General features: G+C 37.7%; 2 protein-coding genes across 2 annotated transcripts; both read right to left on the reverse strand.

The window, feature by feature from the left end:
* Positions 1-22,111: 22,111 nt before the first annotated feature.
* LOC145682291 (uncharacterized) lies at positions 22,112-23,626 on the reverse strand. The gene has a single exon (XM_081753869.1). The coding sequence runs from the start codon at positions 23,624-23,626 to the stop codon at positions 22,112-22,114; it is 1,515 nt and encodes a 504-aa protein (XP_081609995.1).
* Positions 23,627-26,298: 2,672 nt separating this feature from the next.
* LOC145682292 (uncharacterized) lies at positions 26,299-28,378 on the reverse strand. The gene is made up of 2 exons (XM_081753870.1): positions 27,050-28,378; positions 26,299-26,394 (listed from the first exon to the last, which is right to left on the reverse strand). Exons 1-2 carry the CDS (start codon positions 28,376-28,378, stop codon positions 26,299-26,301), a joined length of 1,425 nt encoding a protein of 474 aa, XP_081609996.1.
* Between the last annotated feature and the right edge of the window lie 43,711 nt (positions 28,379-72,089).

Genomic DNA, 72,089 nt, shown 5'->3' on the forward strand with positions numbered 1-72,089 from the left:
CCAAGGGCGTTGATCCTGGGGGTGGGCAGGGGGCCAGGGCCTACCCAAAGCTCATGTGGGCCCCCTATTTTATTTATGAATATACAATATTTGGCATAATTTGAATGCAATTTGTCTTAAAATCCTCATATATATATACCTTCTGCATCTGAATGTGCCTTCCCCCCAATTTACAGAGAAATCGGCGCCCTTGCAGGTAAGTGATTTAAAAACACTAAAGAACACAGTGTTTACATCAAATCAAAACTTCAATGTTTTAACATGCAAGGGATTGGTTCCCTGAGAAGGTATCTCAAAATGCATGTAAGCCAATAAATTTTAATAATTAGGCTAGCTGTTAAATTTATTAAATGATTTTGCTTGTAGGCAGCCATCGACTCCTTGCATATAGTTGCATGCTAGCCAGTTACTGGTGTTGACCGCCACCACATCTCTTTGATACAAATGCCAATGTGTGACACGTTTTGAACAATTGAAAATTATCTTTTCTTTCATATACGCAGTACTAAAAATATAAGAGAAAGTGTTAATATTAAACATAATTTTTTAGTAAAATTTTGAAAATACATTTTTACGCAATACTGAAAATATTTTTTGACGAAGAAAAACGTAATACACTCAGGGGGTAAACGTGTGAAGGAATGTGGGAGGATGCTGTTACTCCACTTCCAGAAAATATTTATGGTTTCCAGAGCCGGATTTAGATCTAATGAGGCTCATAGCTATTGAAGATAATGGAACCCTTTATATGTCCTACTATCCTTTGTCAATAACGAAGTGTGCAGCTTCATGCTTCATGTTGCCATCAGAGGTAAATGTGAAGGGGAACACTGGGGGACGCCGTCCCATTCACCTCGAAAAAAATATGTACGGCTTCCTCCAGTTCCTAAGCAATGACAATGGGCAAAAATAGGCACGGGAAACGCCGTGAAGTCATGCCGCTATCTACCGTCCCCGTACCTTTTCCGATCCACTTTTACCCCTGGTTGCCATGTAACCAGTCCATAAGAACTTAGGTACCATATATGCAGAAATGAGCAAACTAGGGATATTTATGGGAGCAGGCTAGCAGGAAGGATCCAAGGGTTCCATTTTTCTCTGTAACTTTGGGGAGGAGGGGGGCATTTAGATGTGTGTTTGGTTGCAGACAAATGTCTAAGTTGGCATATATGCGGATTTTAAGACGAATTGAATTCAAATTATGCCAAATATTGTACATTCATAAAATATACATATTCATAAAAATACGTGGGGACCGGGCCCCGTGGCCCCCAGGATCTGCGCTCATGGAAGGATTCCATTACTTACATCATAGAAGCCTACACAACACAAAATACTGTTGATGTATAAGCTTTAGTTTACTTGTTTTTTAACTTATATTTTGGAAATGTACATCCATATTTTCTGTAAATTTTTGGGGCCTCCAATGGAGTGGGGCCCTAAGCTATAGCTTTTTTAGCTTATACGGATATCCGGGCACTGATGACGTCCGTCCACTTAATAAAAAATTACAATGGGCAAAGGTAGGAACGGAATACGGCGTGACGTCGTGTATTCCCCTACCATTTTTGATCCACTTTTACCCCTGAATATACTTGATTTGGGTCAGAGATTGAGCATTAGACCTAATGGCCAATTAGTTACTACATACTTTTAAAAATCGAATGGCCATTGGAATCAATTTTCTGTTGTTTCTTTCAGATAGAGGCAGTTTAAGTAAATAGTCCCCGCGCGCGACTCCCTCTATCTAAGCCACCTGCTAGGAAGGCGACAACAACCGATTTTTTTATATATATATATCTAGTAAGTATCCCCAACAACAATTAAAGGTCGAACTGCGTTACACTATTATTGTATGCTCAATCCCATTCAGATGCTGGACTAATACGAACGAGTGGAAAAAAGCGTCAAACCAATCGAAAGATCATCAACCTAAAATAAACAGACGTACACGCAAAGTTGTCGTTCTGTCATTACCACAATGGTAACGTCTTTCTCTATTGCTGACTAAACTTGGCAAGCGTTGCGCTAAGCAACAGCTCTAGTGTGAGAGTTCATATTTAGTTTAAGGTGAAATTTCATTTTACTGCAAAACGAGGCTTTACGTTGATGGTAGTATCCTTTTAGGTGCCTGAATTCAGACATATTCTCGAAGGCTATGCTGGACACATTATAACTTCCACTATTCATTAGGAAGCATAGAGTTTGGGAGACTAATGTACAGGAGGATCAGTAAAAATCAACAATATAATAAATAAAAACAATGGGGAAAAGAAGGTACAAGGTTAACTGGGCCTACTTATAAAATTACCATTACAATATTTAACAGGTGAAAGTGAAGAAATACCCTAGAATGATCTTATGTCAGGATGAATGAACATCGAATTCGAACCTATAACTTCTCGACTACGAAACAAGAACTCTTATGTCTAGCTTATGCGTAGTCCGTGTGCAGGGACGTATGCAGGAATTTATTTCGGGAGGGGTCTAAAGCGTTTCGGGGGGTCCAAATACAATTTGAGGCTAAATTATATGAACATTTCTAAAATCGCCCCTAAAAGTAGACTACATTTAAAAAAGTCGGGTTTTTCGGGGGGAGGGGCGGTAACGACCCCCAGGACCCACCCTCTGCGTACGCCCCTGTCCGAGTGTAACTTTTATCAAGAATATATAATTTAAAATTTCTTGTTTTCCAATCTCTACTCAAGTCGTACAAAGTTCAACCCATTTAAAATCAGCGACATGTGTTACACCTTAACTGGTGTTTACATATACCTAAATACATCGTGAAGGCATGTGTTGCTATTCTTTTTACTCATATTATTACACAATACAGTTTAGACGAGGCGCGTTCGGAAAGTAGTCTCCGATTGGCCGCTGGGCTTGAAGTAATAGAGGCAGTGCTAACATCCTTGCACAGACGTGCTTTTCCACTTTTGTACCGTCTCAAAATGTGTGCTGCAATAGAAAACCCCGCCAAGTGCGAGGTACGAGCTGTTATACGTTTTCTTACGGCAAAATAATATTCGGCACCCAGCTATTCATCGTGAACTTAGTGCCGTTTATGGACCAAGTGTGATGAGTGAAAGAGTTGCTCGTGAATGGGTTCGTTCATTTAAAAGTGGACGCACAATATTCATGACGAAGAGAGAAGTGGCAGGCCATCGGTGGTGACTGATGAACTTCTTCAGGAAATTTACGGAAAAGTTTGTGGAAAGCGATGTTTCACAATCTCGGAGCTTTCCGATGAATTTCCACAAATTTCCAGGACTGTGTTATATGACTTAGTGACACAAACTGGAAGATGAAGTCATCGGCTGGCTCAAGGCACAGGCGGGAGATTTTTACGCTGATGGAATTTCTAAACTAGTGCAGAGATATGATCAATGCTTGAATATTTATGGAAACTATGTTGATAAATAGAGCAAAGACTTAGTTTTCAGATGTATACAATAAATTCTTCTTATCTATTTTGGTGTTTCTTTTTTAACCAGTTGGAGGTTACTTTCCGAACGGCCATCGTATATGAAAACAAACTTTTTCCACGTTTCTCTACCTCTGCATATTTTCCTTTCTCCTCTCAAAAGTCGCGTTATCTTTACAAATTATTGCCCTGGGTTCTACTAGGTTGCTACAAATAAAATGTCTGCTTCAAATGTCACATTTCCAAAGGCTAACCAATTGAAAACAGCAATAAGTGCTAATTAAAATATTCATCGTCTGTGACAACACATTTTCCATAGCTCAGCCAACATGCGAAGAAGTACTCAACCAGACTTTGGACCTTCCGATCAGTGTTTCGGGGGGGGGGGGCACACTAAGTATTCCGGGGGCCACTACTGATACTATTCTATTTATTATTAGGGGAACGCGATGGCTGAGTGGTAGAGCGTTCACCTCCGGTGTTTGGGATCCCTGGTTTTATCCCAGCTCGCGCCGTGTGGACTTTGTGGTGGACAAACACCGTGCTAGGGGGTTTTCTCGTTTCCTCCCACTTTCTTCATTCATTTCTCATCATCACCGTCTCCTATAGCCTAACCGGCATAACCGTGGGACGTAAAACTAAAAATTTCATTTGTTGTATTTATTATTATAGTATAGACGTCTATATTGGTCTGCTTCGGGGGCCACTATCAGAGCTCCGGGGGGCGGTGCACCCCAAAAAACAGGTCTGAAAGAAACGTTGCTTCCGATTATCAGAAAAATCTTGAATGCCAAGAAGTGATCGAGCGTGTGATCGATGTGTAAACGATGGTAATAAGTACAGGGACCGAGGAAGAGTTTCATACTTCAATTCACGGGGTAGAAGGTGCTATTGCAGCTGGCAATCAAACAGAAAAAGGAATGTGAGCTCTTTTGTTATGGCAGCCACAATAGCAAAGTCAAGGTGACCAGACGTCCCGTTTTAGCCGGGACAGTCTCCTTTTTCCAACCGTTGTCCCGTTTTTTTCTGATTCTCGAACGGGACACCTAAATGTCCCGTTTTTAAGTAAAAATGACCTAGTTGTCCCGTAATTATTATTCAAAATATAAATCGTCAATGCAAATTCTACTCTCTTCCGTACCAACACTCCTTGCCAAGGTTCAGCCGTGTCTAGAACTTCTGAATTTTTAAATGGGAATTGAGTGTTCGTGGTTCAAGTAGGAATTGAGTGGGAATTCTGAGTGTTCAACTAGTTAAAAGAATTGGTGGGTAGAACTTGCAATCGGGAACCATTATTTGTTGTGTGGTACACGTAAAGTTAGAAACGGTGTATTATCACTCTTACTTGTGTATTTTGTAAATTGCTGAGTCCCAAGTCAGATACCCCCCCCCCGTAGCCGATTCGTATGCGTCCCGTTTTCGCAAGTGAAAATTCTGGTCACCTTGGCCAAAGTAGAAATAATTACTATTTCACTACTATTTAAAATTGTCCCTAAATTTAAAATAAAATCATCTTTTGTAATTTAATATTACAGATTAGCTAATAAAACTACAATTGGGCAACGCAATTAAGTAATATAAAGCTTTATCCGATTGAACATTTTGATAATCAATAACCAAACAATATGATATTAAACCAAAACCATTCCACCCAAGGAGAATTCTAATCAAATTAAGATAAATAATTAATGGTACTATTGAAAACAAATACCAACACTAATATAATAAAACAGTGAAGATAATGATCGGAACTTATACGCTGAGTACTATAATAAAATTAAAATTTATTTCGTTTAGCAATAGCAGTTCCTATAGACCTACTATCATCTAAGGGACATGTATCTGTGCAACATAAGGTCACCGACCGTGTCTGTTGTCCATTGCTGGATGCTTGTGGACAAGTTTGTGGTGGATTTCGTGGATTTCAGCATTGAAATTACCTGTATTTGTGGTTTCTCCTCGGTTGAGAAAGACGTGATAGATCACACGCAACATAGACCACCTTCTGTGGTTGGAGAGGTATTTAGTAAATCATTCTGGACATTGATCATAGTCCAACCATTATCCTCACTGTTTACGAGTGCTATAGCATATTTACCTGAAGTAACAATCAGATACAGGAAACTTTGTTGCTTATTCCTTACAATCACAGAACTGCAAACTTCCAAACGGGGGTTCTTGTTGGCCGATATAAACTAATGCGACCATTTTCTCTTTTTATCTTATTGATTGCACGGATCATTTGGAAGTCTGCTTTATACTGAAAACAACGAATTATGAACCTATGATAAGTGGGGTAGAAGCAGAAGCTTTCTAAATAATATCTTTTAATCTCAAAATGGCGGAATATGTTAATAACTTCTTTTGTCTTTATACCTACTAAATTGTAGGTGGCGTACTTAAAAAGGTAGGTTACATGCGTAATTCCTGTAGTTTTTGGACTTAACGTACAACAGACGTACAACTGAAAACGCATGTTTTATAATATTTTCCGTATAAGTGTTCCATCTATACGTACTTTCCGTATGAAACAATATAAGTGATCAGGATTTCACATACAAATGGACGTATATAACATATAGTTGAGGAATGTAACATAAGTATATGCACGTGATATACAGAAAACTGTTAGATGTCAGACATCCTGCAACGGCATGATGTAACATCTAAGGGCAGTGCCTATGTAGCATACGGATAACGTATGCTCCGTACTGATTTCTGTAGAAAGCAAGAGGATACCGTATATTTGTACAATATACCGCTGTCCGGAGAACGGATTTTTCTCTGTGTATATGTCAATGTAACTTAAAAAAATGTAGCACAGGAAAGGTAATGTTTCTTGGTTTCTTCAACTACTTATTCCCCAGATACCAAAAGTGGATCTTATATATATATATATATATATATATATATATATATATATATATATATATATATATATATATATATATATAAAATTGTGTACCTATCAGGTCTTTGTCTAGAGAGGGGATTGCACTATGTGGCAACGTCGCAGATAAAGAATCACAGAGTGGAATAGATCTACTAATCTATGAAATAATTACAGGGATACAATTAAATCAGGTGACAGTTAAAGTCAATAGACGTTGATTCTAGCACCATTTATTACCCTAACAATCGATATAATTGATTGATGGGTATGTCAAGCAATGCTAATAGTTATAAGTTAATATGACAAGTTGCTACATAGTGAAATTTTTGATTCCGTATAGCGGCTGAAGGAAGCACCGGAGAGGTATATATATATATATATTTTTTCTTATTTTGACCTGAATAATAGCTCTCTGCTGTCAGTGGGCGCCATTTTTAGAACACCCGATGTAAGAACGTGAGGATTACAGAGGCTCGTTGGTAGAGCAAAATGAAGCGAAATGAAATCCTTAAGTTTAACGTCCCACGGTTATGCCGGTTAGGCTAAAGGAAACGGTGATAATGAGAAATGAGTGAAATGGTGGAATGAAGAAAGTGGGAGGAAACAGGAGAACCCCGAGAAAACCCACGAGCACGTTGTTTGTCCACCACAAAGTCCACACGGCGCGATCTGAGATTGAACCAGGGACCCCAAGCACCGAAAGTGAACGCTGTACTACTGAGTCACCGCGCCCCCTCATTGGTAGAGCGTTTACTTCTTGTTGCGTGTGGTGCGTGGTTCGATCCAAGGTCAAGTACGTTCCTGGTGGACAACATTGTGTTCGTGGGTTTTCTCTACGTACCCATTTTCCTCCTACTTTCTCATTCTACTAATTCTTCAATTATCATTAACTTGCCCTACTTTTCCGTCTCTTTTAGCCTAATCGTGAATCGTTAATCGTGAATCGTTAAGCTGAAAGAAACATTTGAAAGATGTTATAAGAACATATAGTTAAGGAATCAGTCCCCAGGGCAAATTCAACGTACTGCAAATTTACTGTATTTAAGGAGTAATTTTTAGATGGTAGAGAAATGAGGTAACTTTGTCTTAAAGGAAAAAAGAAATATTAAAGCATCTGAGACGATTTTTAGTCTTCATTATACATCTTATTAAGGTCTTCATTAACCGCATTCTTTATTTTTACATATTTCAAAAGAACTCTTAATAATAACCAATAATTATATTTAGTTGTCCGTCTTTGATAGGGTTGCCGTTAATTATAAATAAATCCAAGCTAAGACCTTGGAGCATTTCATTTCAAAAATGAAAAAAAAAGTAGGCTTATTTTTCTTTATTATTTGCTTTTATATAATGAAAGGAAGAAAATTGGAAAAGTTTGAAAACTTTAGATGAATTTCAAATAATCAGGTTTTTGTCTATTCTCGAGAAGTGAAAAAGGAAAATAACAAACTGAACGAGTTAATATCATGGCAGAACTAATTAAAAGTATAAAGAACTCGGGTATCTATCTATCTACGTAAGGTAACATACACAGGGTGGACCATTTACTTTCAAACATCCCTTGCAACTCCTAACCTATTAGATAAAAATCGCTAAAATTTAGCAAAATGCTAATATCCACAGAGAGGAATTATTTAACATTCTCTGCTGCAATGTCACCAAATTAACGTTGTTGTCAATCCAACACAAAGTTGTGCTTTTTTTTCCCTAATAACACTTCATCAAGTTATTCAAAATTTTAAATTGACAAGTGGAACAAAATTGTAAAAAAATGAAATGAAATTCTTGAGTTTTACGTCCCACGGTTATGCCGGCTAGGCTAAAGGAGACGGTGATTATGAGAAATGAATGAAATGGTGGAATGAAGAAAGTGGGAGGAAACGGAAGAACCCCGAGAAAACCCACGCACACGGTGTTTGTCTACCACAAAGTTCACTTGGCGGGAGCAGGGTTTGAACCCAGGAGGTGAACGCTCTACCACTGAGCCACCGCGGCCCCCAAAATTGTAAAGTACCCTAATGTAACATGATGTGCTTACGGTTATGTTAGAATGATAAACGCCACAGCCATTAGTAATTCTCTGTCAAAATGATATAAATTTCTGAAGATTTGTCTCCACCACCAGACCCAAGAGCTGGAAAGGGAATGAGTTATTTATTTACAAAATATAATATCTTAATTTAATTTAAACAAATGTTGGAGATGCTCAAATGTACTTCTAAATAAAACATGACCACAAATTTCATTTTCTAACGAGGATAATTGTGAGGTGATAGAAATTATTTGGCGTTGTCACTCAACTGTTTCGAACATGATACTGTATCTTCTTCAGTAGATGCAGGTCCCTCCTATTCCTCTATCTCGACCTTGTTGTTCGTGCGAGAATCCTGAACGTAATCTCTTTCGAAACTTTTGAAGTAAACAGTTTTGTCTCCTGGACTGCCTCTCCTCCTCATTAACATTATACTGTCAAACCTTCATAATTTGGTCTACTCCCAACAACATGATCGGACGTCAGAGAGAGACAGGTCGTTCCGCGAGTCTTAGATCTCTAAGCTCAAGCTCCATACGTGGTAATATCCTGAGGAAATCGAAGTTGGAAAGCAAAACCTCAGCAGATAGAAATAAACAAACGAAATCCAAGTTAGAAATAATCGCAAATGTAGTAACATGACAAATTCTTATAATTAATAGAATCGCTACTCTAAGCACTAGGTGGCCGCTAATAGTTTCATAAATAAGGTTAATATGCGATCATTGTCCTCAAGCACAGTTTAGTGACACGACGGAGCCAGAAACGTTGCCAGACATAAATATAAAAATAACAGATTGCAAAAAGGGAAAAGTAGCGAGTAAGCTTGATGAAACATTTGCGTGGTTAAAAGGAATCCGCTATTGCACTACATCAAAAACAATTTACATAAATGCTTCCAGGAAACTTTACGCTACATGATCAAAGACTTCTGTGATTAAAATAAAATAAAATAATTAGAAGTTAAAGATGATGTCAATTCAAACCGTAGGAATCGAACCAAGAGCCTCAGGACGTAGAGTATCGTTACACTAATTTAGTATTCAATGTTACAAACTGACGACGTTACAGGATCTTAAACTTCCCAATTATGGAGGCCTCTACAACATTGGATATGGCAATGAAATGAAATGGATGTGACAATGAACATTTAAAGTACCTCAATGTCGACTGCTATATAATCATAATATGGCGAGTTCCGAATGAACCGGGAGAGAGTTACAAGAGATCGAAAATTTAACTTAAGTGACACATCAAGGCACGTAGATGATTTTCGAAAGACGTAAAAATAATAATATCATTTTATAATAATTTGGTGTCTATTGCGGCAATTTGAAAATTATGGGTAGAGATTGCTATACTGCTACAAATATCGCATTTGTGACAACTTTTAAAAATTATTGTTGCTTTCCTTTGCTTCCGAAACATTAAATTAATACAAGGTGACCAAGGGCGCCCATGTTGTGGTTTCCAAGGGGGGGGGCAAATATAAGCGATGTTTCAAATATAGTTTCAAATTTTCCTATAACTAATCTAAAAATTCTATTGGGCTTTCAATATTCCCAAGTACGATTTTCTCTTAGGGGACGAGTGCCCCCTTTTCCTCCCCCTCCCTGATGGGCGCCCTTGAAGGTGACCCATAGTTATTATGTATATGATGTTTGACTGACTGTAGTATTTGTAATTCTGGACAAATATTTCCATATAGCAACACTGTAGCCTGAAACTGGGGATAATGGTCACTGGACTTAGAATCCTTAGTATATGTCAGCCAGGATGGCAGAGTAAAACCAGTGGAAAAGTGGCTGAACAGAATATTCCTGAACCGGGATCGGTCGATGTGGGTCGGTGTAGTGGGCAGCTCGATCTCTTGATTTGACACCAAGAGACTTTTTCATGTGGTGTGTTTTAAAGGACAAAGTGTATCAACGTCACATAGGCAATTTAGCCAAACTACCGGAAGCTATCACAGAAGAGTTCCACAGAATTGCAGTACGAGTCTCTCAAGCTGCTCGTGACAACGTTGCTCTTCGTTTCCAGCCATGTATCGGTTTGAATAGTGCATTGGTAAACCTTATCACTGGGAACAAGGATTAAAATTCTTGTAAGGAAAGGTCAGGACGAACAAAATTTTTGTATGTATAAAGAATAAGTATGGTGTTAAGAGTCTTCATCCCGGCGAAATTAAAATACCGCTAATTTTACAGTAATTATGTGATATCTTCAAATAGATAAAAGATAATCGAAATGTGGAACAAGAGCGCCCTAGACAATAATGTTTTACATGAGAAACCGTTATCACGACTCACTTATCTGCTTTCGATTTCGAGCCATTTTGAAAATCGGCATTTATTTTCGCGTTTCTAAACAGCTGAAAACGGAAAGCCACTAGGTGACTTGTGATAACGGTACCTCACCCAAAATAATATTGTCTAGGGCGCTCTTGTTCCATATTTCAATTATCTTTTTATCTATTTGACGATATCACATAATTACTGTAAAATTAGCGGTATTTTAATTTCGACGCGATGAAGACTCTTAAGATCTCAGTTAGTGCTTTCAGTTAGTAATACCCAAGGCAGCTACTTCACGTTATTTTGTAATGGTAGAGGCGAATAAGGCACGTAGGCAAGGAGTGGGTCCGGACCCCCCCCCCCCGTCATTCGGGTCTAGAAATGAAAAATATTAAGAAAGGGTGAAATAAAAAGAAACGAGAAGAAGATGAATCAGCGTCAAAAATATAAAGCTGCAGCAAGTGTTTTGTTACTCTTTCTTATGAGGAGCTTTTGTGTGGAGGAAATGGGGAGGGGTTAAGTTGAAAATGGATATTATTGTAACGAAGCATTCCAAATGCCATCTAGCTTCATACTAATCCTACGGACTACAAATGACAATCGATAAACTGGTTCAATCAGAGTGACTCTCAGGTAGAACTTAAGGAATGCCTATAATCACCAATAATCAGGGGCGTCATTTCAGACTTTGCTTGGGGGGGGGGTAAGAGCACCACCGGCATAAGAATTTCAAGTTTTGTACTAGTATATTAGTAGGCATCGACTAAAGTATATGCATTTCTCAAACTCTTGAGGGGGCAATTGCCCCTCCTGCCCTCCCTGAATGACGCCCCTGACAATAATATGAGCCATTTTGAATTTCCGGCAACACTAATCCATTTTATAGGTTGTCTTTACTCCCTAAAGAGATCTCGTTGCTATCTTTGACGGCATTAAACGAAGATAAGGAAAAGAAGACAAATAGAACCGACTTCGAATGACCTTGGAAGACTATATATTTTTTAATATTCTTTTATATTCTTTTACTCAAGATTTCTTTATAATTTTTTTAATTAAAATACTTACTAACATATCATCATTTTATTGTCCTAACAAACCAATATGGGTATGTTGCAACTAAAATAGTTTTGATTAATCGCTCCCCTGGTGTGTAACAACAGTATTTCATGTCACGCCCCCCCCATTATGAAATTCTGGCTAAACGCACGAATATATGTTGTCAGTACAATAGTTTAGAATGATCGAACCCCTGGTGTAACAACCACAGTATTTCGTCACGCCCCCCCCCCTATTGCGAAATCTTGGCTACGTGCCTGGGCGAACCTAGTAATGTAAAATGCAAACGATCTCGATATCGTGCTAAGCAGTACCTATTTATTCCGTTTAAGTCCAAATAATGTCATTTGAGTTTTCGATGGATTTAATTTAAGTTTCCATTTTAGACACCAAGCGATGAGTTTATCAGTTGCTGGTTGTAAAGCTGTGTTTATTCGAATATTTAAGGATCATAGAAATTCGTTTACTCGGAATTTTCTCGGAACCTGTACATGAGAGTTTATTATCAAGTATGCCATTATATTCAGCTAAATGTGATCTATTTTATATATATAGATACCCCGTTAGATAATATTTTATTTTACCAAAGAAATAAAATTTAAGTTAATGATAATTTTAGAACATTGTCTCATTTAGCATACTACATTCTGTTCTCTTACTAACGTCGTAATAAATACGTTGAGGCGTATTATTTAGTGTCTGTTTAACCTTAATATGAGGGCGATTCAGAAAGTAATGCATCCAAGCCTACTACTTGCGCAATATTACTGCAAACATTCTCAATTATTTGTTATTAATGTACTCGTGTTTAAGCTATAGAATGTCACTTGTAGCACCTTTCTACCTCTTCTTGTTCCAGAGTAATGGACAATCAATGGCATCCAGTGGTGACGTGCGGTTGAAACAGCGGGCTGTCATTGAATTTCTGACTGCGGAACGTTGTGAGCTCAGGAACATTCATCGCCGGCGACGAATCGTGGATACACCATTATGACCCGGAAACGAAGCGTCAGTCGATGGAATACCGCCACACGTCCTCTCCTCCGCCAAAAAATTCAAAGTTGTCCGATCTGCTGGCAAAGTGTTGTTGAAATTCTGCCTCATCCAGCCTATAGTCCGGATCTTGCGACCTGCTACTCTTGGTTCTTCTGCAAACTTAAGGGGACAGACTACTAAATATTTTTCAAAAGCTAACAATTTTTCTTTTGCCAGTTTTTCGTAAGTGAAAAGAGATAATGAAAAGTAACTTACGTCAGTAATAGACAACGTTATTCTACACCCAAAAATACGAATCGGAAGAATTTTCAGTGTTGCCATTCATAGAAATTACAGTGTGACCAGAATTTGAATTACCCAAAAATCTAGGTTAAGGCAGCGATTAAAAAAATGAACTCAACGGCAATTGATTATTTATCATGCTGTCTGTGTTCCTTGTTAATTACATTTTAAATAATATTCGTATTTTAATTCTACTGATAATTAAAATTTATTTATTTTGTACTCTTTACTACAAAATAAATACAGATATTATTTAAAAAGTAGTTAACAAGAGATATAGACAGTGTGATAAGTCATCAATTGCCATTGAGTTCATTTTTCTAGTCGCTGCATTAACCTAGATTTTTGAGTAATTCAAATTCTAGTCACACTGTAATTTCTATGGATGGAAACACTGAAAATTCTTCCTATTCGTATTTTCAGGTGTAGAATAACATTATCTATTACTGAGGTAAGTTACTTTTCATTATCTCTTTTCACTTACGAAAAATTGGCAAAAGAAAAATTGTTAGCTTTTGAAAAATATTTAGTAGTCTGTCCCCTTAAGGTTCACCTTAAGGACCAACGCTTCAGTTGTGACCAGTCGTTCTTTCAGAAAATATGTTCCGTTGGCACTCTTAATATTCTGGGAGGGGGGGAGGTCACTGCTGGTAATATTCTATTTATTATTAGTATATATTATAGACGTAAGCCGAGGGGGCACTGTCAGAGCTCCGGGGGGCGGTGCCCCTCAAAAACGTCTGGAATAAACACTGGTTGTTAAGGGGAGGTGGAAGCAGTAGTTCGGCAATAGTATTGTTTGCATCCACCACAATTCTTTTCGCTGACAGCTTGAAACACCTTGTTTCGCGTTGCCCGTAATGGGAACAATGATAGCCCCCGCCAAGTGAACTTTGTGGTGGACAAACACCGTGTGCGTGGGTTTTCTCGGGGTTCTCCCGTTTCCTCCCACTTTCTTCATTCCACCATTTCATTCATTACTCATCATCACCATCTCCTTTAGCCTAACCGGCATAACCGCGGGACGTAAAACTCAAAGATTTCATTTTTGGGAACAATGATGAAAAATGCTGCTATTATTTTTGACTGACATTGTAAGCTTTCCACTGATACGTGTATCGTCGCTATCTGTCAAACACAAATAAAAGTATCACTTTGGAGGCATTACTTTCTGAATCTTTCCCACAGATGGCGTGGCTCTTTAGTATTATCAAATTTTAGGTTTTAATATAAAAGTTTTTCGTAAATTTTCTCTAGACATTGCAGGCTTTATTCTGCCATATATCACTTTGTTCAATTCAATGATATCTAATGAAGATTGGTGAATGTTTTGTCGTTGAACAGTACTCTTTCGTCTTTAAACGCTTATAACAGTGTACAATTTTAATTTTAGAGAATTTGAGCAGAAGATCTAGGCAAAAACCATGAACAAACATTAATAGATCGTTATTTACTGGGTACGGAAAAAAAATACATAATCTTATTGGACTGTGATCGCCCAGACGCACTGAGCCTTCTAATCCACACCAAAATTCCTTCCAAACATGTTTTCGGGGGTAGAGCTACTGTCCCCATGGAGCTCCGGGAGTTCGTCCCCAGAGAACAAAATAATATCTCTATAATGTAATAATAAATAGAATAGTACCAGCATTGTGCCCTCTGAAATACTAAGTGTGCTCTTCCCGGAAAATTTATTTTCTGAAAGAAACACTGAACTGATCCGCCTGACTCGTTATTGAAAATTAATTTCTACGCATAGGGGAGACCGAGGACAATTGTAACGCATGCCAATTTTAACCTTGGCCATTGCTTGTAGAAATGAGTTTCGAAATACCGTTTGTAGATGGTTTGTATTGGAGTCACTCATGCAAGGTGTATGTAGGAATTAAAAAGTGCGTCGTTGGCAAGGGCGCCGATCCTTTGGGGGCCCGAGCCCTACAAAGCTCATGTGGGCCTGCTCATTGTAAATTTACAATATTTGGCATAATTTGAATGCATTTTTTTTAAATCCTCATATATGCTTTCTTCATCTTCATCTGAATTGACCCCCCCAAATTTACAGAGAAATCGACTCCCTTGGTCGTTAGTAAAGTGTGGAAGACTGGACAATAAGAAACGTGATTTTCACATTCATTTTTACCGGAAAGTACGCTATACCCTTTCAAATTGGACTATACCCTTACTTTTCCTAGAAATTTAATCTTGTAGGTTGAAAAGTTCTCCTGATCTGGGTGCCAGCTCTGAAAGCCAGGTGCCATAATAATACAAATCCAATTTGATATATAGGTTTAGGTCCAGATGTTTAACCCTTAACTAGGCGCCCGTCTCTGTTTCTAGTCACCATGACGACCTGGCGTCCAGCATTTTTCGGTCCTTGAAGTAAATCTTCAAATTCGCTCGCAAGGAGGCAAAAGTTCACATGTATATTTCGAAGATTGTCATCGCAAAGTGATTACTTCAGCGGTTACCTAGTCCTGGTCACAACAATGTCTCTATGGTCAATAAGGATTGTTTTTAAACAAAGGAAGCATAAGCACATACCTATCATAAGCTTTCCAAAACTGTTTCATTCCTCTGCATTGTGTTGGAAAATATGACGTTTGTATACACCAATAGGCGTCTTATATACTTTATAAATAGCTAGTAATAATTGTTCAAAATCAGAGACTAATTACAAAACTGTATTGGAACAATTTACCAGAGTAAGCCAAAATTTATCTACAATTTTGACATATCTCTTCTTACATTGTTCATGCTGACCTCTATCCTCATTATTTTATTTTTATCTCTTCTTACATTATTCATACTGACCTATGTCGTCGTTTATTTTATTTTTATCTCTTCTTACATTGTTCATGCTGACCTCTGTCCTCGTTTATTTTATTTTTATCTCTTCTTACATTGTTTATGCTGACCTCTATCCTAATTTACTTTATTTTTTCTCTCTTCTTACATTGTTCATGCTGACCTCTATCCTCATTATTTTATTTTCATCTCTTCTTACATTGTTTATGCTGACCTCTATCCTCATTTACTTTATTTTTTATCTCTTCTTACATTGTTCATACTGACCTCTATCCTCATTTATTTTATTTTTATCTCTTCTTACATTGTTCGTGCTGACTTCTATCCTCATTTATTTTATTTTTATCTCTTCTTACGTTATTCACGCTGACCTCTATCCTCATTTATTTTGTTTTTATCTCTTCTTACATTATTCATGCTGACCTCTATCCTAATTTATTTTATTTTTATGCTGTTGTGGTCATACTATGAAAGTTTGACCTTAATTCCTCCATTTGTCTTCCTTTTGTTGCAGATAGGTCATGGCCGCTTCATTAGAAGTTTGAACCAAAGAGGAACAATGGGCTGTAATCCTGTTTTTGTGGTCGGAAGGTGTATCAGAAACCATAACTAACATCCAGACGATGTACCACTTCATCAATAGTCAGTCGTTTGTCTAACAGAACCATGTCAATGCATGCTCAATGTTCTTATCATTTGTGCTCGAAGATTGTCGGCCGGCTCCTTCCTCGTGCATAACAATTGTGCGAGTATTTTTGAATTTTTCAATCTATTCGTAAACACTCCGTTGTGGCAAGACATTGTTCCCGAATTCTGACGAGGATGTTTGATGGACTGCGGCCCCTAAATACACCTTTCGACTCAAAAGCAGGATCACAGCACATTCTTCCTCTTTGGTTCAAAACTTCTAATGAAGCGCCTATGATCTATCTGCAACAAAAGAAAGACAAATGGAGGAATTGTGATCAAACGTTTATAGCATAACCACAACAGTATAACAATAAAATAAACGAGAACAGAGTAAAAATGTAAAACAAACAATGTATGAACAATGTAAAAAATGTAGCAAAATTGCAGATAATGTTTATTTACTCTCGTATATTTATATTAATTTATATTTAAGCTCAGTTAAGTAGTTCCAGTATCGTTAACATTCAACACATGAGAATTGAAACATTTTAAATGACCCATAGTAAAATTTAAGAACAGCTTAAAGAAATTAAACAAATATATTCCTTGGTCGTGAAATGGTTAAGCTAAACAATGTCTTGGTATAAGTACAGGTAATATTGTACTTTCACTCTTGTGAAACGCCGAGAAACTTTCTATTTTGGGGACAAAGTTGGCTGCGTTTCATATTATATTATAAACGTAAACAAACTTCGTTGACTGAACCCTGGGACACGAAGTGCTATATTAAATCGTGTTTATCCATGTTTTGTTGCTCTTTGTGGGAACGTACAATTGTTTCTAGTTTACTGTGTACTTTCACTTGCAGTGGAAGGAGGTTTAAACCATATGGTATGCACAAACAGCGAAACAGGAGCCATCCAATATGTTTGTATCTAGCGGAAGTTTCAGAGAGAAAAAGAATCCTCTTATACACTTATACTTTTCTGTGTCTCTCTCCTTTTAATGTAATTGCCTGAAAAAGCAAGCTCTGGATAACTAGATTAACCTACACACATGCATACATACAGAGAAGATTTGAAAGCGGGTAAAGCAACTTTACTGAAATTATTCGTTTCTATCTTTCCCTTCTTGTGGATTCTAATATGTTCTTCTTCCTAGGTTATTTGGCCATTTGCATTTACATTGCACGAAACAACGCTCATATTACTCTGGTGTAACAACAGTAGCAAGGATTGCACTATCTCCTTCAAGAATTCCTTAACTATCCTTACAAACCTTTTGAGGAGAAATTGATAAAGACATTGCGCAAGAGAAAGGGAGAACAACGCATACGTTAAAGACACACGTATCTTAAAGGGAAAATATCTTCGCATCCCATTAAACAGGATGTAAAATTTCCGGTCGCCCTTCGGGAACGAATATTTTAGCTTGGCGGTAGGGCATTGATTCGTTTCCCAAATTCGAAATGGCGAGCAAATTCTCTGATCTGGCTACTATGTTCAAACCTGAAATTTGGTATCTTGTATTGCTTTAAAATTGTCATTTGGTTGTTTTTTAAACCCATTGTAATAACAAAATGCATACAAATTAGCATACGATAAAAATACTATATATACTTGTATACACATGTGTTAGCTTAGTACAAGCTTATGTTCCATCCGACCTTTCGGCCTTTGCGAGTCACAAATAACCTCCGATGTAGCTAGGTACAATTCATTGTTCGTATTTACCCAAAATGAATAATCGGGACAAATGAGTTTTTGCTTTCACTAAATAGATAAGGATTTCGTTAGTCTTGGACAACGTTTTTGCGTGGTGTACCTTACATTAAATTGTTGTTATTAAATTCTAAATGGAAAAAGTCAATTTAGTCATGTGATGCTTTGAGAATTTAAAAGTGCTTATGCGACAGATGAACAAATATTCAGTGTACTGTATACGTTCAGGCACGTAGCCAAGGGGAGGTCCGGACTCCCCCCCCCCCCTTCGAGACCAGAAATGAAAAAAAAATAGGGAAGGATGAAACAAAATGAAATGAGAAAAAGAAGGATCAGCATTGAAAATAAAAAGCAAGCTTTTGGTTACTATTTCTTTTGAGGAGATTTGTATTACTTGCAATACATGGGTGCGAGGCAATATATCCTGGAGGAGTCAGGGAATTTGAAATTTCTAGAAAAGTTACAGAATTCTCAGAAGTTCTGCTACTAGTCAGGGAGATTTCAAGCTTCCTAAAACATAGTGCCGTTGTGTAACAGCGTGGACATTTTTTATGATAATTTTTCGTCATCGCATCCTTGCAATATCAAACATGTTATTTCAAAAACAATTTCCTACTGCTCCTTTAACCTGTCATATGAAACAGACAGTAGTTGACGGAATAATAAAAACAAAAATATATGTGGAAAGAAAGTTCTGTTAATATTTGATTCAACAGAAAAAGGAACGCAGATATTGTAAAATATTTTACAAAACATTATTGAGTATGCACTTTTTATAATAGTGATGTACTTTTTATAATAGTTGGGGTCATAATAAAGGAAAATTGTTATTTTTGAATGAATAGAGGAAGGATGTGAATATTGTAAAATCTTTTTCAGCACGTTTTTTTTTTTTTTTTTTGGATTATTTTACTCGAGATTTCTCATACTTTGTTATTAAAATACTTACCAACATATCCTCATTTTATTGTCCTAACAAACCAATATATGTTGATAGTAAAGTAGTTTAGATTGTTCGAGCTCCTGGACCTTCAAAATTTCATGTCACCCCCCCTCCCGTTACGAAATCCTGGCTGAACGAACCAATATATGTTCCAGTAAAATAGTTTAGAATGATCGAGCCCCTGGTGTGATGACCACAGTATTTCATGTCACTGACCCCCCCCCCTTTACGAAATCCTGGCTACGTGCCTGATACATTGAAGAACTAATAACTGAATGAATAGTTAGAAATTAGTTTGACAAATTCCGTTTTGGATATATGATCTTAAAAGACGAACCGAGGGCGGAATCTATCTCAGATATAGCAGGATAGGTTAGGGAAAGTTAACAAGTTAGGAATATGAGCATCTTACAATGTCAGTGAACAGAATAAAGAAGATCGCATGTCAATCGCCACAAGTTTGCTCTCACGGGTAAAAATCGAGTCTTTTTTTGGACATGATTATAACAGGCGATGAAAAATGCATTACCTATGACAATATCATCCTCAATATACCATGGCTTGATAAGGATCAACCAACTCTACCAAATCTGAAACCAAACTTCCTTGAACAAAGATATTTGATTGTGTGTATGGTGGGATTGTCAGGTATAATTCATCGCAAGTTGTTAAAGTCAAATGCAACGATTTCTGCGGAGGAATACATTCAGAAGCTATAAAGAGTGAAAGAGAAACTTCATGAAAAACGTCCTGCACCCATTAATCGCATAACGGGGACCTTTTTTCGTGAAAATTTACATGATACAACGAAGGTGACTCACGAAATTCTTGAGCTTGGATGGTCTGTTTTACAACACCAGCCTTTCTTCCAAGATCTTGCCCCGATTGACCGCTATCTTTTCTGTTCCCTACAAAGACTTTTTGAACAGAAAAAATCTCTAATTCTGAGGAGCAAGTTAGTCAGGCTGTAGAATCTTTTTTACAGTCCAGAAAACCATCTTAAACAAAGAAGGAATTGATAAGTTGCCAAAAAGGTCGGAGACTGGGAAACGTAACAGTGGTGAACACATAAATTTACATAATTTTGTTATTTAATGAATGTCAAATAAACGCCTGACATAATAAAATCAGAACTCATGGTTAGTTAAACGCTGATTTTTTTTTTTTTGAGGGAGACAGGATTGATTGAAATCTTTATTGTCGCATAATATTTGGAAATATGATAAACTGCCACTAGAAGGTTTCGCCCTCTCTCTTGGCCTGGGATGTGAAAGCATCAATTAACTTTTATTACATTTGTTGCTGGGCAATGTGCTGTTAAAGAAACTATTGGTAACTAACAATTACTAAAACGCAAGATTTGCAAACACATATATGCATATCAATAAAAAAACTTGAAACAAAAACAAAATGTAAAAATTAACAATAACTAACACATAATAGGATAATAGAATAATAAGTGCATTTAGATAAATAACAGTAAAGAGGTGCAGTGAAAGCATCAAATAAATGAATATTCAAAACATGAAAAACGTGCTAGCGAAATATAGGCATATTGTAATGGACGACATTCATGCTCATGATAATGAATGCAGTGCGCATCACATCACAACACAATGAAATATGTTAGTGAGACGAATGCTGGTTAGTCTTCTGTCTTGGGGCGGCTCAAGACTGATGAAAAACGTTGGGAAGCCCTTATTAGTGTTGTGGGATACAGTGCTATGATGGTAAAAGATGAGGAATATCATGATGAATGAGCTGTCGTCGGAAAAATCTTGCATGATGATGATCGTCTGGATGTGATCGAGCATAAATGGAAATGAGGATGCTGAGTGGTGTATAGTAGTATCGGAACTGGGAGTCTTGTTCCAAGTCTATGAATATGGTCTCAAGAAATATATCTTTATATGAATGGAGACAGTTAGCTATATATTTTTGCCGTAAAAGAGCAATATGTTGGACAAGTGGAGGAAAATCGATCTTATTATAAAGATCATCATTGGGGTATGGTAGTCTTATGCGAAATGCGAGTCTGATAGCATGACGTTCGAGAATTTCTAATCTATTGTAAAACTTCTGCGGAGCAGAGCACCAGGCTATATGACCGAAAGTGAGGACACTACGCATAAAGGCTTTATAAGTATTTAGTAATAACTTAGAGTTTAACCCCCAGTTTTGACCCACGAGTCGGCGTAAAAGCTGTAATCGATTTTTTGCTTTCCCAACAAGTTTCTGGAGTTGGGCTGTCCACCGCAATTTATCATCGAAAACAATACCTAAATAGGTAACAGTTTTAGTCGGCTGTAGAAGATGATCACCAACACGTATGCGTAGCAAATTTGGATTACGGTGAACCTTACTGCGGCGGTTGGGCGGTAAAATTACTAGCGTCTGTGTCTTATCTTCGTTAACGGTGAGTCTCCATTTATCACACCATTGAAGAAATGCAGTAATCGTAGCCTGTAAGTGGACATTAATTTGCTGAATTGTTTTACCTAGCGTGAGGAAAGCAGTATCATCCGCATATTGGAACAAATATGTATTAGGTGCTGGAGATGGTAAATCCGATGCATAGAGGATGTAAAGAAGTGGCGATAAGCTTGAACCCTGCGGTACGCCGGTCAGTGGGAATATCGGATGTGATAATGTACCATTGATATTCACATAGGCAATACGATTCAGTATAAACGAATATATAACTCGAAGGTACGTAAGAGGAATTCCGAGTTTCAATAGTTTATAAAATAAGCCGTAATGCCAAATGCGGTCAAACGCCTTCTCGAGGTCCATGAGTACGAGGCAAGACGGTAATGCTTTGTTATAATGATTGGTAATTATAGTGGTAAGTCGTAGTAGTTGGTCATTGATACTATATAGCGGCCGGAATCCTGTTTGATGAGAAGGTAGAAGGTTATGTTCGCTAAGATATGGATGGAGACGGCGTACCAGGATTTTTTCAAACAGTTTACCCAAAGTAGAAGTTAATTGTATGGGTCGATATGAAGTCACAGAGTAAGGTGGTTTGTTAGGTTTTAAGAACATACAGACCTTGGACACCTTCCAGTCCTGCGGATAATAGCCAGTGCGTAAAATAAACGTATATATTTTTGCAGAGAAAAATGCAGAGTAATGCAGAGAAAAAACTGCAGTGAGCATTCTTTAAGAATTCTATAAGATATACTATCGAAACCAGGAGCAGTATTGCGTTTGCGTTTGAGGGCTCCGCGTATTTCATCAGTAGTAATCGCCTGAGTCAAAGGATTGTTGTTATCTAACTCATGCGATATCGAAGGCTGAAGTAAGTTGCTAATTGCCGGTTCAGATATTCGTGGACTTAAGCGATGTGCGGAAACAGGTGGTGTAAAGACTGCTTGCAAATGAGATGCAAAAGCATCAGCTTTTGCCTGATCTGTTTGCAAAAGATGATCGTCCTGTACAAGGGGGTATGTAGTGCTAACTTTCTGCCCAGTTAATAGGTTAAAATTTTTCCAGTACCTTGTAGGATGTGTTTCAGTGTTCAGCTTGTTGCATGTTTTACTCCAGCTAAGCCGTTTATGGGCAACAATGTAGTTGTGAACTGTGCGTTGCCAACGACGCGCCTGAGCCAAATATTCTGGATTTCGTGTCTTTTCATATTCACGGAAATACTGCCTGGATTTTCTTACAAGTGAAAGGTATTCAGGTGGCAACATTGGTTGATACGTTTTATCATGGTAGGTAGGGATATTTTTATTAGCACTTTCAACAAGAGCAGTTGTAATGCTCTGAACGGCTTTGTTGAGACCAGTTTCAGATGTAGGCGGTTCCAACTGATCCATTGCTATACTGATATCAGTCCTGTACTGCTCCCAATTAGCTTTATCGTACAAGAAGAGAGTTCTTTCGAATGATGGAGACGATGGTGGGCGTGTATGGTTGATTGTAACCTTTATGGGTAGATGATCACTACTGATGCAATCCAAAACGGATACAGTGGCTTTAGCAACTAATGTAGTTGTACTAATAAGAACATCAGGGGTAGTTTGGCTACTAGGCCTGGTATGCCTGGGTAGGTTATATATATGGCCATGTAAGCCGAGAGATATATAGTCAGAGAACTGAGTTTTATCTCTGTCGGAGCGACTGTGGATATTGACATCCGCCAAGATTAGAAGATTGCGATACTGCGAAAACAAATAACGAAAGAATTCTAGCGGAATTATATGCCCGGGACGGACATAGATCGTAGCAACAGTTAGCGCTAAGTTTGAAAGATAGATTGTCGTCACTAAGTGCTCTGGCAATGGAACATTTATTGGTACAGAGTGACATCTATAAGAAAGTTTAATGCGGGTTCCAATCGCCACACCGCCTTGTGCTCTGGTGTTGGTGTCTGGGTAATCATGCCGTACAAACTGATATCTAGGAAAACGTACGGTATGTGCTGGTTTAAGCGCTGTCTCGTTTAAAGCGAATATATCGACTGTTTCTTCTAAAAGTAGTTGTTCAAATAGTATTTTATGTTGAGATAACGATCGAATATTCATAAAAAGGATGACAAGACCCATACTCAGACAGAAAATGTTTGGTTTAAACTGCAGTATCACGTGGTGCAATATGAAAGTGAACAAATGGACCAGAATAGGTGGCATACAGATTAACTTGAAATATAAGAGGCCGCCGCAATAACATGGCCAAGAATGAGCTGACGTTGAAATGGAAAAATATTTTGCAAAATAAGAGTGATGTATCTCAGGAAGTTTTTCACAGTGATAGGTGAAGCAATGGATTGCGAGAATGGTACTGAAGCATCCGTCGTGCGGAGCGGGACTGTCATTTCTGGTTGATTTGGATCAGGTGCCGGCTTAGACTTGCATTTGTAACTGTAAGTAGGGTGCGAAGTACTGGAACATGTGGAACAATGTGGTTGTCTACCCGTATTAGGGCACTCCTTGGTTTCATGTTGTCCTGCACAATACCCACATTTGGGAACATTTGGACATTTTGACGTGACGTGCGCATTGTAAGCTTGACACTTCTCGCATCTAACTGGGAGAGGTGCGGTAGTACGGGATGGCTCAACTCGGTGTCTTTGTTTGAATATATAAGCTCCGTCTTGCAATAAGGTGTCAATGGAGGTTTGGGACGTGGTTAAAACACGAACCATGTATGTAGCACCATTGTTATTTTTAATGCGAATACATTTCGCTACGTCAATACCTTCTGCTTTAAGTTCCTCGAGAACTTCGTCATCTGTTATTTCCGGTAGAACACCTCGAATAGCAACAGACATCATTGGTGTGCGAGGTGGTGGTGGATTTTGTTTTATCTTATCGGTCAGATTCGAAAGCTTGGCATTTTTACCAAATATTTCGTAACTGGCTTTGTTACGCAGTGTTATGCCGAATTTCTCGTCATCTGACTTTATTATAACACCATTCCTGGTGAAAACAATTTGCTTTACACTAGCACGAGGAAGGTATTTCATTATTTGATTGAAAATGTGACGACTATTGCTGTATTTGGCGTCATAATTAGTCAATAGAAAAGAATAAATCTTCGGGCGGGTCGGTGATGCAATATAGACAGGTGTTGTTACCGAAGTAGACGGTGTAGGCTCTTGCGGATCTGTGGTAAACTGCATTTCTTCCGTACGTTCAGGTGCTTTCTGTATATAAGTAGGTGAACGGGATCGAGAGCGTTTATCTACTGATTCAGCACTGCTTTCAGACAACGGTCGACTGCGCCGATTTTTGCGAGGATCCCGTGCTGTATCTGCCGAGGGATTGCAAGTGGGAGGCACAACTATCCCCGGTAGCCGATGCATGATCCAAAAGGATCAAAGCAATGGAAACGAGATACTCAGATGTAGATAGTATACAGGCGAAGTGCTCGGATAAGTGCTACTAATGGCAACAGAGTTGGTCAGAGTATGAATGCAAACAATGACCTCCAAAAGCTAAGATAGAACCTTCCAGAAGGTGAGGACCTTCTGTCAGCCTCCTAAGTAGCGTATCTGTACTGATCTCCCGAGTACGTCTGCAATACTTGCTCACAGTTAAACGCTGATTTTTTTTATTTTATTTATTTTTTTTATGCTAGCCCGCAGGCTAGCTACCCTGTAGAGGGCTACACCCTCTTTAAGGGAAGGGTTGTATAGGAATTATATGGATGTGGAATGACGGGCGTTGGGCTATGAGACTTTATTTAACAATTACTACAGATGTCAGGTCATTATTGTCTTTGCGACCATAATCATCAGTGAGGCAAAGGGTATACAAGACATAGGAAAATACATACCATACATACATTATAGATTACAGAACAAGTTAATTAAAAGTATTTTATTTGCAGAGATGATCATGAGGTATGAAATGAGTGCAGATGACGCCACAACACGTAGGGAATGTTAGCAGAACAAATGCGGGTTATCTTCTGCCTAGGGGCGACGCTAGGCCAATGAATACGAGGGAGGCCTTGTTAGGTACAGAGGGTAATCACTGTGCTTGATGCGAGGGAAAAATATGAGGAAGATGGACATGCAATCGATGATCCTGCAATAGATCTAGGTCGGGATGATTTGGCGGCAAGGTATAACAGTATAATGTAAACAGCAAATTTAGAGGGAGATGGTAATAGCGAGGGCGAGCAGATGAATTGGCAAGGTAGTGCATAGTGGCGAGTAGAAGTGGTTGCTGCTGCATATATCGGACAGTGATGAACTTGAGGCGAAGAGATTCGAGATGGTAAAGTAATGTAGGGAAAGTAATGAGTGAATATAGGTATCTAGTCGGACTGGGAAGAGAAATGCGGTAGGCAATGCGGAAGGCATGACGTTCAAATGTTGCAAGTTTGTAGTAGTACGAGGTAGGAGCTGAGAGCCAAGCGGTGAAACCGTATGTAAGGACAGGGCGGAGAAATGCTTTATATGTGTTGAGAACCATGGTTGAGGTGGGGCCCCAAGTAGTGCCAGTGAGACGTTTAAGGAGATTCAGACGATTATATACTTTGGTTTTGATGTAATTAAGATGAGGAAGCCAGGTGAGATGGTGGTCAAAAACGATACCAAGGTAAGTAACAGTTTTGGATGGACGGATCGCTGTATCTTGAATTTTTAGAGAAAGAAGTGATGGATTTCTGTGGGTCTTGGAGCGTTTACGTGGCGGCAGAAATACTATGGCCTGTGTTTTCGAAGCATTTATGGTGAGGTGCCATTTATGACACCAGTGCGAAAAACGATTCATAGATTCTTGTAAGATGAGGTTGATATGGTTGATGGTGCAACCAAGGGCAAGGAAGGCTGTATCATCTGCATACTGGAAAGTATACACGTCGTCTGGAAGAGAAGGAAAATCGGAAACAAACAGTAAATACAGCAAAGGGGACAGAGCTGAGCCTTGTGGGACACCAGAATTTAGGAAGATAGGATGTGATAGATGGTTGTTGATATTAACATATGTGATACGGCATGCCAAGAAGTGAAAAATGAAGCGAATGTAAGACATGGGCAATTTAAGCTTGATGAGTTTGAAAATAAGTGCAAGGTGCCAGACTTTATCGAATGCTTTTTCTAGGTCGAACAAAACAAGGCAGGATGGACGAACGGAATTATAGTGATTTGTAATGAGAGTGGTTAGACGTTGAAGCTGATCGTTAATGGAATAAGACGGGCGGAATCCGGCTTGAAAAGAAGGAATGAGATTACGTGCGTGGAGGTATGGATGAAGTCTGTTGACAAGGATGCGCTCAAGAATTTTGATGAAAGTGGAAGTAAGTTGTATAGGTCGATAGGAAGAGACTGCGCTAGGAGGTTTGTTTGGTTTCGGAAACATGAGGGTTTTGGACATCTTCCATTCAGCGGGGAAAAAGCCAGTTCTGAGAATAAAAGTGTAAATAGAGGCTAGAAGAAGAAGGAGAGAAATAGGACTTTCTTTGATATGACGATATGTGATGGAATCAAAACCAGGAGCAGAGTTTCGTTTATGCTGCACGACTGTTGTGATGTCTGTAACAGTGATTGGAGCTGTGAGTTCATGCTGCGGCAAAATATGATTAAGATTTGGTTGAAGGATAGGATGTGCGGTGTTGACATGATCGACTGGATGAGCAAAAATGTAGTCATGACGGGATGGTGTGAAGATGTCTTGTAGATAGTCAGCAAAGGCGTTTGCTTTAACTTGGTCAGATGGTGCGTGACTGTTGTCGATGATGAGAGGGTTTGGGGTTTTGCTGTACTTGCCACAGAGTGCGTTGAGACGTTTCCAATAACGTGAAGGATGTGCATTGTCAGTAAGGTTATTACAGGCTTTCATCCATTGACGGCGTTTGTATGCTTGAATGTAGTTTTTGACAGAACGTTGCAGTTGATGGTGAAGTTGAAGAGCTTCGGGGTTTCGTGTTCTTATGTATTCCCGATAAGCTTGCCGGGAACGTTTGATGTGAGTGAGGTAATGCGGAGGTAATTTAGGCTGATAAGGGGTGGAGCTGGTGGTGGGAATGAACAGTTCTGATGCATGGGTGATTTCTGAAGTGATCGTTTCAATATGTGTGTAAAGCTCATCTGATGAAGTGGGAGGGTGCAAATGAGCTACGGCAGTGGTAAGATAGTTGCGATAATGATCCCAATCAGCTTTGTCGAAATGTGGAGTTCGAATTGGCGGAGGTGCATCGCGAGGTTGAGCATTGCCCATATGATATGAGAGCTTGATCGGGGCATGATCACTACCGAGTAGGTCCAGAACTGAAAGGGTGATCTTAGCAGCAAGTGTATTTGAAGTGATAGCAATGTCAGGTGTGGTATTTGATACAGGTCTAGTAGGAGTCGGAGGAATGTGGAGAATGCCAGTGGTGTGAGTGGTTATATGATCTGAGAATTGTATGCGTTCAACAGGAGTGCGACTATGATAGTTTATGTCAGCGAGGATGATATAATTTTTATAGGTGTGAGATATGTGACTAAAAAATGCGAGTGGAATAGGATGATCTGGGCGAACGTAGATAGTAGCGAAGGTGATCATGATAGACTTGAAATATAAGGTAGTGATTATATGCTCTGGGAGGTGAGGAATGGAACAAATGTGATTGCGATGAGGTATGTGATTTCGAAAACCTATTGCTACGCCTCCATTTGCCCGTAATGCTGGTGCTGTGTTGTCGTGACGTACAAGCGTATAACGAGGAATGTTACATGAGGTGGTTTTCGTGAGAAATGTCTCGTTCAACAAGAAGGCTGAGACGTGTTCTTCAAGTAAAAGTGCTTCAAATAGAGTTTTGTTCTTGGGTAGAGAGCGGATATTAAGGAAGAGAAAGACTAAATCCATAATGTACAGAGTTAAACGGCTGTTTCTTGTGGAGATGTATGGAAATGGACGTAGTTGTTCGTATAAGTGGCGTAGAAGTTAACGTTGAAAACAGATTTAGCGGCCTTGGTGAGTTGCTGTAGAATGTGATTGCGCTGAAAGGGATGGATGTTCTGTAAAGCGAGGGTTAAAAATTGAAGGAGTTGTTGAATGGTAACTGGATCGGTAGTTTGTTGGCTGGGAGGAGGTGAAGAGTCTGGGATACGGAGTGGAACTACTAAATGTGGGTGTTGTTGGTCAGGCTGTGGTTTATTCTTGCACTTATAGCTGTAGGCCGGATGTTGGTCGTGGCAGGTTGGACATTCGGGTGGCCGTTCGAGATTACGACAAGTGCTAGTTTGATGAGGGCCTGCACAATAACCACAAACTGGTGGATTCTTGCAACTAGCTGTGCTATGATCACTGTAAGTTTGGCAATTTTCGCAACGCACAGGAAAAGGAGCAGGCGAGCGTGAGGGTTCGACCCTGTGCCGACGATAATAGATGTAAGCGCCAGTAGTGAGCAATGAATCTATTGTATTTTGTGAAGCAGTGAGTACACGTACCATATATGTGGGACCAGCATTGTTACGTATACGCATGACTTTATGGATGGTGTGACCTGCAAGTTGGAGTTCTTCTTGTATCTCATTGTCTGAATAGGATGGGTCGACCCCTCGGATGACGACAGATAGGAAAGGTGGACGTCTAGGTGGCGGTGGTTGCTTCTGACGTGCAGAAGAAAGAGTGGTAATGGTGAGGTTGTTTGATAGTTTCAGAATAGAGTTGCTGCTGCCTTGGAGACCTGGATCTAGTGGACACATTTGAAGCAGTGGATGCAGTTGAACTGCCCGACTGCGATCGCTGTCTAGTGCCCTTATCTTTTCATTTGACCACCTTCGTGGTCGAAGCAGACGGAGTGACGAAAACAGGGGGTAAGCCAGAATGGCGTCCATCCCCCAAGGATCCAGGAGGAGCATCTGAATCTCCCATCCCAAGAAACCGGTGTGTGCTGGAATACCGTATCGCAGTACAATGAATATATGAGTGATGAAGTGGGACAACCCGTTTGGATAGTTGTCCAGGGGGGGCAGGTCCCCTGACTCGATCTGTAAAACCCGCTGCCCTTGGCTTGATGAGTCTGGCAGACGGTTTTCGAGAAAGAGGCAGTGAGAAAAGCCCAGGATGAGGAAAAGGAAGGATATAACAAAACTCGTCACCATGCAAGTGGTGGCGCTTCAGAGCAGAACTCTGGGAAAGTATGTTAAACGCTGATTTTTTTTTTTTTTTTTTTTTTTTTTTTTTTTTTTTTAGAGGTAAGGGAATAGGGTTATAAGTGAGGTGGATAATCCTTTATTCATCAATTATTCACTGAGTTGGTCAGAGTAAATACTCCTACTCCCAGCCATTAGAGGGTTACGCCCTCTCTTTGGCATAGATGCCTTTAGATTTACATTGATTGTTAACACTGTGAGATGGTCAAAGTGCAGTTATATAAACATGAGGAAAAAATGAGCATACTAAACTAGGTGTTACTGATAAATAATAATAATAATAAATCAAAAGTAGAACACATATGTGCAAATAGATATACGAAGTGCTAAAGTATAAATATGATAGAAAAAAAAAATGTATCACAAATGTAATAGAACTTAGTGCAATGATGATGAGGTATGAGATGAAGTGCAAACACAACACAGACATAGTTAAATTAGCAGGACAGATGCAGTGTTAAATCTTCTGTCCCGGGGCGACTCGGGACTGATGAGGACAGGGGGAAGCCCTTGTTAATAGTGAGAATTTCAGTGCTAATATGGAAAAATATGAGGAAGATGATCATTAATGAAGTAAATGTCATATATTTCCCGTTCGTCAGCAGTCAGATGTGTATTTTGGACAAACAGAGATACTAAGATGTTTAACGGTGAATGTTTGTACCGAAATGTAGCGTCAGTAAGAGCATCAGCCTGCAGGATATCCAAGAATAGCGGATGACCTGTTTGTATACGTGAAGTGATATACTTTAGTCGTAGTTCTGAGAGATGTTTCGTGATTTTTGAAAAATCGATATACTCATATGTCAGCCATGTAGGGTAAGGAAGCTTAATACGATAAGCCAGCCGAATAGCATGTCGCTCCAAAATGCAGAGTTTTTCGTAATATGACGCAGAAGCATTGCTCCAGGCGGTGTGTCCAAAAGTGAGGATGGGTCGGAGGAATGCCTTATAGGTGTGAAGTATCACTTCAGCTTTCAGACCCCAAGTCGTGCCTGTGAGACGGCGCAATAGATTTAACCTCATGTTAGCCTTAGCTGTTAGCTTTTTCAGGTGAGCATTCCAAGTGAGTTTTGAGTCGAAAACCACGCCTAGGTAGGTAGCAGTAGGGGTAGGGCGTACACGGTATCCATCAACAGTTACTTGCAAAAGATTCGGATTTCTGTAAACGCGGGAACGTCTGTTTGGAGGCAAGAATATGATTGCTTGAGTCTTTTCTGTATTAATGGTTAAATGCCATCTCTTGCACCACTTGATGTAATTATCGAGAGTTCTTTGTAAAAGAATATTAAGTTGTTGGATAGTTTTACCAAGAGCAAGAAAAGCTATGTCGTCTGCGTATTGAAAAGTAAAAACATTGCGTGGAACTGCAGGGATATCAGAAGCGTATAGGATATACAATAAAGGGCTGAGAGCCGAACCCTGAGGAACCCCAGTAAGCGGAAAGATAGGCCAAGATAGAGCATTGCCGATTGTAACATAAGCAATGCGATTTGTAAGGAAAGAATATACTATCCTCAAATAGCAAAGTGGAAAATTGAATGATTGTAATTTTTTGATTAAGCCGTAATGCCAAACTTTATCAAAAGCCTTTTCTAAGTCCATAAGAATGAGGCAAGAAGGGAAGGCTTTATTATACTGGTTAGTGATTATGGTGCTGAGGCGAAGTAGCTGGTCATTTATGGAGAAGTTAGGTCGAAAGCCTGCTTGATGGATGGGTAGTAGAGTAGTTGTCTCAAGGTACTTATGAAGACGGCAGACAAGAATTTTCTCAAAAAGTTTACTGAATACTGATGTCAGTTGAATTGGTCTGTAAGAGGAAACGGAGTGTACAGGCTTGTTCGGTTTATGGAACATGCAAATTTTTGATACTTTCCAGTCTGAGGGATAGAAACCAGTTCTGAGAATGAAGTTGTATATCGCCACCAGTAGTAGTAGAAGTGATTGCGGGGCTTCTTTAATATGTCGATAGCAAATGTTATCAACCCCAGGGGCTGTGTTCTTTTTCCGCCTGAGAGCAATGTGAATTTCATCTGTAGTAATCGGTGCGGTGAGTGGATGTTCCAGATCAATGACGTGATCTGCAGAAGGTTGTAAAGCAGGGATGCAAGAGATGTCTGTCCGTTCAGAGATCTTAGAGGCAGCTGTTGGAGTAAAAACTGTCTGTAGCTGACTAGCAAAAGCGTTAGCTTTCTCTTGGTCTGAGAAAAGAGGGGTGCCATCTGAAATTAGAGGATAAGTTGTTTTCGTATTCTTGCCAGTTAGTTGATTAAACCTCTTCCAATAGCGTGATGGGTGTGCTTCCTCAGATAAGGTATTACAAGTCTTAATCCAACTGCGACGTTTATATGCAGCAAGATAATTACGAACCGTTCGTTGCCATTGGCGATGTTGATGAAGATAGACATCATTCCCTGTTCGATGGTATTCACGGAGATGTTGGCGAGCCTTATGTATGAGAGTGACATACGTCGGTGGTAATTTTGGCTTGTGAAGAGTCACTTGAACAGTTGGAATGTTATTATGAGCACTGGTTCGTATTGCCTCAGTGAGGGTAGTAAGACACGAAGCCAACTCAGGTTCTGTAGCTGGAGCTGCTACACTTGAAAGAGTGTGTTCGATGTCTTGCCGAAAATGAGGCCAATTCGCTTTGTCAAATCTAGGAACACGTCGCGGTGCAATTTCCCGTCGTGGCGGTTGTCCTCGAGTTAATGTTAATTTAACTGGATGATGATCGCTTCCGATGGAATCGAGAACTTCAAGCTGACAGTCGTTAATAAGATTTATAGATGTAATTACGACATCTGGTGTAGTCTGACTGATTGGTCTGGTGTGAGTAGGAAGGACATGAAGATGCAGCTGGAGATTGTCAGTTAAGAACTGCTGAAAATTTGCCTTTTCACGAGCACTACGACTATGGATATTGATATCCGCCATGATAATAATATTACGAAAGTTATTGGCTATATATTCAAAATACTGTAATGGTATGGGTTGGCGTGGTCGAATATAGATTGTGCTAAAATTAACTATTAATGATGGAAAGTATATAGAGTAAAGTAAGTATTCCGGGAGATCTGCAAAAACTTGAGGAGTATATGCTCTTACTGGATATTTGGGAAAATAACCTATTGCAACCCCTCCTTGAGCACGTGCCATATGATCGGGATAATCATGGCGCTGTAGTTGGTAACCAGAAATATGGGCTAACACGTTCGGTCTTAAGGCGGTTTCGTTAAGTGCAAATGCATTAATATGCTCCTCATATAATAATGTTTCGAATAACAGCTTATGTTGTGAAAATGAGCGAATATTGACGAACAGGAAAGTAATCCCCATAATACAGAGTAACACATGCATGGTTTTAAACAGCAGTTTCCAGAGGCCCAATGTGAAAGTGAACATAATTATTGGAATACGTTGCATGGAGATTGATGTGAAATATGGATTTTGCGGCAGAGATTATATGATGTAAGATATGAGCCCGTTGAAATGGAAATATATTTTGTAACACCAAGCTGATATAACGGAGGAGATCTTCAACGGTTAGCGGAGGTAATATGGATTGAGTCGGTTGAGTTGCTTTATCGGCCGTTTTTAGTGGTACCGTTAGTTCTGGATGCTCAGGAGTTGGTGCTGGTTTGGCTTTGCAGCGATAACTGTAGGTAGGATGAATCCCACTGCAAGTATTGCATTTCGGCGGTCCTTGGAGATTGGGACACGCTTTGGTTTCGTGCAGCCCTGAGCAGTATCCGCATTTAGGGGGATTTGAACAGTTAGCGGTAGTATGATCGTTGTAAACCTGACATTTTTCACAACGAATTGGTAATGGTCCTTGAGTTTTGGATGGTTCAACCCTGTGGATTTTCTTATATATCGGCGCACCATATCGTAATAAGTAGTCGATAGTATCCTGACGCTTACAAAGAACGCGGACCATGTATGTAGGACCATTATTATTTCGAATCCGCAGACATTTATCGACTGATATCCCTTCTTGCGCTAGTTCATCGAGTATTTCTGCATCTGTCAGTTCGGGTGACACACCTCGAATGACAACAGATAGAAAAGATGGCTGTCGCGGTGGTGGAGGCTGCTTCTGACGTTTATCTGCCAATTTTGTGAGTTTAGCGTTTTTCCCGAAAATTTCGTAGGAAGCTTTGTTCCGTATGGTAATTCCAAAATTTGGATCTTTGGATTTCAGGATGTAGCCATTCCTAGTAGAAACGATTTGGATTAGAGTATCCCGTACCCTAGGAACGTATTTCATGATTTGTAAGAATATCATTTTGGAATTTGTGAATTTAGAGTCATAATCCGTGAGTAGAAAATGATAGACAGGATCGAAAGTTGAACGTGATAACGACTGATCAGTAGGCCCGGTAGTCATATTAGTATGCTGTGGATTGCTCGCAATATCCATTGATGTAATAGGGGACCTTGATCGAACACGTTTAGCAGATTGTGTGGATTCAGTAGAAGGATGCCTATCTCTAGATGTGCTGCCTATCGGTTGACTTCCCCAAGAAAAATGGCGAGTCCTGCTGCGAGATCCGATAGATGTAGTTGGTTCGCACGAAGTGCTTGGATTCGTCGGAATGATTGGTGGTAGTCCTAAGTGTCGACCAGGGAGCGCTTGACCGTTTGTGGTGCCAGAGTCCGTCATCGTGATGAAGAAGCCTAGGGCCGAAGCCCAAACGAAGATGAAAAAGAAAGAAAGAAAAGATGATGAAGATGAATGAGGTTCAAAAAGCAAGCGCCCTCCGAAAGTGAAAACTTTCGTCAATCCTCTAAGTGCTCTAATTGTGTTGTGCTCGCAAGTACGTATTCAATACTTGGTCCTCGCTGACACCGTAAGAAACACAAGAGAGGCTAGGCTTCTTGGTAAGGTATGTTGTTGTTAAACGCTGAAATTGTGAACACTTAATAAAACTATTAACTTCTGTTATTACTTTGAGTTTGCCCACCAACAAGCATGAGGTTATAGAAATATTATTACTCAAATATAAATATGACTTTGGATCTTGTCCATTTTTAAAATAACTAAAGTAAAATATTACCGATTTAAGTTACAATTAAATCTTCAAAACGCTTGCTATTGGTAAATTGTTTGCACACTCGTGACATCTATTGGCATAAAGTAGGCAGTGATAGTTTAGGATTAGGATTATAATATTGATTTCTGGGTTTTCATCATCTATGGTCATTTTAGCCCGCCACGATTTCAGGGATGATGTCCCTCGGCGGTCACACTATCCGGAGAAAGGGAAGGAAGGATGCGGCCTGGGACCTAAGTTAGCCTGCTAGGAGTATGTTTAGTACAAGGGGTCCAGAAGCACGAAAAAAACAAAATTTACAGGAGAAATGAATGATGCGAGTACTTAGACGTAACATAACGTAACCAAATCTAGCCTAACCTAACATAAACTAACCTAAGCTAACCTGAACTAACCTAAACTAACCTAATATTAGTAGAAATAAGCGAAATTCTATAATTTTTTGGAAAATTATGTGGGACCCCTACACTAATTTCACATAAGCTAAACTAACCTAACCTACTCTAAACTAACCGAATTTGACAGAAATTACCAAAATTGTAACAGAAAAGTGCTGGATCCCTTATGCTAAACATAGGCCGCCTACTACGAATGACGCAGACCTAATTCATGATGGCTGGCCTGAAAAATGATTTTACACTTTTTCGATCGAGTGCCCTCACTGGGAATCGAACCCGGGACCGCTCGCACCGAAGGCGAGAGCGTTATCGACTACGCTACGCGGAGCCACAGTGGTAGTGCAGGTAGCAACTTCTTAACTTGCCTGTTTGGTATGAGGAATTAGCATGTTACTACTAGGAAACTTTATAGAATTACTTATTTGAGCCAACAATCGAAAGAAGAACGCATGAGTGTATCGAAAATTATTTTTATAGATTATTATTTCATCTTGTATAAGACCTGTAGATGTTTCATTTAACTCATAACTTTAAATTTCAGTGTGAGAAAAAAATACACAATTTATAATGGAAGAGTAAAATCTTGTATAACGGAGACTCTTAACGGAAACCAGTGTCTCTCTCGTGGCTAAGCGGTTAGCATACGCGCCTTCGGCGTGGGAGACCCGACTTTGATTCCCGGAGAGACCTCATGTCGTTCGGATTCTACGTCTCATACAGCCTCGCTGCTGAAAGCGACGCTAAACTGATAATAAAGTCAAATCAATATTGCACTTCAATTAAAACATTGGAAGCTGGATAATATATGGATAGTTCTCATAGTAGAGCCAAAATTAAAGAATGTGAGGAAAAATAGTTCTTGTTTTAAATAAGTCATTTGTTATTAGTAGGATTAGACTAGTTAGGTAGAAGCCATTTAGCAAGCTTAAATCGAGAAAGTAATTTACGTAATGGCCACTTTCTTTATTTTTATTAACATTTAGAATCCAAGCTATCCTCGATAGTGAAAGTACTCGTTTGCACTTCAGGTGAAACAGATGTAAATACCACGTAACGATCTCAACATAAACATGCCTTGTGAGGACGTTTCCACGGGCAATAAAATCTTTCTTTCATTTTGTGCGCAGGGAGGCTGAAATGATGTCCTCTGATGTTACCAAGGCAACCTTTAAACCCCCTCCCCCTTCGAACATATACACGCAGCAAACACGTCTTTTCCATATGACGTCGTTAAGACAACGACACAATCAGTGTTTGAACATAGACACACACACACACACTCACACTTGCTATTTGTAAATATTCATTTTCCGCCTCAAAATACTACTTCGTTTTAGTATAAAGTAGTAGTATAGTAGTATATAGTTTGGTACTGCTGTATATCTTATGTAGTGGCTTCGAGACAGGAATAAACATGTAAGTCTCAGCTGTTGCGAGTGCTACCATCAGAATCAAAATATCTTAACCTTCTCCCACTATTACAGACAAGCCAGATTTTGGAAGATTTGTTACGATTAACACAACTAATGTGTCTGCATCTCCAGGTGATTGATGTACGGTACAACCAGATATCTCGAGATATTTCGTCAGAAATGATATCAATTCGGATCTGTTCTTTGTGTTAGAAATAAATTCCTGTTGAGATAAACGAGCAACGTGGATGTTATCCTCAACGGTTATGCGTATTCATGGTTTCTTTGTACATATCCAGTGTTTTATATTCTTTACGCTAGGTCCACCATCATAACCATTAAACACAATACATTATTTACCATAGTGATGGCCGCAAAAATTATAGAAAACCAACAACTATAGTTTGGAGACTATTTTCGTATAACAACAATACATAGAGCATATTCTAACATGTTTATTTTTCTTTAAAAAAATCTTTTAGTTCGATCGATTTTTGTCGTAATTGCACTGGACTATGGCTATTTATCCAAGAAGGCGGAAAACCCTCAACTGGATTTTTTGCAGGACATCAACATCAGTAAACCATATTTCAATAGATTTAATCTCTTTTCAAAACGTTTATCTCAAACACTAATTTCAATGGACACATAGGCCTTCATACAGAAAGATAGTGCGAAAGTCTACTTTCAGGGTTCATGCGCACTCCTGATGACGCCTCTGTTTACGAACTATTTATTAAACTAGCCGGACTTCAAACATGTTGATTCTTACCGGAAATTGGAATGAAAAGCCGTCATAAATCACTAAATATCCTTTCGTTCTTGTTAAATGATTTCTTCATATGTTTCTAAAGAAATTGTGCGAAGTCCGATGACGTTTGAATCTCCATTCGCATCTCTGACCTTGTATGTAGTGACAATATATACATAGTTTTAAAACATATGAAACTTCCAACAAGTTTTATTCGAGCACTTTTTTCATATTTCTACTCTGTTAAGTTGTATGAGGCAATGAGAAGAATATGTCCCTTTAATACAGATCCCAATTTTTTGCTTTATCCTGAAGTTGTGCAAAAGTAGTTACTCGGAGGAAAGTGATGATAACTTGTTACATTGCATATAATATTAGAAGTATAACAAAGGAAGAATGATCCTTCTACGTTAATTAGTTTAGAAGTCATGTGGCATAAACTAAGTGCATGTGAGAAATCCAAGATGGCAGACTATTCATACAAAATGGCGGGAAACCCGGAACTGGATTTTTTTTGGAATTTTCTGGAGGTTAATGAGGAAGAGATCAAGAACAAATTCCAGAAAGTTCCATCTTTTTATTCTAAATGTGTACCTCAAACCTTATTTTGACTGCACTAATGTATGTGAGCGAATAATCTTTTTTCCAGCAAGCTGGTCACAATAAAGGTAGATTTTGGTGCGGAATTTTATTTGTTTCCTAAATTTTAAATACAAACAACTAGGTTTTAACAGTTATTGATGATACTGAACACATGCGCAACAATCTACCAAATTTACAATATGAGATAACTCAAGATGACGGCCTCTCGAAAATTAAAATACTCAATAACTTTTTAAACATCTACCCAAGTTTTTAAACCAAATTAGATACCACTTTATTTTTTATCATATGACCCAAAATTAAGGGAGTTTTGAAGTTCTTAACTTGCCTGTTTGGTATGAGGAATTAGCATGTTACTACTAGCAAACTTTATAGAATTACTTATTTGAGCCAACAATCGAAAGAAGAACGCATGAGTGTATCGAAAATTATTTTTATAGATTATTATTTCATCTTGTATAAGACCTGTAGATGTTTCATTTAACTCATAACTTTAAATTTCAGTGTGAGAAAAAAATACACAATTTATAATGGAAGAGTAAAATCTTGTATAACGGAGACTCTTAACGGAAACCAGTGTCTCCCTCGTGGCTAAGCGGTTAGCATACGCGCCTTCGCCGTGGGAGACCCGACTTTGATTCCCGGAGAGACCTCACGTCGTTCGGATTCTACGTCTCATACAGCCTCGCTGCTGAAAGCGACGCTAAACTGATAATAAAGTCAAATCAATATTGCACTTCAATTAAAACATTGGAAGCTGGATAATATATGGATAGTTCTCATAGTAGGGCCAAAATTAAAGAATGTGAAGAAAAATAGTTCTTGTTTTAAATAACTCATTTGTTATTAGTAGGATCAGACTAGTTAGGTAGAAGCCATTTAGCAAGCTTAAATCGAGAAAGTAATTTACGTAATGGCCACTTTCTTTATTTTTATTAACATTTAGAATCCAAGTTATCTTCGATAGTGAAAGTACTCGTTTGCACTTCAGGTGAAACGGATGTAAATACCACGTAATTTGGTTTTAATCCATTTGCTTTTAGGAAAGTTACAGATGGATATCGTGAAATCTCCGCAGAGGTATATTAAAAATCTCGCACAAGCTTATTACAAACTAGAAATTATAAGGGCGTCGCTGGCAAGAGGATGTGTTAAAATCGGGGTCGTGTTAGGAATTAAGTTGAGAAACCACTGGTCTAGACCTCTATATAGGGCATAGGTATTGTGCAAGGGCGAGGAGAGCATTCACATTACTGATGAAAAGCATTTGCATTGTGGAACATACGGACTGAAAAAGTAAACTGACATGACATCCAATAGTAGTCACTGGATCGGAGGAGTTTAATAGAACCATGCACATCGTGGGCAGACATTTATGAATGTCACTAAGCATTTTTGTCACATATTTTATAAGTGGAAATTTGGCATCGTGTGATATGTTTTTCCCCTCTTTGGGTAAATTGGTTGAGAAACTTTCTTAATTCGGGATATTCTACTTAATTTGGGACAGGCGACAACTTTATACAGAAGAGACAGTGTAGTTCTACAACTTTTACTTTACTTAGAAAATATATATACAATTTTAGTAGTAGAATTGGCAATATAAAAATTTCAATCTATATTGTGAAGGCCAGTAAAGATTTGAAACCAGTGATAACAGTGACGACGCCAGAAAGGGGGCAAGAGAACGGACTTTCTCCTGGTGACTACATCTGCCCGCCGACTGTCTTCGGATTTGTTACCTTATAATAGAACAAGACCTTTTTTCAGTATAATAGACCTTTTCATTATAATAATCATCATATGTATTCTGCTATTATTGACAAGTCACATGTCGCAATTGAGAAACTTCCATGCTGCACGGTCTTCTACTAAACTCCTCGTCTTCACTTACGATTTCTTTGTTTTGATATCTTGCATCAACTGTAGCCTTCTTCGCTCCCTCCCTCTCTTTCCTGTCACCATATCTTCTAGCACATTCATCCTCAGTCATGGTACAGATCCTTCACATGCAATATCCCAACCAGTTTCTCTTCCTCTTCACTGAGAAAAAAAATTGTAAGTGGCATACTTAAAAAGGAAGGTTACATGCGTAATTCCTGTAGTTTTTGGACTTAACGTACAGTGGACGTATAACTGAAAACGCAGGTTTTATAATACTTTCCGTATAACTGTCCCACTTATACGTACTTTCAGTATGAAACAATATAGTTGGTCAGGATCTCAAATACCGATTGACGTATATAACATGGAGCTGACGTACGTATGTAATATATGGAAGGCTGTTAGATGTCAGATATCCTGCAACTGCATGATGTAACATCTAAGGGCAGCGCGTATGTAGCTAATGGATAACGTATGCTACATACTGATTTCTGTAGTAAGCAAGGGAATTCCATATATTTGTACAATATACCAAGGGCGCCGATTTCTCCGTAAATTTGAGGGGGCATTCAGATGCAGAAGCTTTACATATGAGAATTTTAAGACAATTTGCATTCAAATTATGCCAAATATTGTATATTCATAAATATAACAGGGGACCCACATGAGCTTTGGGGAAGCCCTGCCCCCCTGCCTCCCCAGGATCGGCGTCCTTACAATATACCGCTGTCCGGAGAACAGATTTTGCTCAATGTTCTCTATTATATGTAGAATTGTTCTTCTCCCCCCAACATTTCAACACCCTCTTAATCGCTTTCCGCTCAACCCAGTTAATCCTCTTCACTCTTGTTAACTCCCATTTAAGGGTTTCTAGTCACTTTTATAACTTTTGTGCAATGCCCATGTTTCTGAACCATATAGTACAATACTCCACACGAAGTATTTTACGAGTCTTTTCTTCAACTGTAATTTTCACAGTATACAGAAAAGAAGCCTCTCCCAAAATATTCTCTGCCTCTTGGTTACTCCTTACAAGAAATTTAACCTAGCGTTGTCACATAGTGGTAGCCAAGTAATAACGCACTGCGGACCAGCACAAAAGAAGAACCATGCTTGGGAACAATTTTCCTTTTCTTTTCTCCGCCCTTGAGGTTCCCGGAATGTGTGTAAGTCATGTATTTTCTGAAACTTTTTTCCCTGCAAATTCTTGCTTCTAGTTTCATGTGTCTAGGTCAATTAGGGACGAACATCAATCTTCTGTAAGTAATTACACACAATCCGATCTTGTTTTACCATATTGACCCAGTACCAAAGGCCTTATCTTGCAAGATTAGCTTAATCAAAGGTTTAATCTTATTAGTTTAAACATATTATCACAGTTGAAAGTCTAGTCTTGTGATTCAGGTATATTATGACAGTCAGTTTCACTCGTCTTGTCACTTAGGAAGATTAGAAGCAGGAACAATCATACATTTTTGTTCGCAGGCCAGATGAAACACATTTGTGGGCCGCCCTTTGGTCATCATTGCTCAAAAGAACCAAATTCTTACAATCATTGTGCAAAGCTACAAATTCGGTTGACGTGAGCATAATTTCACCGTTAAAACAGACACCTATAAAAAAGTTGCAGCAGAAGCTTCTTTTAAGATGATGATGATGATGATGATGATGATGATGATGATGATGATTATTATTATTATTATTATTATTATTATTATTATTATTATTATTATTATTATTATTATTATTATTATTATCATTATTATTAAAGTAGAATCGTGCTAATCCTGCCAACAGTTGTCCGTCCTGTCAGTAATGCAGTCCCAACATCTGGCATCTGCTGCATAACGTTCCAACAATCTATCAACGATTATATTTGTTTATACTGTAATAGTGGAAAAATACCTACATTACTATTGTGGTTTGCGTTTAATGTTGCTTCGGAAAGGAGTTACGTGATCGACATGCCGCCGTCGAGCATCTTCATTGCTTCAACTGAACATTTGGGACATGTGTCGTAGTGAGTGATAATCTACATACAATCTCAAGCATTAAGTTCCTCTATTTTATCTGTGATATTTAGACATCGGATTTTTATGCACTTAAAATGCATGAAATATGCATGCAACTATGCTGTTAAATGTCTTAAAATATGCACTTAATATGCACTAACAGTGCAGTAAAAAAAAAAGTATTTTCAAACATGCAGCATAGTTGTGACAAAGTTTTGTAGGTGAAATCTAATATTGAAAATGTACTTTACTTTCAGGAACTTCTCTTTAGAATTTAATTTTATGACAGTCATAGTTTATATACTCCTATTATTTTAAAACACACACAAATTATGAGATTAAAATAAACACAGTGATATGAGAACACGATCTCTAGTTTTTCTTCACATTTGTATTGTAGAGTGCATTTACTTTACACGTTATAATACGAGCCTCGCTTTTCTACACGATTCCACTGTACAAAAACAGTTTTCGTTTTTAAAAAATTACTCTTTCCCGTAACTAGCCTTACAGTATATTATTGGTGTCAGTTGGTCACATTTGTGGTCAGGCAAGCTATAAAATTTAATCCTTAAAGTTATTTTCCCATAGTTTTAATTGTTTTGTAGTTGAAGTTTCTGGCAATAACACCCGTCAATTTCTTTTTCCACAAAGGGCCTGAATTCACCAGAAGCTGAGTGGGGTTCGGAGTTAGTGCCGAACTTCATCAACTAGAGCTAAACATTCATTGAGCAACATTCTTCGCGTTTCTTGTTTCTGAATTGATCGACACGATATTGCATTGTCTTTATCATTATCAGATTTCTCGTAACATCTTCGCAACCAGTGGCGGCGATTGGACGTTAAAAGTGGAGGGGCAAGAAATGATCATATCAATGTCATATTTGCATATCAATGTTAGTTTACCTGGTTGATGCTAACACTTTGTTTGACGAAAGGTTCTATAACTAATAGGATACTATCTTATTCAGTTAAAATACTGTATATCATGTTTCATACTTTATTAAGTAAATTGACAAGAGCAACGGAAGAAGGCACTAGCAACGTGTAAGAAGTGTAAGAAGAGATTTGATTTCCTGCTCATGAACATCTTAAAATTCTGTTTGGAAAATTTTGTGATCAGATTATTTAATAACAACTTTGCAAAACAAATAAATAGAAAGGTATAAATAAATAGTAATGAATAATGAGGCTTGTTTTGCAAAAGTTACATTGAAACCGGGGATTAATGAAAACATATTTTTAATTTCACACATGCCATTAAATGTATGTTATTACTCTTAGAAAGACAGTAAATACTATGAGCAATGCTACAACATTTAAAAAATATACTTTTGCAGCTTCCCGAAACATGTTCGTTGCCATTAGGAACAGTTTTCACTTTCTTGGAATACATCTAAACTCAACAATACTTAGTTAGAATCACTCCACACTCCAGTTATACAAAATAATTCTGAAACCTAGAATTATGTTGAATTCACTAAATTTAATTGTATATACACTAGTACACCCCTAAACACACCACTTCACTCGTATAGCTATTACACTGTAAAACAATGGAAAATGTAGTTGTTTCTTATTACTCTGTTGTTTTTTATCAATATTCCTTGCTATTAGAAAAAAGAAGTCATTTTAGGAACTGTCAATTTTTATGCAATTAACGAATAACTTGTGAGAGACTTTTTTTTTCGAAGTGTTATCTCAATTAGTTTCAAAGCGGCTGACTAACATTATACGAAGAAACGAAAGTACGCTGGAATTATTGCACTCCAATAGGTTAAATTTTGGACTATTTTCCATGGCAATTAAAACATCCTGTAGCTTTCTTAATACCACTAGAAGAGAAATAACCAATACGTTTCACGCAACGGCAAACATATGGCACCGTTCTTTTCTATGAACCAATAATATATACAATAACTTTACATTTCCAAATGAAATTATATACATTAATGGGTCACTTCAAAAAAGTGGGGGGGACAACTACCCCCCGTTGCCCCCCTAATCGCAGCCCATGTTCGCAACTATAAGAGTCTATGCTCTGCTGATCGGTTGCTAACATTATTGGTCCTCCCTAAACCAGGCATTCTTCCATCCTCCCATGCAAAAAGCCGTTCTGTTGCATAAACATGTACATGCGTTGAAAATACAAATTAAAACTGGATTTATTTCCTGCTATATACGTCTGAAATAAAAACTTACAGAATATGCTGAATATACTTTTAAGCACTAAAATATACTCTAACCTTCGAAATATGTATTTATATGCACTATAAAACTTCAAATTCGAGCTGTATTATTTTTGTTAGATAACCCTATCAAGTTTAACACAGATGCATATAAGCAAACAAAATATCCATTTGCATAAAAATACGATGTCTAGTGATAATGTATATAACCTTATACTGTATTTAATAAAGTATAGTACTGTATGTGTTATGTTGAATTTCAGACAATCTCAATAATCCCACAATTTCGATAATTCAGCAACCCTCTTTAGAGGAAATGGCCGGATTAGCGAGAGTCTAGTGTATTATTATTATTATTATTATTATTATTATTATTATTATTATTATTATTATTATTATTATTATTATTAATTTCTCTTTATGACTTGTACCTTCATCCCGTTAGATTGTTTTTTTATTTCTCAACTTGCTGTTTCCTTCGGTCCAAAAATAGAGATTTCGTCTTGTATCCGAAACATTTCACAAGCACTAATTGTAATTTCGTTGGAAATAAAGGAAAATATGTGGTCCTTCTATTTCCCTTCTGTTTAGGCGACAAAAAAATACTGAAATACTTGAAGTGTATAATAATAAGCGAACTCGATTGTTTCTAGCTGGGTTAAGTTACTGAGGATAACAAGCACCATATAATGATTATTATATGGCCTCCTCGGTAAGTTAACGTGTAATTGGTTGGAAACAAGAGAATAACAGCAAACTAACGTAGTTACAAAGCAAAAGTTCTTATTGTTAGCTCGTTAACACATCCGAGGATGTGTTCTTGTCCAATTAACAATTTAACGGAAATGAAAGAGAGTTTCTACAACATCTAGCAACACTTGACGAAGGAAGTGCGTTTTACCGTAGAACTACGTCGATGTGCTCTTTTGAAAGACGATACTGTAATATATATATATAGATATAACTTTTGAGAAACTTATGCTAAGCTTAACAACCTTACCTTGCTATGAACTGGTAAAAGAAATCTGGTACTAGAAACTTATAAATTAGAATATTCATCTGGATTTACTGGATTTAATTAACATAGATTTTATAAATAACTTGAAGAATGTACAAATCTTTTGCATTAGGTATTATGGATTAGAGATGAGCATTTTTCTTAACCCTCACTCGTGTTCACCCTGAATCAATTCCTTCATACTCACCTCAAATATTATTCACTCATACCCTCAATCGACTTCGTAACACTCACTCGTCCTCACAGCCAATCAACTGGCTAACCCTCACACTTACTCGCCCTACACTGAAATATTGTTGGTGCCCCCACCTGCACCTACAGTCACCCTCAATCGTCTCACTCACACTCACACTCAGACCTGATTTCAGAAATTTATTATGTGAAACCTAATAAAGATATGTCTATATGAGACATGTGCTTAGAAAGGTACAATGTCCAAATGTTCTTCAAACATATCACAAGTGTTCTATATTAGCATCTCGCCTAATACGGCACACATCAAGCCGATAGTCATGTTGTAGATTTATTGCGATCAATATCAGCAATGTTGCTGTGCTTCCAACAACATTGCGCACACAGGTCATCCAATGTTGTTGTAAAGTGGTGGTAAGAATAGCCTTCCCCGTAGGTGGGACTCTGTGATATTTGGAACGGAAATGCCGTTACACAATAATCACAGACTTGCTTACATAATAATCAATCACACAGAAAGATCTCTGTTCTCCAGTCAATGTTATTTTCCTTAACTGCTTGCTGCTGACTCTTTGCGGTAGAACGTGGAAACACTACGTGGGAACTAAGTTAACCTTTCGAAGTACATGTCTCACAATGACATGTGTTTACTAGATTTTACAGAATGAATTTCTGAAATCTAGACCATCATTTTGATTTGCCTTGTAATTGAGCTGAAGAAAATATACGGAAAAGTATAAACCTTTAAATGTGTAGTTTTCCAATATCAACAAAAACGAATCTTTTTTTTTTTTTTTTTTTTTTTTTTGTAAATTGACGAAAATTGGCGCTCTATGATAACCAAACCAAGACACTGATTAAGGTGACACTAATACTAAATTATACCATATCGTGCTTTTCATTATGATGCTAACCAGACAACTCTATATACAATAGCATTAAAGACATAAAGATACTGCTTAAAATTAGAGTTCATATTTAAAGAATAAAGCACATTTCCCATAGGCCATATCTCCGGATGATAATCCAATGAAACTTATGTATATTGAAGTACTACAGAGGCAAAGGTTAAACAGAGCCGCGAAAATTGAATTTGGAATTAACATTATCGCCTATGGAGAAAGTACAAAAATAGGCATAACGTTTTCTTAAAACCACCATATTTGGGTCTTTATCATATATATATTCCAATAGTACTTAGTAAGACCTTTAATGTTAATATACATTCGCCTTGGAGAAAAGTATCACTGGCAGGCTATGGTCAATCATATTTGGACCAAATTGACATTTTAAGTAGAAAAACCTGAAAAGATGTCGCTTATTACATAAAACAGTTGGTATAGTGGACATCGAAGTTGGTATAGGTGTTGTAAAAGAATTATTTTTAAACAAAATTACTGTTATTTTGTTTGTATAACACAGAAACTTTGTCTGTCATATTGAAAATAGTACAACTTTAAATGTTATATTTAGATAGGGATGGGCAATTTGAGAATTTTTACTTTCCCGAATCCGGAAAGTAAACCTGAAAAAAAATCTGGATCTCAGAACCAAAACTGGAATTCGAAAAATATCCAGAATTTTGTAAATTCCGAAATTTTTGCGAATTCTGGATTTTCCGAAATCCGGCAAGTGAAATTTTAGATTCCGGAAAATTTTTGTCATCCCAAATTTAGATTGACCATAGCTCGATAATGTGTATTTCCTCAAGACGAGTGTGTATACAAGAGAGTACTATTGAAATATATAATAAAAACGCAAACATAGTGGCTTTTGTTTTAAAAAAACTGATTGTGTCTAGTTTTTGTACTTTTCCCATAGACGATAATGTTACAATTCAAATTTTCGCTTGTGTTTGACCATTGCTGAAACTAATATAGTTTTTCGTATTAATTCGCGTAATACTTTAACATATATAAGTTTCATTGGATTATCTGGATCTGCGGTGGCTCAGTGAAGCCCTCCCCGCTGGTCTAGTGGGTAGCACGTGCACGTTTGTTGTACGGGGTCCCGGGTTTGATTTCCAGTGGGAGAGCCTTTGTGATTTTAAGTGTCCTCGATGTTTCTGTGTTCGAGTTCCTGTCGTTCTAGGTGATTGGAAAAAGCAAGTTAAACGAGTAAAGCAAGCCAAATTAGTAACAGGTAGTTCAAATAAGTTACTGAGAGATGTTCGGTGAGTCAGTTGACTTAAAATAAAAAGTGGTAGAGCGTTCACCTCTCGTATATGGGGTCCTTGGTTCGATCCCAGCTCGCGCCAAGTAAACTTAAAGGTGGACAAACACCCCGTGTTTGTTGGTTTTCTCGGGGTTCTCGCACTTTCTTCATTCCAGCATTTCATTCATTTCTCATCATCACCGTCTCCTTTAGCCCAGCCGGCAGAACTCTGGAACGTAAAAATTAAATATTGCATTTCATTTCATTTCATTGGATTATCTAGCGGGGGCATGGCGTATCGGAAATGAACCTTATCCTTTATTTTTTAAGCTATACTATTGTTAAAAGATTAAACATATGGATCGATAGATGACGTACAACTGAACAAGTTGACATGCTTCAGTATAAATTCTCAAAACGTAGTATTCGGTGATAATCAAGGAAAAAGCTTACTATTGTGGCGCTAAAAGATATGTCGTTCGTTTTCAATAATAACTTATAGCTTTTATTCCGCCGATACAGATTGTTAGTTTATTTATGCATTTTATATAAAAACTGCATACACTGTTAATTAGCGTATCTCTTGCTTGTCCTTCCCTTATTGTGAAATACAGCGTAATGTAAATTTTTCCTGTATTTTCCTTAAAGCGTATGTATGAACTCATTACAACCAGCTTGTGCGTTCACCTTTCTTATATTCTGTTTGCAGAGCACCAGGAAAGGCAAATAGATTAATACTAAACCACTAGATTTAATCACGTTTAGTAATCCAGATCCTCCCATTATCTCTACGCGAAGAGGTGTGCCACTAATTCAGTTAAAGGCTATGTAGATCATCTGATTACGCAAGTCTAATGTTTACACGTAAATGCAATTAGTACATACGGAAGTATGCATAGAATAACAATGCAAATGGGTTTTAATTTTGGGAGAACTGACCTATCTATAAGATATGCACAACGAAAATTAATAATCTTTTAGTGCATACGTATCATAATTTATATAATCAATAGCTAAGTAACCCATGAGAACTTAGGAGTTCATAGCTTCATCGGTGCAGAAACAAAGAAACGCCATAGACTTTATGTCCTATATCCTATATATATCAAATAACTCAATCGATACTAATATACCCTACTTCTTGAATACCTTTCCATATTTTAGGCTTATGCACTGGCGCTAATCCCGGGAAGGATGAGGGAGACGTGTCCCCCCCAAAATGGATTTGAAATGTGTTTTTTGGGAGACATGTGATGATTTGTATAGGAGTGTAATATACAACAGGTTCACCTTAGAAATCAGATTCATCTACCGAAATATGAGTCTCATCCACACCCCGCCCCACACCAGAATAAGCCTCAAAATCTGCCCGCCTCCCAATGTTGAAGACAACTCTACTCCCCTGATCCTCCACAACATTTTCAACTCTATAAATATTTTGAACATCGCTTAAAATTAGATTATAGCAACGGTCTTACCCGTCCCCCCACGTTGAAGACAGATTTCCACCGATGGACTTATGCAGAGATCTCTTTCGGTACCTATAACTCTATACACCCCATGTGGGTTTCTGACATGAAGCAATCACAAAGTTAAAAAAATGGCTCTGTTGATTACTCTTCAAGGACAGAAGAAACAAATTTAGAAATGTGAGAAGTAGAAGCATATTTCGTTCCAAATTCGATAGTTATAATCAGATATAAAACCATCTCCACTGCATAATGGAATGCTCGAATGCTGATCATGATTTAACAGTATTTGATCTTGATTTTCAGTTTAGCGTCTCTTTCAGCAGCGAGGCTATATGAAATGTAGGCCACATGGGATTCGAACCACATGAGCTTCTGCTGGGAATCGAACGGATCTCTCACGCCAAAGGCGCATACGGTAACCGCTGAGCCATGAGGGAGCTCTGATTCCACTGAAATGTCTATCCATAGTTATAACCAGAAGTGAAATAATCAGCATAGCATAATGAAATGCTTTAATATTGATCTTGATTTCATGGGATTTTATCCATAGTTACCGGTATGATCAGAAATAAAACCCTCAGTATGGCATAATCGAATCTACCCATAGTGATCCTGATTTCATAGGAAATCCTGTCTGTAGTTATAATCAGAGGTAAAACTCTTAGGATGGCATAATAAAATAAGTCAATGGTGATCCTGATTTTATAGGAAAAACCATTAACAAATGCTATTCTACTGGATCGGTCCATTATCTGGCCGCTGGATTATATATATGTAATCGCTGGATTATATATATGTATAAATGTAATATGTTGCAGCGGTTAAAAAGATGTCATTTGACGTTATTTCGTACGATCATAAATGTGATGACCATTGGCTGTATGCATAATTCGACGAGTAACAGTCTGAAAAGAAAAAAAATGCGTATAAAACAAGCAGATCTCCACGATCAACGAAAGTATAGCAATCTTGAGTGAATCAGAAAGTTTCATTCACTATTGAGTACTAGTAACTGATGAATCCGCTGTTGTCCAAGAACACTTCTAAATAGATTATAGTCTGTTGACATTCTCCCAGAGAAATTATACATTTATTGCCATAATAATTATGCCCTTTAAAAGTAAACCTCTTTGCGCCAACGACAAGGTCGAACCATAATTAAATCAATCAAGGAAAGATCCAAGAAGGAAACTTATACTAAGATATTCAACGTCATTTATGAAGTGCCATTTCTGAAGGTGTTAATAGTCGACTTGAAAGAAATGACAGGATATATATAATGATTTTGTATAGCTATATCTATCTCTAATCTGTACCAAGTACCCATCGTTCGAGAAAAATCAATCTGTAAATTGGGTACTGTATATTCCCTACAGTAGCGTAGACGTATGCCAAGTCAATAGTGTAAATTTGTACACGAGACAAACAAACGAACGGTCTGCTTCATTGTGCCACAGAACAAATTGTTTTATATGTGACGAAGCTTGGCGTGAGTGTTCTATGAAATCAAATATGAAACATATGCCTGTACTGTAAGATATAAAACATACAGAGTTCAGTTGATTTTGTGTTTAACGTCCCTTGCAGCAGCGAGGCTATATGAGACGAGACCCACTGATTAACATGGAATTCGAACTACATGAGCTTCTGCCGAGAATCGAACCCTGGTCTCCTACGCCAAAGACGCGTACGCTAATCGCTTAGCCACGAAGGAGCTCATTCATAAAACATATAAAATACCAAGTTTGGTCAAATATAAATAAATTTATGTCGCTAGTTTGTGCGCTGTGTATGAATATGGGCTGAATTATGAACCTTATGTCAACCCTACATTCAAGGCATAATTTCTATATGGGTCGTTGAGAGCCAGAGATGGAGTGGGTCAGTGGGTCAAGTGGGTCAAGTTTTCTGAGTGGGTCATGTGACTTACTGTGACCCACCACCCACCGTGACCCACTGCGACCCACCACCCACTATGACCCACTGCGACCCACCGACTCAGTATGATCTACCGACCCTCTCTGCTCACTGCACTGTAGACAGTATCTTCTGAAGACTAGTAAATTTGTCTTCGTTTTACTTTCAAGACCTTCGTTTCCCTTCCTTTTCCACTTGTTTCTGTCTGCTTACCTGAGATGAGTAATCTAACCAAGTGAAAAAAGAACTTCAGACACTTTTGGATATTGATATTTTTAATTGTAATAATAGCAATAGGACTTATACTACTACTTGGCTTTCGAGACCTGTGAGTTTTTAGAGGAAATACCAACTGGAAAAAAATACATTTTTGAATCACTGTAATATAAATTATTATATAAAACATTGAATGTAACTATGTGTGTCTGATCCTCACGGTCAAATTGCAAAGTCAAATGAAATGACTTTTGATATATAGTTAGGCCTTAATCCAAACTGGGATGTTATATTGCTTTCATTATAATGCATAATATCCTAAGGAGGTAGCGAGTATCCGAATTTTTGGGGAAAAAATGAGTATTTCGCAAGCCGTTAAACTTACGGAGCTGAAATTCAGTGTATTAACTCTTTATTGAAAATAAACAGAATGTGTCCTAGCATTTTAAAAAAAAATTCTCCTTTTTTTGGGGGGGGGGCACTTTCTATATATGGAAAGTTGGTTTCTAAAAATGATCGAAAACGATCGATGTTATTTAAGAAAAAAATCAGAAACAAAAAATAGAGTGCTTTCCTTTATATATCCATTGCTTTCTACTATAATAATTGCTGAAGATTATGTTTATTATATGGAGCGCTTAAAGCACAGGGCAATCAACCCATGAAGTTGTGAGAAAAATAGGCATAAAATTTGTACTGTAAGCTTAATTACACGGAAATTTTAAGTTTGGATTGTACGCATAATTATATGGAAAATTTTACACTTTTTTCCCTTTACGTTGGTCTACTTACTTTGATTTGGAACTTTCAAATTTCATCCTTTTTTCCACTGAAAGGTATTGATAATTCAACAAGGAAATAATTATACTATGATAATTTAATTTAAATTCATCGTAATTTGGCCCATGCCAAACAGCAGTGTGATAATTGAAGGGGAAGAAGGAGGGAAATTCCCATTCATCTTTGAACACTTTCCAGCAACCTCGTTTCCTTTCGCTTTCTAGACGGGGGAGGGAACTTGGTAATGACATCAAACCTTCATGTGTAATTACAAAAAATAAATTTATAAACAAATAAGAAATCATCAGTTTATCAGGCTTTAATTGATAATTTATTCACAAGATTTCCTATCGAAGGTGAGGTAGATGAAGTTTCTGTTCTCCATGAGTCGACATTGCCAACTGACATGGTCGATATGGAAAAGATGTTGTATGGTGGTAGAGGGATGATACTTCTTGCTGAGTATTTCAAACCTGACCAAGAAAAATCGTTATCAGACGTAAGTCTAACAAGCAGATTGTCGATGGGAGTTGCAGAAATCGGGTAGAAGTATTATCGATTTCCACGACAGAGTGCGAATGGGGATTTTTCCTTATGAATTTACAGATGACTGATATTAGAAATAGACTAAGTGCTCAAACATTGTCTAACTTGTTGTTCATCAATGTTAATGGCCCATATTTCTTGGCTGAAGGATGGACATCATTCCGCTGCGGATGATTTACCACGAAAAAGTTACCAACAGGAAATAAACCCTATTTCAGGTTTATTTTAAGGTGGAAAATTACGAGTTATGGAAAATGTATACTTGTATTACTAATGGCTTATTTGTGTTATTCAACTTTGTACCTAATTTTTAGTAAGTCTCTTCTTTGCTTTAGGTAAACTACTTTGAATAAATATTCATAATAATTGCAATTATGCATATTTGTAACTTAAATTTAACGTGGTGGTTTAGTGATTACACAAATTACAATTATGAGCATACTTTATGGAGATGCTCTCACAGACGGTACCCAAGCACCTTTATACACTATGAAAAACTGATTTTTCAAGTCTTGTGAGAAAAATACTGTGAACTGAGAAACCATAACCTTTTCCATATTGTACTGGGGTATTTTCCTGCGAATAGAAGTTTCTTTTGGTATGCGTTCAGAAATTAACACTTGCACGAATGCTCTCTTAGTACAATATATTTTAGGCACACACTAATTTCCTCCAACCTCGAACTATTTCAATTTCCTCACTGACAAACACTTTACCATATTATATCGTAAAGGTCAGATCCATCGTTATTGTAACAGAGTGGAGCTTGAGCGATAGACTAGAAATTCAAACTCGGATTAGTGACAATTTCACAGTCTTGTTTTATTATAAGTGTAAACTCTTTAGTCAGTACAGAAGAAACCCTGGATCGTGTTCAGAGTTGATGACGATGGATTTTGGTGAGTCAGAGTAGGTCACAGTGGATGAGAGTGGTTCATGGTGGGTGGTTGGTCAGAGTGGGTCACGGTGGGTGGTGGGTCATGGTGGGTCAGAGTGGGTTATGGTGGGTGGTGGGTTAGACTGGGTGGTTGGCCATGGTGGGTCGTGGGTCAGTGTGGGTCACGGTGGGTGGTGGGTCAGTGGGTCGTGGGTGAAGTTTTCGTTGACCCACGCCAACTCTGTTGAGAGCACAAGGGACTCAAATTCAATAATCAAATTTACGAGAAAGAGTAATAAAGTTGATACACTACTCTTAAATACATGGAAAAGCTTATATTTTTTTTAACGTCATGAGTTATTTACAATATCTGGACATTAACCTTTCGAGGTCTGAAAGGAATTTGAGAAGGAGATTCAAAAGTAAAATGTGTAAAAGATAACCAGAAAGTAATATTTACTACTTTGTACACTAAAAGCGCCATATAGCCTCTATCCTGACGCCCCAATTCATTGCCAAATCAATCAATCTATAAATTAAAATGCTAAGTTTATATGTTTGTGGTCACGAAACGTTTATATGTTTGTGGACGTTTATATGTTTGGGCCAATTCTTTTGACAATAATATCTCGGAAACCGCAAACTCTAGAAAGATGCCATTTTCACAGATTGATTGCTAATTTTGTGTAGATTGTCCAGGTACAAGGTTTTCATAAAGTCTGAACGGATTTAATTTGCTTATAATTTTCATAAAAATGTTCATAATGAAATAAAATAAAGTGCAAACGGTAGCGGAAGGATTAAATTTTTAGTTGGCAACACTGTTAGATAAGCGGCAACTCTGAACACTTTGAGAGAGGGAGAGGGAGGGCAAGGGCCAGTTTCTTACCAAATTCCATCCATTGTTGTTTTCATTGTTGATTCAATGTTGACTGTTAAAAATAAGTTGGCTGTTGACTGTGAGTGTGCCTCTCCCTCTCTCAACGTGTTCAGAGTTGCCGCTTATCTAAGACTGTTGACCGTAACTGTTTCAATGTTGACTGTGAGTGGATTCCAGCGCCGCCTACGCGAATGTGTGAACGTAAATGGCGCCCAGTTGGAGGTGTGGCGATGAATGAACTGAGCTGGTGCAGATTACAGGTAAAAATTTAATCCTTCCGCTACCGTTTGCACTTTATTTGATTTCAATATGAGCATTTCTATGTAAATTATAAGCGAATTAAATCCGTCCAGACTTTATGAAAACCCTGTATAATTGAATATCTTTTTCTAAAAGAAAACTAGCCGTTATTTCTTTATTATATTTTTAGGGTTACACTGGAAATATTAAAATTTTAAAAAGTAAAGCATCATATCCTATGAATTGTACATTCTAACACCATACATTTGTATATGGAGTTATTATATCTCTCGGGCATTTGTTTCATGGTCAAATGATAATGAAAAACGAAGGATTACCATTTCTCCAGTCTAAGATGAATCTTTATTGTTTTGGAGTGTTTTGCCCAATGAACACCATATATCACTGACATTATAATTAATTGTGTGTGTAATGTATTTGCTTATTACAAACTTCATGCAAGAAGGAGAAAACACTGATTATACGTGAATTAGAAACTCCAACCAGAAGTAGGCTCAAATCTTACAAACGGTCCGAGATATTGAAAAAATAATCGAAAAAATCTCCCCTTTTTGACACCCCTTGCCATTAAAAAAAAAATCAAGACGTCCTTCACTTGTGTCTGTAAAGGGACATGTACAAATGTTGTGAGGAATGACAGGAAGACTCATGCTCATATGTGAATGATGCGCTATGTAGGGAGCGCAGGTTCAGCTGGTACTTTATATAAAATGCGAGATTTCATGAAATAGTATCAAACATCATCCAAAGAAAGAGATTAGCTTATATATTTACATCAATTGTAAAAGCCTATCCCCTTTGAAATAAGTTCTTTCTGAGTTTATATACTTCAGTCAACGGTAGATACACTGTTGAAAATATGTTTTAACATCCATATGCTTTGTTCAAGCCAGCCGTATATTTACCAGTGGAGTGTAACTGAGACCACTCAGTCTCTCTCTCTCTCTCTTTCCACATCCTCTCCTTCCTCCCTATGCCTCGTCTTGGCTGGCCTTCCGGTCAATATGTATCCAGTCTCAGCTGGTATTGCAGGGTTAAAGTAGTCAAAATTCAGTTACTGCTAACTGAGTTGCTTTGTCGATATATACACTGTAAAAAAATCGTTGTGTTATTTCAACGACATGTCTATGTGTAAACACGATTGTGTTAAAATATAACACAAACAAATGGTTAGAACAACTCACTCTCCATTTGGAGTTGTGTGTCAAATGCCGGTAGTTGAAACGACACACAGCCTGTGTGTTAAATTAACACAAGTGTAGAATCTTCGGTGTTGTTTTCTGCGTGATTGCCAAATATGTTGGGCATCTAATTATAAAGAGCTATGAATTGAAGCTACAGACAAACACAGTAGAAAGAAATACTTAAACAAATCCAGGTATACGCAAAATTTCAAATGCAAACCGCGCGATGTTTTCAGCTGTTTTATATAATGTTTCTGAAGAAACCCTAACAGCACAAGATGTGCTAGGCATGTGCCATTTAGGTGTTCTAAATTCATCTCTCACATTTGATGCATCCATTGCTTCTTTTTTCTAAGCGATTGTGTACTAGAAGCAACAAACGCATCAACTTTATTAGATGACAACTGGCGCCGATCATTTGAAAGTTAGCTCCCGCCAAGTGAACTATGTGGTGGACAAACACCGTGTGCGTGGGTTTTCACGGGGTTCTCCCGTTTCCTCCCACTTTCTTCATTCCACCATTTCATTCATTACTCATCATCACCGTCTCCTTTAGCCTAACCGGCATAACCGTGGGACGTAAAACTCAAAGATTTCATTTCATTTCATTTCATTTGAAAGTTAATATGGAAGAACTATAAAATAAAGTAAATAGACAGTCGTCATTTTGTTATAAAATTAGGTCTACATGGCGAGCAGCTTTTATCTTATCCTGAACGGTTATTGTCGAATATACGTGGCTAAAAGGAGCACTCTGATTAGCCAAATTCAAAAGACCTCAACCATTTATCCTTCTACAAGCGACGTTTTCTTCATTTCCTCCGTGGCCAAGTCGGAAGAGCACGCGGCTAATAATTGAAAGGTCGGTGGTTCGTGTCCTCCCCTTCGCCACGGGAGTACATTTTTTTTACTTGTTTAAAGTGTTTTTTTAGACTCATCATAATGTAAACAAATTAAGCATATAAGCGATTTAACTATTTTGGGAGAGTAATTTTGTGGTTCATTAACGATTACGGCACGGCACAACACCGGTTGTGTGTTAAAGACGTAACCCCCCCTGTGTTAAACACCAACACCGCGGGGTATGTGTTGAACTAACACCGCATAGTAGTAGTCACGCTGGAACCATTGCTCTGTCTTAAAATTGAGTTGAATTAACACAACCATTTTTTACTGTGTAGCTAGGGTTGCCATGTGCGTATTTTGTACGGACTGTTTGTATTTTTTGGGTCCATGTCTGTGTCCGTATCGTACAAACATGAAATAGGAAAATGTCCCTATTTGTCAGTTTTTGGAGGTGCCCAAAATTTTCCGAGTCAGGAATCGCTAAAATCTCGGGCGAATTTATGTCATATAACTTATGTTTTAGTTACTATTAATAAAGTAAGTTATGTTTTTGAAAAGTGTCTTATTTTTCCATTCCAGCGTTCTTTTGGTTAAATTTAATATACGTAATTTAATGGCATGATTTATTATATTTGTGTTAATGAAAAATATTATGAAATATGTTAGTTCCCAATAGTGTTTTAAGTATTACAGAAAACAATTGTATGATAATCGAAAAAGGTCATTTTTAGGTAAGAAATTTCAAAATATTTGTTTTGTGTTTGAGTACTGTATCTTTGATAGATCGTTGTTTAAGGTATGTCTGTATTTTGGATCAAAAAATTATGGCAACCCTATATATAGTACACCGAGCTCCCGGTTAAGGTGTAACGGAATAGATGTACCCTCGGGAGACATACCCTGGAGAAATAATTCTGAGACAGACATTTTCCCGGTAAAAATCATAGGACAAATACATCTCCCCAGCAAATAGTCCCAGAGATCGATATACTCTCAGAAAATTTGCGCTAGGGCAGATATACCCCTCGGTAAAACTATCCTAGGACTCATATAGTCCCGGTAAAACAATCCTAGGACAAACCTACCCCCGATAAAATAGTCCTAAAACAGACATACCCCCAGTAAAAGATCATAGGGCAAATATACCTTCACGGTAAAATAGTCCCAGAGATCAATATAGTCCCCGGAAATACTGTCCTAGGACAGATATATCCCCGGTAAAACTATCCTAGGCAGATATACCCCTGGTAAAGCAATCCTAGGACAAATATACTCTCCTGGTAAAACAGTCCCAGGGGAGACAACCGTTATTTTTTTCGGTGAATATTATTCACAAAGGAAAGGCGTTCGCCACATATATTCTAGGGCAAATACTGTATGTCCTAGTATATTTTTACTCCTTGTCGGCTTTTCTTAAACAAAACAAAGGAAAAACATATACTATTAATACCATAGTGAGGTGTACATCAAGATACATGGGTAACGACAGCGTAATAATATTTACAATACTTACAATATACATCGTAATAATAGCTCCTACTTGTTAGCTAGCTAATCTTCACTCATTTAATCGAGTGTTGACTGTTTCAACCAGAGTGAATTAGTTACTCGGTTACGCACAGACCATTAAGATAAGTAGGAGAAAATACTCCAAGTGGACTTGAGACGATTCGAATTACTGGCCCAGAGATAGGTAGGATATCGCCTTAAAACCCTCGGCTATCATGAAGATGGTCGCTATGCTCTGTGGAAAAGCACACCATTTGTTGCTTCTCTACTAAGAATATAACAATAAGAACACTTCGAAAATTTCAACACAGCTAGATGCCTTCCAATTTGCTTGGAACGTGGTACGTGGGTTCCTTTCATGTTGCTTCAGAGCAGTTTACACGTTCGACCTAAAGCACATAGTTTTTAAAGTAACAGAGTGAATTGTTTAAAAATATTTTTGGTCAAATTTCTCGGTAACTAGTAGCCCAGAAATAGGTTAAACGAGCAAAGTATGGTATAACTGAGTATTACTCGGTTACTAGTAACTCAGAGGATTTCTTCAAAAAGTGTAATTTTAACGGAAATTCGGCTAGTAGCTCCCAATTAACCCTCACCCAGCAAGCGAACAATTTACTCATTGTTTCTGAAGTATTTTCGGATGACATCATAAGTGTTAAGAAAGAGTAAAAAATCGGCTGCAGCTATGTCAGTATTTTAGAAAAGTTCCTCAATCTACACTATACTGTATTTTGTAACAAAAAAGGAGGAAGAGAAAGAGAAAATAGATTTTAGTCAAATTTGTTACATTTCTCGCACAAAAGTTAACCTGTAAGTAACTCAACGTTTTGCTATAAGTTTTTTTCTCTCTGCTGTTTGTTAAGTAAACAGACACGAGAAATGTTATATGGTTGTTGTTGCTCCTGGTGCATTGTTTTACTTGTAAAATTGCTAAGTTATCGATATGTTATTACTCTGTGTTAAGCAAAACAAATTACTTTCTCCGGTCAAGAATAATGAACAACAATGACAGAGTTAATGGGTACATTGTTGCATTTTGGGAATATCTGAGCATTGTTTCGGACATCTTGATTGGCTAATCGTCTCTTTCAGCGTTCTTCATCGGCCGTTCTATTCTCAGATGGAGAATGAATTGACATTCTTCCAGCGGCGTAGCATAAGGGAACGCCGGTATGCCCGGCATCCCCTGTTAATAAGAAAAAGTACATATTTCATTATATATAAATAGTTTACTTTTTATTATCACAAGTATTTGCACTGCAATGTTCTGAATGCCCTCTCTCGCCTTACTTTGATAAGCGGAACCTACGCATGCGCGTCATTCAGCTGCACATTTTCTGTCTTTCCTCCTGTCGTATGCTATGTTCCTTGGGCTTCCAGGCCTACTGTAAGCATCGGGGTTTTCGTCTGCTTTCTGTCGAATGCGCATACCCAACTACTTACTTTCTCGCTCCTCCTTACCCCTTGCAACTCTACATTTTGCTTTAGATATAAGCTGGCATATTCTCAAGTATTTCCAACTCCATCTGTTTTGAACTAAGCTATAGTTTCCGTACGAGCGCTAACGTCAAGGAAATAGAACTAAACAGAAATGGCTACTTCAATGCCTCTTTGAAGCATGTCGGTTATGTAAATAATAATATAAAAATAGTTATGCTTTAATTGTAATTAAATGCATCGTAATTATAATCGTAATTAAAGGCAAACTATTAATCTTCATCATAAATAAATAGTATGCCCAGCGACGTAGCCAGAAACTCTTTGAGGGAGCTCACACCAGCATAAATATAAAGCATTCTGCAGAACCACTGTCACCGATCTGGTAGGTCATGAGAACCAGCACTCCCCACTCCTCGCAAAGATTGCTTGGGCTCTTCAATCTCTGGATATCTGGCAATGAAATAGACACACAGGAACAGACTCCCTGAGTTGTTTTAAATGTTTTCTATTTGCATCTTCAAATGATATACGTATACACTCAGGCCATATTCACGAACGGGCGTCTGAGTTCCGGACAGAAGATGACAAATTTCTAGGGTCGATATATCTTTAAAAAAATAAATAAAAAAATGAACGAGATTGAAGTATGGTATACGGAGAAAGAAGCTGCCCACGAGAAAGAAAGGGAATTATACTGAAAACAATGTTCATAAAACAGTGAGGCGGGATTTTCTCGTCACAACGGTAGTGGTAAGAAGGGGCTGAGACAATTGCATATTGGCTTCTAACGTAATCCTCGCAACTAGTTCTGTATGCTCCACTAGGCCACCAAAGAGGCTGGCCTGTCCTCCCTAAATTTTTTATAATCCTATATTTCCCCTCGTAATAGCTATACATTACTGATTTCAGCACTATTGTATCACACAAGTGACTAACTTTGGCATTCCCATTTCGGAATACTACGCTACGCTACTGCATTCTTCTCGTAATTTGATTATAAGGTCGCTGTGGCTGATTCACAATTCTGTTGCGAAACTGTAACAGGTTAGACTAAGGGCATGCTTGGGTATTGAAGCAATGGTCCACGGCCATTTCCTATTCTTATTAACAGGTACTCAGCTTTGATCTAATCCCGTGTTAGCCTCGTGTAACTCTCAACTTTAGATTCCAAAATAAGTCACTAAATCAACTTCCGTTATCTGTAAAGTGAAGAAAATTCCGATCTGAGCAGAAAAACTTTGAAATTATTAGTGATTTTCCCAACTGTGTGTTCATAGTACTTATATGTGAAACAACTTCTACTACTGTTTGTCCAGTTAACATAAAATACAGGAAGATACTGAGTGTTTAATGTCTCTGTACGTCTTACAGTTACATTTTTGGACTCATAAATAAAGGTGATTTTGCAAATTTAAGAGCGGCAAATGTATCTTCCGCTTTTCAACTATGACTTTTCAGAGACGTACAGAGATAACTATGACTTTTCAGAGACAATAGACTAAATATGCGTAGTGGTATAATTGTAAAATTTATAACTCAAAATTCCCAAAATTAAAATAAAGTTGAGATTTAAATTTTGAAATTTTGGAAATTCATTACTTCAGTAATAAATAATGTTCATAAAGAAATCTTAGAACTAAACATCTAAATGAAGTGTGATTCTTCATGCTTTGCCAGTCCTCAGCATTTGTTCCCATCTCTTGCTGGTCCGCGAGTATCAAAAGGTTAAGAACTAGTTAGTTCTTCACCTTTCTGGTCTGATGCATCAAGCTTGCACTCCGAAAACTATTTTGTTGCAGGTTTTAATTATCCTCTATGGATATATTATACTATATCCATTCACGACGTCTGCTTTAACCTCAAAAACACAACGTGTGATGTAAAACTTACATTTGACTCAACATATAATAGATGTGATATATGGCTAAAAACGTTATTCTGAAGAAGAAAGTATCAGATACTCTGCTCGAATTCTGATTTCTTGTCTGTAATAACGTCTACTAGAAATCCTAGGAAATAATAATACTAAACTGTTTGTCACATATCGTTCTTCATGAGCGCATTCATAATCTTATACAGGGTGTTTCAAAACAACACCGACAACGTTTGTGAGGTGGTTCCTGACACCAAGATAAGACAAAAAGTATAGACCAATCTGGGTGCACAAATGCTTCCTTTCGGAGTTATAGGCTGCCGAAAATAGAAGAAAATGAACTTCAGAATTTTCAGAAAATGAAAATGAACCAAGGTCCATAGCTCCAAAACTACGAGACCTACTGTACTCGGGTCAATACTTTACTTAGGAACTAATATGCCCTATCCAAAAATCTATGTTTCAAAATCCTAAGTTATTCACGCAACAATTTTTATAGAGGGACTTTGACTACGGGCATACTGTATAATTTGAAATACTCACCAACTACCTCTATAAAAAATTGTTGCGTAGATACCGCAGGATTCTGAAACATGGATATTTGGATAGGATACATACTAGGGAAGTTTTTAACTGACTGCTGTAGGTCCCATAGTTTTGGAGCCATGAACGTTTAAAGTCCATTTTTTCATGTTTTCCTATAGCTATAAAAGGAACCATTTGTGCATCCAGGTTGGTCTACACTTTTTGTCTTATCTTGGTATCAGGAATCACCTCCCAAACGTTGTCGATGTTGTTTGGAAACACCCTGTATATAAAGTTAACTTCGAAGGGAATGAATTCAAACCCAATTCAACCATTGCTTTTTGTCGGTTTTAGCTTTAAGCAATATAGTTGGTTCTTAGGACTCGAATAAAACAAATATTTTTTTATTAAATTCGGAGCATTTAAACAAATCTTATATGAAATAGATATAGCCTTACATACAGATATAAAATTAAATGTTTGATCTATTATCGAACAAAAGAAGTTTCGTTTCAATAAATAGAACTTGGTTTAAACGTACATAGGTCTATATTCCATTTGTATAGCCCTCGTATTATTAATAAACATGCTCCGTATGGAAGCTAATTTCTTAGAACGAGAAAAGTCAAGATGAACTGATGTATAAGGTGACTTCTGTCGGTTATTCTTTGCTACCTTCTTCCCTCGCAGTCAGGATGAAACCGAGATCGGAATTTCAAATAAGTAGAAAACCTTCCGTTGCCTAGTTACGGGCCTCATTACCTTCTTTTCCCTTCTCTCTCTCTCTCATTGGTTGAAGTTTCGTTGCTTCAATGGGAAACTGAGTTTCAATCATCAGATTCCGATCACGTGATGAAGCACGCTGGTATGCACTGAAATGTTCCAGTTATTTGTAATTAGTTTCTGATGCATAGAGAACTAAGATTCTGTTACATTTAATATGATGTTTATTGCATCTTCGAAACAAGGCTTTATCTTTGCCATTTATCAGATCACCTTCTATTAATTACAGCTGAATTAAGTGTGTAACCAAGTTTTCGTTAGTGGGTACAGAATTTCACCAGAATAAAGGTTTAAAGACTTAATGTTTATCTTTTATTTACAAAACGTATGAACAACCCTTTCATGAAATACTGCTATCTGACTGTATATATTTTAATAACACTCAACCGTAGCCATAGGAGCTAAATACACGGTTCTGATTGGTTGAAGTTATAAGTTTCTCGGCACATAGTATACATATAGCACAAATCAAACGCTAACTGCTGTTGGTCCTGATAACCGAACATGCTAGCCCACAGGCTAGTAATGAAAATCGCTTTTGGCCTGGGTTCAAACCTGGCCCAAGGATTTTTTTTTAATTTTCATAACATTTTTACCATTAAAATAAGAAAAAAATATACTTCCTTGCCCTTGTATGTAATATATATAATGCATAAGACATGATTTACTTACTTTACGAAACATATTTGAGCGAGCGGTTTTCCCAGAGTGCCTGTATAAGACAGAGGATTCTATGGACAGCTACCAGTATGTGATTGGTCATCATTGCTCTTGCTTGCTCGGAGCTCTAAGAGACACCCAATCCAACCCAAGCCTCTAGTTTGTTTCGGAACTCTAGGCGTTTCCTTTCCTCCCGCTTAACTTGTTTGAGAGCTCTGTTGGGATTCCCAACCTGAGTCACTTAGCTTGCCCGGAGCTCTATGACTCTTAACCCTCTCTCTGCTTGCTTTGGAGCATTGAGGATTCATAATCCAGTCCACTTAGCTTGCTGCGGAGATTCTGCCCTAGGTTGCTTGGGTCTTATACTGCCTTCTCTCTATCTCACATTAGAGAAAGTAATATTGTAATGTTTCTGTAAATACTGTCTGTAGTGGATTTTTATAACAAAACCCGGTAGTGGGAAAAGAAAAGATTTTGGACATATGATTCTACCCTACCAAGCTTAGCTACCCTTTGACAGAGAGAATTTTACAATACGGATAGCATTATAGTTTCAACCTTATAATTATTATCCAAAGTGTAAATATCACATCTTTATTTACGTGTATGGTGATCGTAAATGATATCCCTTAAGCATTAACCCATCAATACCTCCGTTAGAATTCTAAGGGTTTAATATACCAACTGGTGCTTCCCTGCTTCTTTATAACACCATCCTTAAATCCTTGTTCAAGGTCAGCAGAAAGAAATAGGAGTATTCATTCTGTCATCAAATAATCTTATCATTAATCTCTTCCTACTTTGAAGGTTACCAAATAAAAAACAGAAAACAGTTATCGAGTTTCAACGAGAGAAAGATGAGAGAGAAAGAGCGCTTCTTCCTACCGAAAGGTGACCTAAAATTCTTGAAGAGGAGGAAGAAGCTGGAAGACAGAGGTGGAAAGAGGAAAGAAGAGGAATGGTTTGAGATAAAGTGAAGAGTTATCAAAGGATATTTTAAAATCCTTTCTTCAACTCCATCTCCTGGGATTTACGGAAAATATTATATGTACGTACAAAAGAAAGTGAAGAGACAGAAGATAAGCTTTAATTTCCGCTGAAGAAGAACATTTTATAGCTGTTTTCTTCAAAGAGCTCTTGTTGCCAAGGCAGATGTCTCGTTTTTAAAGTATCTATAATTAGTTTTGAGAATTCATTTCTCATGCATGAATATTTATCGTGAAATATTCAATTTTTTTGTGTGTATTTTCCATGGCTTCTCTGTTGTTTTGAAAGAATTCAGTTCTTACAGTGACGTCATTGTCGATAGTATATTTCACCAAATAATAAATAAATGAATATACACTGATGGAAACGCATTTCAGAACAATTAGGAATGTACGGATCGGGTCCAAAATTGATACTAAAGAAGAAAATGGTAGTAGATAGTAGGCGTGACTCTCATTACACGAATCGTAATACTGTAAAATTATTAGTAACACAAATTGACCAGTGTTCGAAAGTTTCCTTAAGAAAATTTTGCTCGACTAATAAAATCCCTTTCTTATCAAATTTTCCCTAGTTTATTGAGTGTCCAGAAGTTATGTCATAAGATTAATTTAGCTACATTAAAGGAAATGACAACACATTTGTTTTGTTCATTTGCATTTTGCTTTATGTATTTGGTTTTCCTCACCTTTTACTTTTAAAAATACACAGAAATACACTCAGCCAAAAATGAATGCAGATTATGCTACTTTGAACAGACACGCACACATTATTGCTGTTGTATTGGCTTATTTCTGAAGAACAAAGAAAAATTTAAACATTTATGTTGTTCAGTCAATTAGTGCAAATAATTTTCCTGGATGTTCACGTTTTATTGAAAAACCCCTTTTTCATTTTGGCTAAATTTACATATGAAATTTCCCTGCAGTAGGGAAATTTTCCTCAAACTAAGTACACTCTTTATGACTCAGGGCAAATTTCCCTGGGCTATACCTTGAAATCATCAATGGGTGGTAATGATCCCAAAATTTTACCCATGGGATATATCAAACATGTTATACAGAGTGTTCAAAGACATAAAAGGACTAACCTTAATATCGTGTATAAACATCCACCTCGAATTACTACACAAGCAACTCTTACGTGAAAGTAGCCGGTCGTATAGATTCAAAATGTCAGTCTGGATTTTGATATGCCATGCTTGCTGTAGATCTTGGCAGTAGTGCTTGCCTGAACCTAGTTAATAATTGCCGTTTCAGCATGTTTCAAACTTGCTCGATAGGGATAAGATTCAAGCATTTAGCAGATTAAAGGAGAAGAGGTATTCGAGTGGAGAACGTTTTGTTCGTCTTGTGGTATGGGGATGAGAGTTATACACTTGCGTGAAGCTGGCCTCACTCACTTCGGTGCCTGTTTTAAAACAGTCCAAAAAAATGTACTATTCAAAATCAATAATTACAACTAATGAAATAGCTGTGGCAGGATAAACGAAAATCTTAACAAATCATACAAAATTTTAAACTTGCATTTCTAGAAAGCCTAATTACAGCCTGAAAATAACCTTTACTTTGGTTAGCGACAGCTTACATGAGAAAAACATGACTTTTAATGCAAATATTTTTGGGGGGTATATCTTATTTCATGATAACATTTTTAAAGAACATATCTTTTCAGTAGGTTAAGAATCGTTTATTTGTGATGATGGACAAGGGGGTGTTTTTTCTCACCCATCCTATATCAAGGAATTTATTTTTGAGTCTATCTGTAATAGTACATTTTTTAAAAGAAAAATTTTTAATTCGAGATCACTTTTCTTCCAAAGTTTAAAACAAATTTTGCGCAGTGGGTGTGGGCCAATTAGTTCCAATCCCAGAATAGTACTCTTATTTTGGAGCATCAATTGATAACGCAATTTATGTTAATATTAATTTCTAAAATAGACCATTCGCTTATTTTTTGGGGAGAAGGTTGGAAATCAATTGGTTGGATCTAGTGTCTAGGATCCTTTTATATTGCTACAAAACTCCCTCTTGTTTGTTACAGTGTCTGATGAAGCCAATATTATGTACAGTTAGTTTGTTAGCCAATATTATGTTCAGTTAGTTAGTTAGCCAATATTATATCCAGTTAGTTAGTTAGCCAATATTATGTTGAGTTAGTTAGTTAGCCAATATTATGTTGAGTTAGTTAGTTAGCCAATATTATGTTCAGTTAGTTAGTTAACCAATATTATGTTCAGTTAGTTAGTTAACCAATATTATGTTCAGTTAGAAACTGTTACACATTTGTTATTTTTAATAAACGTTCCTTTGTCCAGTGGTTTGTATTTCTAGTTAAAGCTCTTAATATTGTTTTGGAAGAACACACCATTAGGATATTTACTTGAAGTAGGTTAAAAATCAATTGTTTGTGATGGCGGCTAAGCGTGATTCTGGACCATCCACAAAACGTCCTTAATTTCGGGGCTTCCCTGATACACATTTTTTTGTAATTATTGATTTTGGAACGCACATTAATACAAATTTTTTTTTACCGCGATTTAAAAATGTAGTTAAGTGGTGAGGCCAGGTACTGACCCCCTGGAAAGAATTCTTATTTTATTGGTTTGGACGATAGCACATTTTTGTTAAGTTTATTTGCGAAGAACACACAGTTAGCACAATTCTTTTGGAGTAGATTGAAAATTGATTGGTTGTGATGGCAGGTGAGTCTTGTTCTGGCCTCATCCACAAAAAATCCTTAATATTGGGGCTTTCCGTGATAGCAGATAATTTGTTGTAATTATTGGTTTTGAAGAACATTTTTAGCACATTATTTATGACTGGGTTTTCAAAATTGTACAGAAATATGTGGGGCCACCTTCATGGGAATTGGGGCTTTCCATGATAGCAGATAATTTGTTGTAATTATTGGTTTGAAGAACATTTTTACCACATTATTTATGACTGGGTTTTCAAAATTGTACAGAAATATGTGGGGCCACCTTCATGGGAATGAATTATACGACTTCAAGAAGTTGTCTCGTAAAGTTTGCAAATCAGTAGTGGATGGGTCACCTGTCATGAATGGGGTCCCTGCTTCGATTTCAGCTCTTACCAAGTTGGGTTGTGGTGGACAAGCACCGTGCAGGTTATTGTTATCCACGAGACGAGAAATACATCTTGAAATTAGAGACGAGATAAGAAATATGACAATTCTCGACTCGAACACGATACAAGACGAGATATTTCTCGGACCTTGTAGGCAACACTACTTAACCCAAGATTTATATCTTAAACATTGTTTTAGTCTTACATGATTTATATTACAAAAAAAAAAAAAAAAAAAAAAAAACACGTACTCAATGAAGGGCGTTGAATGATATACCAGTCATTACACAATATACTCTAATAATAAGTATAGTTTAAATATTGTTATATCATACTCTTTGTGTACCTCTCGTCACGCGGAATGATTCTAATAACTTATAGATGAAATGAAGAAATGATGGCGTGAATTTTGGACATAAATTTTCAATGCAAGATGAGATATTAAATGCTTTTCGAGATCCTGACGAAATTAGAAAATAATTCTTTTGAGAATCGAACTGATACAACATTTCTATAAAGAAAAAATACGAGAAGAAAAAACCTTATTTCTCCTTCCGTCCAGTGCTTCTTCCAGATACGTTTTTCTGGGGGAGGAGGGGCAGTGTCCCCTCGGAGCTCTGAGAATGCCCCCCGGAGAATTTCAAAATAATACGTCTATAATATAATACTAAATAGAATAGTACCAGCAGTGGCCCTCCGAATAATAATAGTGCCTCCCGGAACATTTTTTTGGAAAGAAACACTGCTTCCGTCTCGACCTTTTGAATAACACCAGCGTGTTTTCTTTTCGAGTTCTCTCGTTTCTTATTATTTTCTTGATTTATTATCTTGATCTCGATTAGTGACATTTCTTGGATATCTGTACATGTTTATCGCAATTTATGAAATGAAAATGAAATTTTTGAGTTTTACGTCCGACGATTATACCTGCTAGGCTAAAGGGGACAGTGATGATGACAAATGATTGAAATGATGGAATGAAAAAAGGTGGTCCCCCCTGGCATACTAACGAACGCTCTCGCCTTCTGTGCGAGTGGTCCCAAGTAGGAGTGTACAATAAGACTGAGGACCTATCGAACTTGGAGAATGAAAATTTATCGACTTGTCATCGGTTACTCAAAACCGTTCGAGTATTTGAAATTATCGAGGTTTCGGGTATTATCGAAATTTCGAGTATTATCCAAGTTTAGAATATTATCTAAATTTCGAGTATTATCGAAGTTTCGGGTATTATTGAAAGTTCCAGTATTATCGAAGTTTCGGGTATTTCATTATTACATGAAAAGTTCGGGATTATTAGTGTGTTTGGAAGAAACAATGCAATCGAGGTTATCACAGGTGTATATAATATGTACTATATAAGCCCATATAGCCCTTCCCGTGAATTCTTCCGTGAGTTTTAGCGCACTGGGAACTTAGAAACTCTTCGGCATCAGCAAGCTCCAGCGCACAGTCCGAAATTATGTCAAGGCATATAAACTCCGTAACTGGGTAAAGACTTGCAACACCTTAGCAGAAACTTCCCACCCAACTAAGTATTGGAAGCGTTTTAATACGCTAACGGGCAAGCTTACCCGGTCACCTGTAGGCTCTTCTTCTGCAGTAGGCGGCTCAATATGGGGTAAGTCGGCGGTAATGGTTGAACGATAATCGTCCCAGTTTGCTTGGTCGAAGCGTGGAATACGACGAGGTTCTGGTAATTCTCGAGGAGTAGGAGCCTGTGGTTAATCTATGTGAAGCTTGATGGGAAGATGATCACTACCAATGGAATCTAGTACCTCAAGAGTGCACCGTCGTGAAAGGTTGATAGAGGAAATTACTACGTCTGGTGTGGTTTCAGTGATAGGTCTAGTGGGTTTGGGGATGTGAAAAATATGGCCTGTGGTATGAGTAGTGATATAGTCGAAGAAACGTTGTTTTTGATAATCCGGACGGCAATGAATGTTGACGTCGGCCATGATGATATAGTATTTAAAGGTATTGGATATATATTGAAAGAATGAATGGGGAATTGGATGTCCAGGGCGTACATAGATGGTGTCTATGGTAAGGTAAAGAGAGCGAAAGTACAGGGTAATAATGAGATATTCTGGCAGGTAAAGAATGACGGTCACGGTAATTTTGTGGTTATCTATAGAGTATCGAGCCAAAGCCCCTGACTCGATGAGTAATATGTTATAGAGAATATATCAAGATGTGCTGGTGGTTTGTTGGATGTTACTATTGTTTTGTTATGTATGGGAGACTACATCTGCAACTGTCGCAGAGTAGCTGATTATGACTTCTTTACCAGTTCTGGATAGATTTTAAATGCGTGGTGTTTCATGGACGTTCCGCAGTGGGCATTCGGTGCCGATATTAGCTATAGCTGGATTTATATGTCTGGGTATGGTACGCCAGAACTTATTGTGGAGATGTCGTAGTACGTCTCTAACAGTGGGTAGCTCTAAGTCTTCCAGGATCTGACTGTTTCGTGCATATCTGTCGTGACCAGTGATTATACGACCAGCTCGAGTTTGCACACTTTCGAGAGTTTGTATGTGACTATGTGAAGCATGTTGCCAGGCAGGGCATGCATAAGAGATGGTAGCCAGGATTATCATTTTGAAGATGTGAACTCGGACCTCATGAGAAAGGGAGCTACAGCGCAAGATGGGGTACAACGCTGAGATTTTTCGTAATGCTCTCTGTTTTATGTCTCTGATGTGTGCGGCGAAAGTTAGACCACGATCTAAAGTTACACCCAAATATTTGGCGTGCGTAGCATGAGGAATGCGTGTGTTCTCATAGTTTAGATTTCGGTGTGCGCTGATGCGTCTCCGACTGTGGACGACAGCACAGCTTTTGTCTGCATTTATTTTGATTCTCCAACGTCTTGCCCATTCTTGAAAACCTATGAGTTGACGTTGCATGTATATGTAACACTGTGCAAGTGAGCTACTGGTCGTGAAAAAGGCAGTATCGTCGGCGTACGTTGCAACAAAGCAATGGGGTAAGGTCGGGATATCTGCTGTGTACAGATTATATAAGAGCGGTGAAAGTACAGCGCCTTGTGGAACAACTGCTTTAATAGGTCTAGACGTGGATTTAACACCGTCAACAGACACATGGAATTTTCTGCCAATGAGGTAGGAACGCAGTAAATGCAGAAGACGATCTGAAAAGCCTTGCGCGTATAGTTTATATAATAGTCCAGCTAACCAGACTTTATCAAAGGCTTTTGAGACATCCAGGTAGACTCCAAGTGTGTGTTTTTCTGTTGAAAGCCACTGTTAAATGATTCACTACTCGCACGAGTTGTGTAGTAGTGCTATGTTGGGCACGAAACCCGAACTGATGAAATAGTAGAAGGTCTCTAGTAGCTACATGCTGTTTCAGCCTCCAGAGAAACACACGTTCAAAGAGTTTACTTAGGTGTGACAGAAGACTTATTGGCCTATAGTTTTCCAGGAGAAGTGGATTCTTCCCGGGCTTGGGGATGGTGATAATACGAGCTTCCTTTCAGGTCTTCGGGAAATAGCATAAATGAAAGATGGCATAAATAAATAGGTTAGGAAGACCAGTAGTTTTCTGGTTGGATGTCAGATCGAATTCTGTCGGGCCCGGATGCTGTCTTCGCCAGCAGACATTTGATATGTCTTTCTATTTCTCGAGGTGTAACTAAGATGATGTCATGTGTAGGGTTTTGTGTAGTTAGGCTATGTAGTGTGGTTCGGACGTGCTCTGTTAGGCTGGAACTGCTCAAAATCAAAGCTCATTATCTGCCACTTTAGTTATTTTGCAGATTTTTTTTTTTTTTTTTTTTGAGGTGAGTAGGTGCAAGTAATACTTTATTTCTTTATTCAGAAATTGAGGGGCATCAATTTTTTGGAAGAGCATTCTTTGTAATATACCAATCTAGTATCAAGGAGGTTATTACAATCTGCCACTAGAGGGTTTCGCCCTCTCTCTTGGCCTGGGGTTTGTGATCATCATTTTTCTTTCTTTAATTTATAGGTGGTCAATGAGCTGTGAAAGAAATATACATAAACAATAATAATGATAATAATAACATATTAAACAAATGTTACAACAATAATATTAAACTAGTGAACAAAGGTGCACATACAAAACCATAACCTAGGTGCAAAAACAGTGATAATAAATAGTGCAGAAGCAAATATTGATGAATATACGTAGTATTGTTGAAATATATTAACTTAGAAATTGACAACTAATGTAAGGTGATGAATGAGGTGCTCTTGACGCCACAACACATTATAGTGATGTTACAATAGACAAATGCATGTTAATCTTCTGTCCTGGGGCGGCTCAGGACTGATGAGAGACATATGGAGAGCCCTTATTAGTGGTGTAGAGAGACAGTGCTATAATGGAAAAAGATGTGGAATATGATGGTGAATGAGGTGATGATGGATTGCAGAATTGAACTACTCCTTTTATTAATACCAGAACTATCTTATAACTAACAGTGACAATCTAAGTTGGCCGTACTTTTCTGTCATAAGCAAGGCTTTATGAGATATGCATTTTAAAATAAAATTATACAACAGAAGATGAAAAATCTTATATTTCTTGTAATCCTTTATGAAAGAAATCTTATGAAGTGAACTTTTTGGAGCATTTACAAGAGTAAGAGTTCTGCCATCTAATGTGTTTATATGTACTAGAAACATGGCTCATTATAGTATGGTCATTTACATGCCAGAAAATGGATAAACTTCCGTAAATAAACTTTCCTTCACATTTCTTTATTAGTTCATTTAGAGTCCATGTTTTTAATAACTGTCTTGCTATTCCTATGGACATACACACTATTGGTAAGACTCTTCGTTCTTGAAATTGCAAATGGCGTCTTTGTTCGTGTTTCACGTTGGTCAGCGCATGCGCGACACGGAACTATA

Source organism: Thermobia domestica, chromosome 3 (genome assembly GCF_964235325.1).
Source record: "Thermobia domestica chromosome 3, izTheDome1.hap1.1, whole genome shotgun sequence".
In the NCBI taxonomy this organism is placed as follows: domain Eukaryota; kingdom Metazoa; phylum Arthropoda; class Insecta; order Zygentoma; family Lepismatidae; genus Thermobia; species Thermobia domestica.

What these genes read in the sequence shown, in the direction of transcription:
- LOC145682291 (XM_081753869.1), bottom strand. Translation starts at nt 23,626, where the DNA reads ATGGGTCTTGTCATCCTTTTTATGAATATTCGATCGTTATCTCAACAT.
- LOC145682292 (XM_081753870.1), bottom strand. Translation starts at nt 28,378, where the DNA reads ATGGATTTAGTCTTTCTCTTCCTTAATATCCGCTCTCTACCCAAGAAC. An exon ending in TTACAGACATCACAACAGTC is followed by an intron (nt 26,395 to 27,049) that starts GTGCAGCATAAA and finishes CTTCTCTTCCAG; the next exon opens with ACGACGTGTATACTTTCCAG.